At 45.4% G+C, this 72,089-nt stretch overlaps 2 gene segments (V, D, J or C); both read right to left on the bottom strand.

Moving 5' to 3' along the window:
* Nucleotides 1–20,305: 20,305 nt before the first annotated feature.
* LOC127031676 (immunoglobulin heavy variable 1-69-2-like) lies at nt 20,306–25,687 on the bottom strand. The segment is given in 2 exon segments: nt 20,306–20,598; nt 25,585–25,687. Coding segments are annotated over 2 exon segments (396 nt in total).
* Nucleotides 25,688–41,227: 15,540 nt separating this feature from the next.
* LOC127031674 (igW heavy chain V region W26-like) lies at nt 41,228–42,123 on the bottom strand. The segment is given in 3 exon segments: nt 41,228–41,301; nt 41,553–41,852; nt 42,035–42,123. Coding segments are annotated over 3 exon segments (450 nt in total).
* Between the last annotated feature and the right edge of the window lie 29,966 nt (nt 42,124–72,089).

Here is a 72,089-nt window from a genome sequence, read left to right as displayed (position 1 = left end):
TTCCCTATTTTATGAGAGGTTGTCATTTTCTTTGTTTTGCTTCTTAAATGTCTGATTTCAGTCGAGTTACCGACAGACTCAGGGCTGGCTCCAGCTTTTCTGCCACCCCAAGCGGACACAAAAAAAAAAGACCAGCAGTGGCACTTCGGCGGTAGCTCAACCGCGCTGCTTCTTTGGAGGCATTTCAGCAGCGGCTCAAAGAGGAAGAGAGGGAATGAGGGACCCGACGCCGAATCTCCGCAGAACACCAGGACGTGCTGCCCCTTTGAACTGGCCTCCCCAAGCACCTGCTTGGTAAGCTGGTGCCTGGAGCTGGCCCCGGACAGACTGCAGAAGTGGAGATTATATCTTTGGTAGGCTCTGAGCATCCCAACCAATTCCAGAGGCAAGTTCTCCAGCCATGGCCCAGTTCCTGAGAGAGCTGTCTCCCCGGCTCCCAGATATCTCATTCTGGAGGTTGAACGTTCTATCACTGATGTGAGTAATTCCGTTGTGCTCTTCCTGGAGATTGTGAGGATAGACTCATCGATAGTCTCTGGCTGGTTTGTGCCATTCTGGTGATACACAGCAGCCACAGAGTACAGTCTGGTCATTCACAACTGCCCCGTATCACTGGAGCGTCACTCTGTCTACACTGCAATCAGAGGTATGATTTCAGCATTAGTAGACATATTCACGCTAACTTTGATCTATCTAACTCAGGTACCAGCAGCAGTGTCCCGTGAGTCATTACTCAGCGTCCCGGGTGGACTTGTAGGGCCCACGCTGAGGTCCATGCTGCCTGGGTTTCACTGCTATTGGTACCCAAGATTGGAACTCCTAGAGGTATGCCTACGCGTGTTGCCATCAGACCCCTCATTTGCAGAGCAAACTTACCCGAAGTAGCTAGAGGTTACCAGCGAATATACCACACGATTCCTAACTTCTTGTCTTAGCTAAATAAGTTAGTCACCCCTTCCTCTGCAATTTAAACTCAGGGTCAGAGTCACTGGTTACATCCCAGATGCTTTGTGCCTCTCTGATCAGATAGATCAAGAATGAACACAATTTAACAGGGCAGTTAAGCTGAGGATACAGCAGCTGCTTTGTCTCTCTGAGACCGTGCAAAGAAGTGAGAGTGTACCCAATGCAGCGAAAGGCTGAGGGTCAGAGGCATTCCAGCTCATGCTTAAGCCAGTGGAAGTTTGGCTACTGGTATATAAAATGATACAGTGTTCAAAGGTTATAGAAATGCCAAATTATTTATTAGTATTATTTAATCTCTTTTGAAGTAAACACCCAGATACTACACATAATTAACCCTATAGATCTAAGATCCCGTTTTATCAATCTAGATTCTCGTATCACTCTCAGTGCCATAGGATCTGAGTGCCACACAAGCATTAATTGTTACTCATCCCCCATTGACTGCAGTGATAGAAAATCTAGTCCTTAGTGCCGTGGTAGATAGAGCGATATGGTCAACAATTCATCAGCTTTGAGAGAGAGAGAGAGAGAGAGAGAGAGAGAGAGAGAGAGAGATACACATAGAGTGATGGATAGATGGTGATTGGGAATTGCATATATATATTCATGAGAAAATGTTATAGCAGAAGCCCTGATCTCCTTTGCTAATTCCAGTATTTCTGAGACACCAGCTAATGTCTGGAGACCTGCTTGAAATATTTGAGAAAAAATAGTTTATTCACCCTAAAATGCAATTTTGATCAACCTCGAAATAATTTGCCTCCTGGATATGCGTTTGCCAAATGGTTTCCCTGTAGTAGTAGTAGTAGTACTATTACTAATTATAACACATTAATAAATCATGCCAGATTCACAAGGGGATTTAGGCAACACACTCAAAATAGGGGAGGAGGAGATGGTGAGGGCCCTATTATAACCGTACAATCAGCAGGCCAAGAAGAGTCAGTCGAAAGTTGGCTTTGAACCTTTGTGGTTAGGTGAGCACTTAGGTTATTGTAGACTTAAGTTCAAGTCCCTGCACCAGTGGCTGTTTAATTTGTTATACAAATTGGAACAGCATCAACAGGAAATATTAAGAACAGCCCTACCCCCCATTAGGCAGTGCCCCATTGTCCTGTGGTTACTCAGGAAGAGGAAGACTTAAGTTCAAATCTCTCTTCCAAAGCAGATTTTAACATGGGTCTGTTGCATCCCAGGTGAGTGCTTCTCCCCTGAGCTAAAGGACACTTAGGGAATCTTGCTCTGGTATTTATAACTTGGGTATCTCCTGGTCACCTCCTCTAGGCCAAGGTTTCCAAAGCAGCCTAAGAGATTTATGCACACTAACCCCTTTGAATTAAGGTGTATTACTCCCTTAGGCTTCTTTGAAAAATCCAGCCCTAGCAACTAGGTATTTTTCACCAGAGAAAAGCAGTCAAGCTTCAGAGAACCCCCTACTTTTTTTTTCTGCTCACCGCATTCCAGAAGGCTGCCTTCACCTTCTTGTTTCTTATTGCGTAAATCAAAGGGTTCAACATGGGGGTCAATACTGCATTTAGTCCGGACACCACATTGGTCAGAGGAACATCTTCCTTGAATGTTGTGAATCTAGCCCAAAATGTTTTGCATCTAACAAAATACTGTAGTAAGATGAGGTCCTGAGACATAAACCTTTGGTATCAGAGGCCTGGCATGAGGCCTGAGATCTGAACTAAAGCAATGGTCAAGACATTGCTAACATAAAGCAAAGGAGGCTGTGAGCCTGAGGCAGGCCCTGCTCACAGAAGTTGGCAAGAGGAAGACTGCTCAAAGAACGTGTGCCAAGATGGCACCAGAACTGCCGGGTGCGAATACATCCCACACAGATAACAAGGAACAGGCAGACCCAGTCTAAAGACAGTATAGAAGGACAATAGGATGGATAGATGATATGATGGATAAACAATATGAAAGAACAATATGATGAATAGACAGTATGATGGATAGACTTATTTGTACACCATGAGAAAGGCATAGAGCAGCTGGATTCCTGGCTGTGATCACAGTTATTCTTAGTTCCTTGATGTTCACTGTGGTATCCTAAATCTGTATAATATCCACCATCCTCCGCATCCCCTCCTCAACAGGGCACCAGAAGGTATTTTCTACCTGCGCTTCATATCGGACTGTAGTCTCGATACTCTAGGGGCTGTTCTGTTTATGCACCTGAGGCTGAGTGTGCATTCCTCATTCAGTCTCAACAAGGCAGTGTCAGTACTAAATACCATCTTCATCCCCTTGCTGAACCCTTTGATTTACATGATAAGAAAGAAGGAGGTGAAGGCGGCCTTCTGGAATGCAGTGAGCAAAAACATGGGTTTCCTGAAGCCTGGCTGCTTTTCTCTGGTGGAAAAAAACCTAGTTGCTAGGGCTGGAATTTTCAAAGAAGACTAAGGGAATTAAGCACATTAATTCTAAGGTGTTAGTGTGCATAAAACTTTTAGGCTGCTTTGAAAATCCCAGCCTACCTGAAGTGACAAGAAATGCCCAAATTATAAATACCGGAATAAGATTCACTCGCTCTGCAGAGGGCCAGCAAATATTAATCAAACCAATGCATCCCCCTACGCAGCCAGCGCTGAGGATTTAAGTGAGACAAAGAACCCTACAGCTCAGAGGGGCAGCACAAGACATGTGTATGGGATAAACATTAGAGTTGGTCAGGGATTTTTCAATTAATTTTTTTCTTTGCGGAATGCCAATTCATCAAAACCAAACCATTCTGTGAAAATACATTTGTTCCAATGAAACTTTTCTGGGAAGGTTTCTGACATCAGATGTTCTCCCAAGCTAATGGCTCATCGGGCTGACTCAGTTAAGGCACATCAGTTCTATAGCTAACAGTACACAGGGGAGTGATGGGGCCAGCATCATGTCAACCTGCCTTTGAATGACCAAACCGAATGGATCAGGTACTCTTCTGCAGATGGGTAAACCAGACATGGCCTTTCACTATGAGATCAAGCAAGACTCAAGCCCATGACCTTCAGGAGTGCAGTCAAACAGACTCAATGCATGTCCAGGCTGGAATTTCTGAAAGCAAGCCCACACTTTCCAGCTAGGAAAAGAAACAACTAAGGTGGGATATGATTCAGGTCTATAAAATCATGACTGGTGTGGAGAATGTAAATAAGGAAGTGTTATTTACTCCTTCTCATAACATAACAACTAGAGGATCACCCAATGAAATTAATAGGCAACAGGTGTAAAACAAACAAAAAGAAGTATTTCTTCACACAACGCACAGTCAACCTGTGGAACTCCTTGCCAGAGGATGTTGGATCATTTGATGATTCCCTGTTCTGTTCCTTCCCTCTGGGGCACCTGGCATTGGCCACTGTCATACTGGGTTAGAGAGACCTTTGATCAGACCCAGTATAGCCAGTCTTATGTTGTAATGTTCTTACAGAATAGCAATTAGCAGGGTGATAAGTGTACTTACCAGTGATATGGAAGATCCTGATTCAGATCACGGACTTGAAGCTGGTGCTCCCAAATTCCAGGTGATTGCCAAAACCTCCAGACTATAGAGTAGACCTTGTGCTGGCCCTGTACATCAAGGGGAATTTCTCCCTTGGAACACTCTTTAGGTTGGTAACTTGGGTGTATTTTTCAGTGAAATCACCAGTGTTCCTGTGAGGAAGCTACAGAAACCTTCCTGGTGGCTCCATTACATTGCTCAGTCAAGATTTTTATTTGCTTATTTGTTTTTAATTAGGGGATGGGGGTAGACTCAAGTCCTAGGTTTGCTCACGGTTTGCTAGACTCATAAGCCCATTGTGTATCTCCTGGTAACTGCCCAGCACTCCAGCTAAGCCTCTGGAGGTAGAAGTTGCACTTTCATGGTAAAACCCCTCTAGGACGGTCACTGAGGTTTGAAACAACGACTATCATCAGCTCTAAACCCAGGCACCTAGTGGGTCGCTGTTTTAGCACCCAGCTGTCGTAGACTCTGAGGTGATGTCTACACTTAGGGCAGCATGTGGGGTACAGGCACTGCATGTATAGCCATCTGCCACAGTAAAAGGCAGGCTGAGTCTAGATTTGCCACACCACAGTGACAGGCTCCAGCACAGGGGGGGCAACAGGACACGACACTGCTACCAACAGCGGACGGCACTGCCTGGGTGTGTTTAGAGCCCACGTAGGGTATGTGCCCTGGGGGTGAAGGTATGAGGGGAACTTTCTTCTTCTCTGCCCGCCAAAGCTGGGCCTCACCATCTACACTGCTGCTAAACCTGAGTGAGCTGGGCATGCAGTGTGCCTATGCTGCATGATGTCATAGCTGGAGACGTACAGATAGGCTGAGATTTTCAAAGCTGCTAAAGGGGATTTGGACACCCAATTTCTAATAAATTACTTAAATTGAATCTTTCTATCTATCTAGCCCATACATCCTGTCTGTCTGTCTGTCTATCTATCCCCATCCTCCCATACACCTATCTATCTATCTATCCCCATACACCCCATCTAATCTATCTATCTATCCCCATCCACCTCCTCTATCTATCTATCTATCTATCTATTTCCACATACACACCCTCTCTTTCTCTCTGTTGTATCTGAATTCTTCCCACATGACTTTACACAAAATTCTCTCTCTCTTCTCTAATTCCTGGAATAGCTTGAGATTGTTCACATTTTCTCTTTTCTCCAAAGCTGTCTCTCCCTGTACATAGCCATTCATAGAATCCAGAACCATAGTTCTTATTACTGTTTGTTAGTCATTCAATACATGCATAATTGCCTTGTTGGTATTCCCTTGCAATGCTTCTAATCCTAAATTTCTTAATCATGATTAAAAAACAATCAAACTGTGGGACAAGTCCCTGAATTAATATAAACCCAACTAAAATGTATCTGTGTCTATGGGATGAGTCTACACTGAACCCTAGTGGGGATGGAATAGACATAATCCAACTAGATTTTCATAAGTCAGAAGTATATGAATTAGTGCTGTCCTCACACTGAGAGTTTTTGCATGGTTAGAACTAGGTTTCTTTTCACTGTGTCTCTTGCACAGTAATACACAGCCGTGTCTTCCACTCTCAGGCTGTGGAGTTGCAGATACACGGTGCTGATGGAGTTATCTGTCGAGATGGTGACTCTGTTATTCACAGAGTCATCATAGCTAGTAGAATCATCTTCAGGGTCAATTCTTCCAAGCCAAACCAGTCCTTTCCCAGGAGTCTGCCTGATCCAACTCATATAGTACTCGGTGAGAGTGAAGCCTGAGGTTTTACAGGATATTTTCACAGACTCGCCGGGCTTCTTAATTTCTGCCCCAGATTGGACCAGCTGAACATCTGATTGGACACCTGTTGGGAAGGCACATTATGAATATTGGAACAGCAGATTTATCCCCATTACCTGAGTATCCTGTGAGTTCCCCATGTTCTCAAATTACCTGGATAAGCTGCCATCAAGCAAAGATAAATTAAAATATGCCTCATATTTATTATCCTCTGCCCTGATATTCTGAACTGGAAAAGGAGGTGACAGCTTTGTCGTTTCGATGTGGTTTTTCTAGAGGGGAAAAGAGGTTGGCTTTTTAAACAGGAAGCTCCCCGCAAACTTTACATAAACACTCATCACCATCAGAAACAGAGGGGAATAAAAGCAGCACAACACTTGGGCCCAGATTCTGACCCATCTGCTCATGTGGAGGAGTCACTCACCCCTCCAGTGGAGCCTCTGAGGACAATGAATTAGGCTTCTATTTTAGGCAGAACCCTGAAAGGATCTGCTCGAACCCAGGGCTAACCCTGGGAGGCGTTGTGCCTCAGCTCAGAGATACGGTTCTGAGTCACACCTCTTCCTTTGCTCCCTTCGCCTTCCCAGGGTGTAATCCAATTCCTCCTAGGCCAGTTATGGATGGATTCTCATTTATTTCAGTGGGGTTGGATCAGGCCTTAACTGCTGGAAATTACCAGCACTAAATAATTCCCTGTCCCTAACATCAGCTACAATGACCTTTGAGCAGGGGAGTGGAGCCAAGACTCTGCCAATCCTCAGTCCTGCTTTTCCACCTCTTCCCGGGGGAAGGAGTAAGCAACTGATTAGCCCTGCCTCATACCTCTGCACCCAGATCGGGCCACTTGAGATATATTTTCTGTTGCCTAGATTCATCATTTCCAAGGCCAGGTTGGACCACTGGGATCATCTAGCCTGACCTCCTGAGTAACACAGGCTGGAGAATTTCCTCCATTTGCTCCTGCATTCAGCCCAGTTCCTTGTCTTTGATTAAAACACATCTTCCAGAAAGGCATCCGGGTGTAACTTGACTTTCAACAGAGGGCTGAGATTTCCAAAACTCCCTTAAGGATTTGGATCCCCAACTCCTCTGAATGGGAGCAGGTCCCATAGGAATTTTCAATATATCAGTTGTGGATTCTGTTCATGAAAATCATGACAGTTGAGAGAGTCTATAATTTAAAGCAATATAAGCTAGCAACAGCTGTCTTTATGTAAGCAGAGTCCGAACAAGCTCTCCCCTGACATCTGGCGGTGAGCTGCAGAAAAGGACTTCAGGGGCTGATCTCGTTTGCATAGGCACCCCCAGCCCACCTAGCATGATGGGATTGCCTGCCCAAATGGTCACTTTGGCTGCTGTGGGATCCCCACTCTCTTTGTTATTGGGGCAGGAGTAATAAAGGGTTGTTATCCTGCTTATGTGAAACAAGGACAGTAGAAAAGTACTTGGCATTTTATGATAGAAGGACTTGCCCTCAACATTGTAGCACTCGCTAGGCAAGGGACATGGGTTTCAAAACTCAATGAAGTCAGGCAGTGTGGGGTCAAATATTTGGACTTAGTAATATGAGTTGTTTTCTAAAGCCCCCAAACACCATTTTTTACTTTTCTTCTGTCTACTGTGTAATAACAAAACTAATTTTGACTCTTTTAGGAGCCTTGTTACATACTACAGAACTGAAATTGTTGATGCCTCGGTCTAAGCATTAGACCTACTTTGAGCAAGTGGTGCAACTGTGCTGAGGCTCCCCAACTACCAGATAAACTTACTGAGAGCTGAGATCACTGAGAGCTGTATTAAGTGGGTGGCGGCGCTGCAGGCAAGTTGATGAGTGGCTAGCAGAATGGCTAGTGGAGAGAAGTGGATAGCAGGGCAGCTGCTAGGGAAGACTGCAGCAGAGCCCCATGAAGAGGCATGGCAATCAGCTCTCAACCTGAGCAGCAGCGGAGCATGCAAGTTATCCCCCATGCCTCCCCCCACTTCCACCCAGGCTGGGAAGTAAACTCTGCAGAGGAACTTCTGAACTCTGGGGGAGGTATGTAATTGTCACTGGTTGGGGGCTCAAGCTGGGTTTTCATTGTGTTATTGAAACGGAACCTCTAGATACTGAACCCGGCCCTTGTGGCTGCCAAGTCTGATGGGCAGAAAGGTTACATTTATTGACACTAATTTTTGTGATTCTGTGGCCTGCATTGTGCAGGAGGTCAGACTAGATGATCATAATGATCCCTTCTGACCTTAAAGTCTATGAGTCTATGAGTCTAATTTTCTTTGATGATGGACGGACTTTAAGTAAAATGTTTTCCTCACATAAAAGAACTTTGTGGGAAAACTTTAAAAGTATGTTAATAATAATCTGTAATTAATAGTAATCTGTACATTTCCTCAGTTTCATACTGATGTATCTTTCATTAGGTCTTTTTCAGTGCACTCAAGGAAAAAAGTCTTACTTCTGAGATGTTTTAAAGGTGGAATGATCTTCCACGGAAAGTGATGGATTCCCCATAATGACAAATGAAAGGACAGATAAGAACAGAATAGACTAGACTAGAACGATGTAGAGTGGATAACCCTCCACTGCCTTACAGGAGAAAAGCAGTAGATATGACTTAGCAAGGCTGTGCATATGTTCAGTCTACAATACAGCATTTCCTGTCTACTGAGAGTTTTTGCATGGCTTTAAATAAGCTTCTCCTCAGTGTGTGTCTAGCGCAGTAATACACAGCGGTGTCTTCTGTTCTGAGGTTGTTGAGTTGCTGATATGTGGTGCTGATGGAATTATCTGTGGTGATGGTGAACCTCCCTTTAAAGGACTCGGAATATTTTGTTTCATGATCTTCAGGGTCAATTCTTCCTACCAAAACCAGACCTTTCCCAGGGGCCTGCCTGTTCCAGTGCATGTACACAGAAGTGAAAGTGAAGCCTGAGGTTTTGCAGGATATTTTCACAGACTCGCCGGGCTTCTTAATTTCTGCCCCAGATTGGACCAGCTGAACTTCTGACTGGACACCTGTGGAAAAGAATATCATAAATATTGACATTCCAGATTCACCTCTAATACCTTAGAATCACACGAATCCCCTGTGTTTGCCATTTACCTGGACAAGCTGCCATCAAGCAAAGATAAATTAAAATATGCCTCATATTTACTGTCCTCTGCAGCCAAGCCAAATGCTAATATTCGGAGCAGTAAAAGCAGGTGACAGCACCACTATTTTGATGGGATTATTCCAGATGGGGAAAGAGGTTGGCTTTTAAACAGGAAGTGCCCCACAGACTTTGCATAAACACTCAGTGCAATCAGAAGCAGAGGGGAATAAAAGGTAGCAAGATACTTAGGCCCAGATTCTCATCTGCTTGCTCACGTGGCAGTCTCTAACCCTCCAGCCATACCTTCAGGGCAAAGGGCTGCAGGGGTTCTTATTCAAGGAATGACAAGCAGCAAGACTGGCCTGATTCAGGAATATACATGGAAGGTTTTGTGTCTCAGACATAGGCCTCTTTCATAGAATCATAGAATATCAGGGTTGGAAGGGACCTCAGGAGGTATCTAGTCCAACCCCCTGCTCAAAGCAGGACCAATCCCCAACTAAATCATTTATCCACATCCTTCCACTTTTTCCTTCTTCCCATGGTGAGGCATAAAAGTTTTGATTCATTTCCCATTCAGATCAATGGAGGGAATCCACTGACTAGAATGGAATTTGGATTGGGTTTTAACAGATTAAATAACCTAGCGGAAAGCAGCATATTTTCAAAGGCATTTGGGTGCCGGTAAATTGCATGTAGGCAGCTGGGGGGGGTTTCCAAAGGGCCTAGGGCCGTGATCCTCCAAGGTATTTAGGGACTTAACTCCCATTGACACTTAGGGACTTAGGTACCTAGGCCTAAATTTTTTAAGGTATTTAGGCATTTCTGTGCTCAGCGTCGCAACACCTAACGGATTGAGGGGTCTAAATCTCACTTTCAAAAGGGATTTAAGCATTTAGGAATCTAACTCCCTAAATCCCTTTTGAAAATGAGATTTAGGCTCCTCAATCAGTTGGACGTTGAGATGCTGAGTGCAGAAACACCTAAATATGTTTTAAAACCTGGCCTTAACTTGCTACTTACCCCAATCTGTTCTGGCTCAACTACTCTGACCATTGACTCAAAAGAGGAAAAAGCCAAAGTGATGCCTATTCTATAACCCACCATCCCAATCTACTCCTGGACTAGTGTATGAGGAAGTAAATGGTCCCATTTACTCTGATACACCCAAATCTAACATATATTCAAGATCCCCTAGACCTGGCTAGTAAGTAGATTCAGACACCTAGTGGAATTTTCAAAACTTCTAAGTGCCCAACACCCATTGATATCCATGAGTTTTAGGATCCCAGGAACTTTTAAAGATTCCACTGGGTGCCTAAATACCTTCCGAAAATCTGGCCCTTTAGTGATTTGGATGCCAGTTCCTACTAAAGAGACATGAAAATCCTTTTGGTCCCTGTGAAAATGTCAGTCATGGATTCTCATTATGAGATGAAGATAAGCCATTACATAATTCAAACCAAGTGTTTAACCCAGCACCATGCTTTGAATTGCAGCAATTTTCATTTCTTTGATGACAGCCAGACTTTAATTTAAATGCTTTTCTGGCAGAAAGGAAGGTGGTGGAAAACTTTAAAAAAATATTTCTCAGTCTATGACATTCCTTCAAGTTTTTGCTGTTGTTAAATATGTTGAAGGGAATTCTGCTTATGAAAAGCTTTTAGAGCTTAAGCTTCCAAGGGAAGGGGTGGATGCTCCTAAATTAAAGAGCCATAAAGTGGGAAAGTTCTGGATCTATCAGAATCTGACTAATTAGAATAGAACTGAATTTGTATAAACGACAATCCTACATTGCCCCCAAGTGGATATAGTGTAGACATTGTCTGACAGGTCTATTGCATGCAGCAGGGTTTCTCAAACAGGGGTCACCACTTGTGTAGGGAAAGCCTCTGGCGGGCCGGGCCGGTGTGTTTACCTGCTGCATTCACAGGTCTGGCCGATCGCGGCTCCCACTGGCCGCAGTTTGCTGCTCCGGGCCAATGGGAGCTGCTGGAAGCAGCAATCAGTAAGTGCCTTGGCCCACAACACTTTCAGCAGCTCCCATTGGCCCGGAGCAGCAAACTGCAGCCAGTGGGAGCTGCGATCGGCCGGACCTGTGGATGGGGCAGGTAAACACATCGGCCTGGCCCACCAGGGGCTTTCCCTGCACAAGCGGTGACCCCTGTTTGAGAAACCCTGGCATACAGCCTATGCTACTATGCTGCCTTTCCACTGAGAGTTTTTGCATGGTTAGAACTAGGTTTCTTTTCACTGTGTCTCTTGCACAGTAATACACAGCCGTGTCTTCCACTCTCAGGCTGCGGAGTTGCAGATACACGGTGCTGATGGAGTTATCTGTCGAGATGGTGACTCTGTTTTTCAAGGAGTCGTCATATCTAGTAGCATCATCTTCAGGGTCAATTCTTCCAAGCCAAACCAGTCCTTTCCCAGGAGTCTGCCTGATCCAATGCATATAGTAGTCAGCGAGAGTGAAGCCTGAGGTTTTACAGGATATTTTCACAGACTCGCCGGGCTTCTTAATTTCTGCCCCAGATTGGACCAGCTGAACGTCTGATTGGACACCTGTTGGGAAGGCACATTATGAATATTGGAACAGCAGATTTATCCCCATTATCCGAGCATCCTGTGAATTCCCCATGTTCTCAAATTACCTGGATAAGCTGCCATCAAGCAAAGATAAATTAAAATATGCCTCATATTTATTATCCTCTGCCCTGATATTCTGAACTGGAAAAGGAGGTGACAGCTTTGTCGTTTTGATGTGATTATTCTAGAGGGGAAAAGAGGTTGGCTTTTTAAACAGGAAGCTCCCCACAAACTTTGCATAAACACTCATCACCATCAGAAACAGAGGGGAATAAAAGCAGCACAACACTTGGGCCCAGATTCTGACCCATCTGCTCATGTGGGGGAGTCACTCACCCCTCCAGTGGAGCCTCTGAGGACAATGAATTAGGCTTCTATTTTAGGCAGAACCCTGAAAGGATCTGCTCGAACCCAGGGCTAACCCTGGGAGGCGTTGTGCCTCAGCTCAGAGATACGGTTCTGAGTCACACCTCTTCCTTTGCTCCCTTCGCCTTCCCAGGGTGTAATCCAATTCCTCCTAGGCCAGTTATGGATGGATTCTCATTTATTTCAGTGGGTTTGGATCAGGCCTTAACTGCTGGAAATTACCAGCACTAAATAACTCCCTGTCCCTAACATCAGCTACAATGACCTTTGAGCAGGGGAGTGGAGCCAAGACTCTGCCAATCCTCAGTCCTGCTTTTCCACCTCCTCCCAGGGGAAGGAGTAAGCAGCTGATTAGCCCTGCCCCCAGATTGGCACACAGGAGATATATTTTCCATTTCATAGATTCACTATGTCCAAGGCCACGACAGACCACTCTGATTGGCTCATCTCACCTCCTGTGTGACTAGGTAAATGACAACAAATGTCAATTTGACCCCACTCACGGAAACCAACCAAAAACATTTCCCTCAATAAAAACTGAAAGTTGCAGACAGGCAAAGTAAGAAAAACACCACTCAAGAACTCTTGGAGTTTATTTTAAAGATATTTCCTGTGCATACATTGACAATTCGTGTATTAACAGTTATAAAGGTTTACGTTTTTGAATCTCGATGTCTACTGTCATTCACACCTTCTCGTTAGCTGACGACTTATAATTTCTCACAACTGTGAAAATATAAATAGATGAAAATCATAAAAAATACTTAAAATCCAAATTTTTTTCAGCTGAAAGTTTAAATCTATCTCTATATTTTAAAATGCTTAAAAATAAATATTGATATCCACCATCAATATGATCAAAAAGTAAAAATTGAATTCAGCCAGGCCTATGTATTATACGGGCCACAGAATTTCATCCTGCATTGAGCCCAGTGATCTGAGTCTGATTAAAACAGAAGGGCAGGCAATCTTCTCTTGACTTTCACAGGTGTGCTGAGTTTTCCAGAACTCATGTGGTCAGCGGATGGCCAACTCCTAAGAAAGGGAGGGGGGATCCTTTAGGGAATTTTCAGTTTATCTGTTGTGGATTCTGTTTGAGACTCATGACGTGCGTTGATACATAATTTTATATGGGGTAAATCATCCCCTGTCTGCTGCGCTGGGGCAGTCTTTGTCTCCTCCCTTCAGTGTTGCTTGGGCTGTATTTTCTGGGTAGCCTCAGGGGAGGTCTAAGGGCTGATCCTCCAACACACAGAGGAACTATTTCACTAGAGACCAGTACAAAGGGAGATCCCTTCCCCGCCTCCTCGCTGGAGTGGGGCATCCTCCTGCGGTTTGCCCAGGGGAGTCAGTTCTTCCTCTAGCGGGGGCTCAGATTGTCTGTTTCCTCTCTGGGAAGGAGCACGGCCTCTCCTCCTGGAGACTCTTATTTCCCTGCTGCCAGTAGCCTAGAGACAGCTTGTCTCCCGCTTTCTCTCCTCGGGTGAGGGGCTTTAAAAGGTCTCAGGCAGCTTTTAATTGGATTCAAGTGTTCCTAACTGAAGATCTGGACTTTGCAGATGATGTTGCTCTCCTATCACATACCCAACACCATATACAAGAAAAAACAACTCGACTCAAAGCATTCAGCCAGCAACTTGGATTGAAAATCAACCACAATAAGACAGATCTCATGACCTTTAATATTGCTTCCCCATCACCAGTACAGCTAGAGGATCATGTTCTCACCAGTGTAGAAACATTCACATACTTGGGCAGCACCATCAGCCAGGACGATGGAACAAGCCAGGACATCCAGAACAAAATCTGTAAAGCCAGGAACACCTTCAGGAGTTAAATACAGTCTGGAAATCATCAAAATACAACACAAAAACCAAATTCAAGATTTATCAGATCTGTATACTTTCAACCCGACGTTATAGTGCAGAATGCTGGGGAATGAGAAAGTATGACATGTCCAAACTGTCTTCATTCCACATAACCCAGAATAATCCCAAACAAAGATCTATTGACACAGAGCAGCCAAGAGAATCTGAGTGCCATCATTGCCAGGAGGCACTGGAGATGGATCGGCCATGTGCTTTGGATGCAAACTGATTCCATCACCAGAGTAGCAATAAGATGGACACCTGAAAGCAAGAGAAAATGAGGCTGCCCGAAAACAACCCGGTGAAGAGCTTTGGAAGCCATGCCGAAAAACCTGGGGCACAGCTGGGGAACCATTGAAAGACTTGCCAGAAACAGACAGAAGTGGAAGAGTTTCTCACTGCCCTAAACACCAAAGGCGTAATAGGAACATGATGATTATATATATATATATATATATATATATATATATATATGTATATAATCATGTTCCTATTATGTAAACAAATAAACTGCTTACAAACCTCTTTAATGAATAATAATTTTTCTTTCTTTCTTTCTTTCTTTCTTTCTTTCTTTCTTTCTTTCTTTCTTTCTTTTGATAACAGGCAGACTCTGATTGAGCCAGCATGCTAAAAATGAGTGTAGTCACGGCAAAGCAAGAGGCAGGAGGGACTAGCTGCCTCAGATATTTGCCTAGCATTTTGGATAGGTAAGTACTCAGCACGGTTAGTGCATCCCATGACTTGTCTCACACCATGGCTACATTCTATGTTTAGCACAAGAGCTCAATCAGCACTAGCGAGGATACATCCCCTCTGGCTTGGAATGCAGACGTACAGTTCAAAATGGGACATTCATACCTTAAATATTTTCTTTCTTTCTTTCTTTCTTTCTTTCTTTCTTTCTTTCTTTCTTTCTTTCTTTTTGTCGTGTTCAGTAGATTTTTGTAATATTTTCTTCCTGGTGAGATGTTTCTCTTTGTGCAATGATATGTTGGTATGTTTCTCGAGTGCAAGGACATTTCAGGGGAAGTGGTGCATACTACATAATTAGGAACAAGTAACATTTTGAGATACGAAGTCTTGAACACATAAGAAAGTGACTAGAACAGAACAGAATAGAAATGTATACAGCAGATATCCCTACAGCAGATTCCCTGCAATGGAAATCGAGCGGACATGGCCTGGAAGGGCTGCATCATATGTACAGTCTGTGATCCAGCCCTGCCCTCGCGCTGAGAGTTTTTGCGTGGCTATGAATTGGATTCCACTCACTGTGTGTCTAGCTCAGTAATACACAGCCGTGTCTTCTGTTTTCAGGCTGCTGAGTTGCAGATACTCAGTGCTGATGGAATTATTTGTGGTGATGGAGATTCTGTCTTTAAATGACTGAGAATAGCCGGTAGAGCCATCTTCAGGGTCAATTCTTCCTACCCAAAGCAGGCCTTTCCTGGGGGACTGCCTGATCCAGTGCACATACACAGAAGTGAAATGAAGCCTGAGGTTTTACAGGATAGCTTCACAGACTTGCCGGGCTTCTTCATTTCTGCCCCAGACTGGACCAGCTGAACCTCCAACTGGACACCTGTAGGAAAGGTAGATCATAAATATTGACATTCCAGATTTATCCCCATTAACCCAGTTTCCTATAAATTCCCCATGTTTTCAATTTACCAGCATAGGTCACCATCAAACAGAGGTAAATTAAAAAATGCCTCATAATTATCCTCTGTCGTGAAACCAAGTGCTAATATTCTCCACTGCACAAGGAGGTAACAGGGCTGGTTTTTCAATGTGGTTATCACTGAGTGGACAAGAAGTTGGCTTTTTAAACAGGAATCTTCCTGCTGACTTTGCATAAACACCCCAGACCTTCAGAAGCAGGTGGGGATAAAAAGTAGCACGACTGGCCTGGATTCTGTTCAGCTTGCTCATAGGGTGCACTCCCTCATCCCCTCAGCATCACCTTTTAGGGCAAAGGGCAGGATCCCTAATTTAGGCAGAGCTTGAAATGAAGCTTCTACCACAGAGGAATAGCCCCAGAGGTCATTGTGTCTCAGAGATAGGTGTCACAGAGTGTGCGGGAGTCCAGGCCCTGCAACCCTCACTTCCTGTGATTCACCGTGACTCTCAGCCAGCCAGTAACACAGAAGGTTTATTAGATGACAGGAACACAGTCCCCAACTAGAGCTTGTAGGTACAACCAGGACCCCTCAGTCAGGTCCCTCTGAGGGCAAGGATCTTAGACTCCAGACTTGGGGCTCCGTGCCTCTTCCCAGCCAGCCCAAAATCAAAACTAAAACCCTCTCCAGCAGGCTCTCTTCCTTGGGCCAACTTCTTGGGCAAAGGTATTGACTCCCCCCACCCCCCCTACCTGGCTCAGGTTACAGGCTCATGTCCTGTCCCTCACCTAAAGTCATCCCCTGCTTTCCCATCCCCCATGCAGACAGTCCCTACTGCATCACAATAGGCTTCTTGATCAACATTTTTCACATTTATCCTTCCAGGGTTGTGGCATAAAAAAACTGATCGAACTCCCAGCGGGGTCAGTGGAAAGACTCCCTTTGACTTTACTGGGGGGTGGAGTGGGCTTTTTTCTGCTGAAATATTAGAGCAGTAAACATTCCCTCCCCCTGGCCTGAGCTGACTCAAACTGTGTTCAAGGGATATGGAATTAAGATTCATGGACGCAAGGTCTTGGAAGCAGAAATGAAGTCGTAAGTGAGTTCTCACTCCCTCTTACTAAGTGACGTGCCTGGGGGAGGTGTTAAGTTACAATCTAGCACAATAGGACAAGTTATAGGGCAAGATACACTTCTCAGCGTCATGGATTATAGGCTAGAAGTGATCATCTTGTGACTGCCTATATAACACAGGTAGAAGAACCTCACCCAGTAATCTCAGCAGGAAGCCCATAATTTCTTTTTGGTTCAGAGCCGTGTCATTTAGAAAACATTCACTGCTGATTTCAAGGGATGGAAAATTTACCCCAGGCCTTTGTGGGTTGTTCCAATGGTTAAGTACGCTCACTGTTACAACTTTGCACCATGATTCTAATCAGAATTTGTCTAGTTTCACCTGCCACTCACGCCTCTAGTTAGGCCTTTTTCTATTAGATTAAAAACGCTATCGACACCAGAAATAGCTTCCCCTTGTTGGCAGTTGTAGCCCGTGATGAATGCACCTCTTAACCTTCTCCTGGATAAACTAAATCCATGGAACTGCTTGAGTCTCTTAATATAAGGCACGTTTTCCAGACACCAGCTCATTCTCGTGGCTCTTTTCTGAAGCCGTTCCATTTTTCAATGTACTCGTTGAGGCGCAAACACCAGCAAAGGGCACAGTATTGTAGCTGGGGGTCTCAAGAACTTTCACAGTAATGGTGGCAGAATCAGCCAGTTAGAAAATAATAGACAGAGGCATATGTGCCACCCTGATGGGCCAACCATTCCTCACATTGGGAGGTGTCATAAGTATAAAGGGAAGGGAACTGCCCTCCTGTGTACAACACTATAAAATCCCTCATGGCCAGATACACCAAAATCCTTTCACCTGTAAAGGGTTAAGAAGCTCAGGTAACCTGGCTGACATCTGACCCAAAGGACCAATAAGGGGACAAGATACTTTCAAATCTTAGTGGGGGGAAGGCTTTTGTTTGTGCTCTTTGTTTTGGGGGTTGTTTGCTTTTGGGACTAAGAGGGACCAAACATCAATCCAGGCTCTCCGAATCTTTCTGATCCAGTTTCTCATATTTCAAACTTGTAAGTAACAGCCAGGCAAGGTGTGTTTTCTCAACTTGTAAATGTTCCTTTTAGCTGAGAGGATTTTACCTCTGTTTGCTGTAACTTTGAACCTTAGGCTAGAGGGGATTCCTCTGGGCTCTTTGAATCTGATTACCCTGTAAAGTTATTTTCCACCCTGATTTTTCAGAGATGATTTTTACCTTTCTTTAATTAAAAGTCTTTTTTTTAAGAACCTGATTGATTTTTCCTTGTTTTAAGATCCAAGGGAATTGGATCTGGACTCACCAGGAATTGGTGGGGGAAAGGATGGGGGATGGTTAAATTCTCCTTGTGTTAAGATCCAAAGGGTTGGATCTGGACTCACCAGGAATTGGTGGAGGAAAGGAGGGGGGATGGTTAAATTCTCCTTGTGTTAAGATCCAAGGGGTTGGATTTGGACTCACCAGGAATTGGTGGAGGAAAGGAGGGGGGATGGTTAAATTCTCCTTGTGTTAAGATCCAAGGGGTTGGATTTGGACTCACCAGGAATTGGTGGGGGAAAGGAGGGAGGATGGTTAAATTCTCCTTGTGTTAAGATCCAAAGGGTTGGATTTGGACTCACCAGGAATTCGTGGAGGAAAGGAGAGGGGATGGTTAAATTCTCCTTGTGTTAAGATCCAAGGGGTTGGATCGGTGTTCACCAGGAACTCGGTGAAAAAGTCTCTCAAGACTATCCAGAAAAGGGAGCTAGTACTTGAAAGTGGTGGCAGCAAGAGCAGAGCTGAGCTGGTAGTTAAGCTTAGAGGTGTTTATGCTGGTCCTCACATCTGTACCCTAAAGTTCAGAGTGGAGGAGGAACCTTGACAGGTGATATATTGTAACATTCACTTACAGAATCACTGGGATTTATTGGAACAATGTAATTACCAACTCAAGTACACATAGGCAGGACTGAACTTCCTGCTAACACACAACCCCCATCACAAGCTCAAATATGACAATATAACAACATACAAGGCAACAGTTTAACACTAACATTCAGTTACTGTACCACTCATTGGTGTAAGTGCTTTCTTGTGCTGAGCACTACAATATAACTCTTTACCTCAGTGGGAATATTTGCAGTACAAAGTACCACTTAGTAAGTAAAAGAGTGGAGATTCTGACCTTTTAAGCATGAATGTGAGTTTTGATTAAGTGGTATTGAAATATTTGGTTTCTCAGCTAATGCAGTTTTAGGGCTGTTAGGTTTATGATTCATTGCTGTTTTTCTCATATTTTACTACATTTGTGTTTTTAGCTGAGATTTTCAAAACTACCTAATATATTTGAACACTCAACTCCAATTAAAATGAGTGGGAACTGGTCAGCCACATACCCTAGGCTGCTATAAAATTCTTATCTTTGTTGCACTTGGAAGAGAAGAGAGTATTTTATGAATGACAAGACAAACCAATGGGATAGATTATGACCTTTCTTTGTTTCACTTCGGCATCCAGTGTCCATTGACTTGAAGTGGGTATTCCTTGAAAATCCCAGGATTAGTATCACTGTACTGAATTATCAGTTCTATTCCCTTTCACAGCCCCACCCATGGAAGGAGGTATTAACCAATCAGAGTATCAGAACCTGCTCCTAACAGCTCTGCACATTAGGTGTCCTTGACACCTCCCATGAATGTTCTGTTGATTAAAAGTGTGAAATCTGAGGCACTGTGAACATTTAAAAATATTGAAATGAAGATCAATTGTTGAACTGCTCTGACAGCTTTGTTGAAGGATACAGGTTGGAATAAAACACAACCTAAAGGAAGGATCATCCAGTGGTTAGAGCCAGGTGCTAGCCTTGGTCTTGGGAGGTGGAGGTACAATTCTTTGTTCCTTCGCAGACTTCATTGTACTTTGGGCACATCATTTAGCTTCTCTGCCTGTGCAAGGGGGATGACAACACTTCTTTACCTCACAGAAGGACTGAGAGGTTAAATACGTTAAACATTGCTTAGTCAGTGATTTGGGATCTACAGCTGAAAAGTGCTCTTTACGAGTTAGGGATTCTTATTAAAGATTTTCTTCTTAGGAAGGAAGTTTGTGGCAGCCTTTCACATCATATGGATTTGATCTGTTACGTTCTCTCCACATATCTGAATTTCTTCTTGCGCACTTCAATTAAAAAAAAAAGTCTTCAAGTTACTATTGAAATGTTTTGTAGGGTTACATACTCTCCCAAGAGGAGTGGTGGATATCCCCATAACTGGAGATATTTAAAAATGAGGGGACAAAGTCCTGAATGGATCAGTCACTGAAAGGAATCGAATCAAATTGAATCAAATAGAGATTAGCCGAGTGGAATAGAACAGACAGGTATATCTGTGACAATCCTGCACTGACCCCTAATGGGTTTGCTGGAAATGACCTTTTAATTTTGCAGCATAATTAAGGCCTCTGATTCCCTGTTGCTTTCACACTCAGTTTTTGCACGGCGATGTCTGGGCTCCCTCTCACGGTGTGTCTGGCGCAGTAATACACAGCCGTGTCGTCTACTCTCAGGCTGCCGAGTTGCAGGTACATGGTGCTGATGGAGTTATCGGTGGTGATGGTGAATCTGTCCTTAAAGGACTGGGAGTAGATGGTAGCACCATTTGCTGGGTCAATTCTTCCAACCCACACTAGTCCTTTCCCAGGAGCCTGCTGGAGCCAGTTCACGTAATAGCTAGTGAGCGTGAACCCTGAAGTTTTACACAATATCTTGAGAGACTCTCCGAGCTTCCTAATTTCTGCCCCAGACTGGACCAGCTGAACCTGTGATTGGCCACCTGGAAGGAAGGTACAATGACTATTGACACATCTGGACTCATTCCCATCATCCTGGTAACCCTCAGTCACCTTCCCATCCTCTGCATGCTCCCCTTACCTTGGAAAGTGGCTGCCAAGCAAAGATAAATTAAAAAACACCTCATATTTGTTACTCTTTGCAAGAAAACAGCGCACTTGTGTTGTCCATTGTAAAAGCAGGTGATTGTGGTGCTGTTTGGATGTGACCAATCCAGAGAAGAAAAGAGGTTGACTTTTAAAGAAGAAGCTCCCACACTGACTTTGCATAAGCCCTCAACGCATACAGCAGCAGGGGATATAAAGTGTGAAGATACTGAGAGAAGTATTTCCTCCCTGCCTAGCCCAATGGGATTCTTACCTAGCTGGGGCTTTCAGGGGCTACACAAATTGTTTTCAACAGTGAATCTCTTCATCGACTTCAGAGGGCTTTGGGTTAGACCTTAAAGGGTGAACATGAGTTTGCAACAACTTTTGTGTTCAACTGAGATAAGAGTAGGAGTGAAATTCTGCCAGATGTAGAGGGCCAGAACAAGATCAATGTACTTCTGAACATCAGAACATAACATTCTTCTAAACAATGAGAGAATGGTGGACTTAACTGCTTATGAATGACTAATAATTAAAATGCTGATGTTATTGAAGTACTCCCCAAAGGTAATGCTTTGGGAATTCTAGGGCAGTTCAGCCGATGAAGTGGGTATTCACCCACGAAAGCTCATGCTCCAATACTTCTGTTAGGGCTTGGCTACACTGGAGAGTTGCAGCACTGGTGGTTGGTTTACAGCGCTGCAACTCACACACCGTCCACACTTGCAAGGCACATCCAGCGCTGTATCCATCCAGCGCTGTATCTCCCTGGATACAGCGCTGGCTGTACTCTTGCTCTGCCTGGGGTATAACGATTGCAGCGCTGGTGATGCAGCGCTGCTCCGCCAGTGTGGCCACCAAAAGCGCTGTAATTGGCCTCCAGAGGTATCCCAGAATGCCTGTTCAGCCACTCCCAACAGCGCTGCAAATGCTGCAAATGTGGCCACACTGCAGTGCTGGTAGCTGTCAGTGTGGCCACACTGCAGCGCTTTCCCTACACAGTTATACGAAGACAGCTGTAACTCCCAGCGCTGTACAGCTGCAAGTGTAGCCATACCCTTAGTCTATAAGGTGCCACAGGACTTTTTGCTGCTTTTACAGATCCAGACTAACACGGCTCCCCATCTGATACTCTAGGGCAGTGGTTCTCAAAGCGGCGCGGGCCTAGGGATCTGCTGGTCACTGCTTCCTGCAGCCCCCATTGGCCTGGAACGATGAACCACTGCCAGAGGGAGCCGTGATCAGCCAAACCTGCAGATGCTGCCGGTAAACAAATGTCCCAGCCCTATAGCAGATTTCCCTGACAGGCTGCGTGCCAAAGGTTGCCCATCCCTACTCTGGGCGCATTTGAATTAGGTTGATTTAAAAAAAATATAGTTTTCTCTTTGCAATGAAAAGGTATGATTTTTATCAGCACACAGTTCAGGTTAAGCTGTGTTAAACTACCCTTCAATTTTTCAAAATCCAAGAAACTTAAAAAAAAGGCTTCAGGAAATCTGAAAACATGAAAAAATCAGTACATTTTCAAATTGCAAAGTCGTGTTTCAAAGTTTGACAAAACATTAGTATTTTTTTTCCAGCTATCTCTGGTAGTTCCTCATTGATTTGTGTGAATTTAATAATTAATTACAGAGTTTACAAATCATAATTTTAATTTAGTTACATGTTAATAGTAACATAAGTGCAGTCACTATATTATACAAGGTTAGACTTTACAGATTGGTTTGCATAGCATAATTAGTACTGTTAGTTTGAGATTTTGACCCCCACTCCAACCCCCAAAGTAGATTTGACAAGAAATCACCAGACTTTAAATTCTCAGGCTGAGTGTCAGTCAGGTAAAACCTAAAGCCAAAAACGTCTGAGAACACGTGTATGTGTGAGTGACTGGGTGGCTGTGGTTCTCTCAGTTCGTTCATTGGAACGATTTATGTGCACCAAGCCCTCCTACGCACAAGTGTTTGCATGGTTGGGAACTGCATTCTCTGATTTCTGTAGTTGGTTGTCTTGTTTTGTCTAAGTAATTACGTAAATGCATTTTGGGGAGTTTTGACTAATATGAAATGTTATTCCCAAAGAATGGGATTTTTCAGTGACCTTAAGGGAGATAAATAGGGTCAGATTTCTAAAGCTAAGGTCCTAAAATGCAGCTCGGCACCTACTGGGATTTTTAAAAGTGCTTAGCTGCTGAACCCTCCTAGATTTAAATGATGTTAGGTGCCAGAATCGCAAAAATTGGCTCTGAAGTCCATCTTTTAGGCATGACTGGCATTCACGAAACACTTTCCCAGCTGCTGCCTAGCCCTGTAGGTGCCTAAATCCCCTACATAGATTACTTTCTGTGCATACAATCGGTTAGGCACCTAAGGCTGGTCAACACTGCAATAAAAAGCCAGGTCAATGACTCAGGCTTCTGGGGCTAAAAATAGCTGTTGTAGAGGTTCTGGCAGGGGTTGGACCCCAGGCTCTGAGAACCTCCCTTCTTGGGGCCTTTCAGAGCCCTGGCTCCAGGACAAGCTTGAACATCTCCTTGCCTATTTCAGCCTGCAAGTCTGAGTCGGTTGACCGAGACTCTGAGACTCCGTGATCTGTATCTTTTTATTGCAGTGTAGACATATCCTAAAGTTCCACTGGTGGACAGCAAAAAAATCTGCAGCGGTCCCGAGAAAGCTAGGCTCCTCAATGCCCTCATTTACACTGAAGGACTGGAGGAATTCTCCAGCTAGGCACCCCATCACCTATCTCACCCATGGCCCGCCGATCCAGTGGGGAGCCCCCAAGCATACTTAGCCCCTAGAGAAGGCAGCGTTTTTTGGCTGAAGAATGGTGACTTTTAAGTCTGTTATTGAGTGTCAGCCACACCATCAAGGGCTCATTCACCTGCACATCTACTAGTGTGATAGATGCCATCATGTGCCCATCTGCCATGTACATTGGCCAAACTGGACAGTCTCGACGCAAAAGAAGAATGGACACAAATCAGACATCAAGAATTGTAACATTCAAAAACCAGTAGGAGAGCACTTCAATCTCCATGAACACTCAATAACAGACTTAAAAGTGGCCATTCATCAACAAAAAAACCTTCAAAAACAGACTTCAATGAGAAACTGCAGAACTGGAATTAATCTGCAAAGTTGACACCATCAAATTAGGCCTGAATAAAGACTGGGAGTGGCTGGGTCACTACAGAAAATAATTTTCCCTTTTTTGATATTCACCCCTTCTCCTCAACTGTTGGGAATGGGCCACACCCACCCTAACTGAACTGGCCTCATTAGTACCAACTCCCTGCTCGGTAAGACAACTCCCATCTTTTCATGTGCTTTGTACCTGCTTACTGTTTGGGGGGTTTGGTTTTTCACTCCATGCATCTGATGTAGTGGGTTATAGCCCATGGAAGCTTGTGCCCAAATAACTTTGTTATTGTAAATAACTCTAAGTTGCCGCAAGGACGCCTTTTTGTTTACATTGTATGTGTGTTAACTATATGATTTTGTATCTAGATTGTGAAGCTATCATATTGGTGAAAATATGCTCACTCAGGCTGGGAGGTAGTGTGACATCCCCCAGGGGACAAGCTGGACTTTAGAACAGTGGTGTCCCCCTTAAATATCCAGACCGTGGCCTCATGCCTTTCCCAGCTCTCAAGTAATCTTGTTCCAGTAAAGACTTTGAACTGGAGGGATTGGTCACAAGCTGGCAAGGGAATCCAGCCGGTGTACCCAGAACTGTGAACTGCCTACAACAGCCAAAGCGGTGAGCAAAGTTGTTTTATTCAAAGTTTACTTAGCTTGGTAAAGGTTTAGGACTAAGATTGCATGTTTATCTTTTATTCTTTTAACTGATGACAAATTTTAAGTGATACAGGCAGAAAAGGTCAGAACTGGTTAAAAAACCCAACAAGTTTATTAAGTGATTATATCTGACCCAGTTTTGTTGACGTGTTTGGGGAATCTCTGCTCAGGTTAACGAGGCTGGTGCAGATTGGTTTTCTTTGATAGAATGACAGACGTCTGAGTGTGCACTTTCCAAGGTGGGATGAGCAGCGTAAGGCAGGTTTCTGAGGTGCGAGGCTGGGACTGAGGGCTATGCAGGTGTTGCATGAGAAGCTGGGAGAGCATTCATGGAACTTTAGATGTGCCTTTACATGCTAATGGCTCTGTGAGGCAGAGCCCGGAAAGGCTGCTTTTCCGTAGCAAAGCAGAGTGAGAGACACCCTGGACTGGAGCATTAAGAGGACACCGCTGTTCAAAAGTCCAGCTTGCACCCTAGGCGACGTCACAGTCAGGCACCTAATGCTCAGCCTAGAGAGGAATCTGCTGTGTTTTAACACTTACTACCCTGTACAATTATCTTCCATCCCAATTTTACAGAGGTGCTTCTTTTACTTTTTCTTTATAATAAAGTTCTGCTTTTAAAAACCCAAGGGTCTGGTCTGTGCTCACCTTGGTTACCTATTCGGTTGGTAGATTATTCTCAAGCCTCCCCAGGAAAGGGGGTGAAGGAGCTTGGGGGGATTTGGGGAAATAGGAACTCCAAGTGATTCTTTTCCTGAATCTTTCTCTAACTCACTTAGTGGTGTCAGCAATACCATCCAAGGACAAGGAAGAATTTGTGCCTTGGGGAAGTTTTTAACCTAAGCTGATAGAGATAAGCTCAGGGGGTCTTTCATGCGGGTCCCCACATCTGTACCTCAGAGTTCAGAATGGAAAGGGACCCTGACAGGCCTCAATGTCATTAAACATTTCTTCTGCAGCATAAGATCCATTTTGAAACTGGCTTGTACAAACCCACATGCCTCATTGAATGGGTGAGCTCCCTGTACTCTTCCACTGTGGTACTTAGCTCTTTGTTCCTAGCAACAGTGGTGTCCATCTTCTCCAGCTGCTCCATTTTCACGTACATATTATCCCAAAAGAGCCACTCGTCGGGGTTGTGCAAAGCAGCAGCAGTGCTCACCCCTTGGCTAACCCCGCTCACATGCCACCTTGGGAATGAGAACGTAAGAGATGTTTTCAAAGACATGCTCAGACGGGAAGGCTGGTTCTCTTCAAAAGAGTCTGAGAAACTTGACATTGTGATTTGTAATTTGCAAAGATCAAGGAATGAAATGGAGGTCAAAGACGGAGTCATGGGGATAATATTCAGATGTATCAAAATGACTTAGGATCCTAAATTCCATTTTTACAATTGATTTAGGGCCAGATTTTTAAAGAAATGTGGCATCTAAAGATGCATATACATACCTAGCGGGACTTTCAAAAGGATTTCAATCTGAAAATCCCATGAAGTGCCTATCTGCACCTTTATGCACACAAATACTGGGAAAAAAATCTGTCCCTTTAGACAATTAGTTGCCTGAATTTAACTGGGAAAAAAAAGAATTTAAGGTTTCAAATGCCCAAGTCATGTTTGAAAATGGGATTTAAGCACTCACTTGCCTTTACAAATCTGGCCCTAAGTCCCATTAGGAGTTGAAATCCATGGGAGTTAACAGCAGATTTTAAAGGTATTTAAAGGTATTTAGCCAGCTAAAGATCTCAAGTGACTTAGATGCTTTTCAACTTTCACATGGGTCCCATTTTCAAAAGCATCTGAGGGCACCTCAGTCCCATTGACTCAGTGTGACCCTGGGAGAGGGGTTCAAATGCTCTCTGCTGTAAGAATAGGAACATTATCACCCAGGCACTGTATGAATAACGCTGGGATTTAGTCGTCGCAGTCATGGATTCCGTGGCTTTACCAGACGTAAGTGACTTCTAGGGTTTCAGGAGGCAGAGGTGGGAGTGTGCAACCTGCTCCTGGGGCTGGCTGGAGCCAAGACCCTGCAGCCCCAGCCCTGTCGCTGCATTAGGGGCCATGCGCCCTGACAGGGCTTCCCAGGGCCATACTCCCTCTCTCCCATGGCTGCAGCGGGTGCTTGGCAGGGGCTGTAGCTGGGGCCATGCACTCCAGTCCTGCAGCCAAGGCCAGCTCTGGAGCCTGGACTGTGCCCCCCATGGCTGCACCTCCGCTGGGGTCATTGGAGCCGGGTCTGTGCCCCTGTGGCTGGACCACCACTGGGGTCCCTGGAGCAGGGGCTGTGTCCCCCATGGCTGCACCTCTGCTGGGGTCCCTGGAGCCGGGGCTGTGCCCCCTGTGACTGCACTTCCGCTGGGGTCCCTGGAGCCGGGGCTGTGCCCCAAATGGCTGCAACCCGCTGGAGTCTCTGGATCAGGGGCTGTGGCCCCCGTGGCTGCCCCCTCCCGCTGGGTCCCTGGAGCAGGGGCTGTGCCCCCCAAGGCTGCCCCCCTGCTGGGGTCCCTGGAGCCGGCACTTGGGCCCACCATGGTTGCACCCCCGACGGGGTCCCTGGAGCCGGGGTTTGTGCCCCCCATGGCTGCATACCCGCTGGGGTCCCTGGAGCCGGGGCTTGTGCCCCCCGTGGCTGCACCCCCGCCGGGGTCCCTGAAGCCGGGGTTGGTGCCCCCCGTGGCTGCATACCCGCTGGGGTCACTGGAGCAGGGGTTGTGCCCCTCTGCCATGGCAGGGAAACATGGGACTCCATTCCTCCCCCCCCCACCTATCCCTACTACCCCGTTATCTTTTAGTAAAGTCAAGGACACGTCACAGGCTCCATGAACTTTTGTTTATTGCCTGTGACCTGTCCATGACTTTATTAAAAGTTACCATGACAAAAATCTTAATATTTTATAATCTCTCTCATATGGTAGGTTAGTTGAGAAGGCAGCAGGCAGTGAGGAAACCACAGACTCTCAGCTGGAATTTCAAATGAAAGAGAAACGCCATGTGGTTTTCACAGCTGACCACAGCTGCAGGGGGAACGAAGAGCTGCCAGATCTCTGTCCTTCGCAATTCTGCTACCGTCATTTGCTCAGTAGTGGGTGTAGCAGCTTCTATCTCATTCCCCTACCTGCGTTATCAACTCCCGGTCAGGGCACCACATGATCTCACTTCCTGACCATTAGCTGCTTCCACCCGTCACTATGCAATAGACTTCTCTGTCTCGTTCCCCAAGTTCTTCTGCCCTCTGGACACCACTGCACCAAAGGAATTTGTGTTCACTCTTGGCCAGTGCAAATTGGTGGCATATTAGGATTAGAATCCAGATCACCTCCCTCCCTGTCCAGCATTGTCACCAATATCAGATAGATATACTGTAGCTCAAAAGATACACCGTGGCTCAAACACAAATGGGCCTTTCTGCCATTCAAATCCACAGGCCATTAATATTGACGCTTCCGTAACACCTTACAGGTGGGAACCGGCAGGGTTCCAGTGTGGCAGGTGCTGCCCATACACACCACAGGAGACAGGCCTTGTACTCAAGAGGTTTCAGTCTACACAGATAAGCCTGACAAAGGAATCAGAGACAGGAGAAGTCAATGGCTTGACTTCACATTGTAGATCAATGTCACAGCCAAGAACAGAACCAAACTTTCCTGATTCCCCCTGCAGTGGAGTACCCAGCAGACTGTGCTGCTTTCCGATCCCGATTTGATTTGAAGACCAGACATTAAAATTGCAGAGACCAAAGCCCTAAAACTCTCAGGGTAAAATTCAACCCTTTGGAGAGGCAGGAGAACACGGCTTGTTCCCCAGGGAACCCGTACTCTGAGCACTGACGTGGGACTCCACTGACGCATAGGGCCTGTTACTGTCCTTATGGCCCAGAGTGCAGTTCATGGAAGACAGAGATGGGGAAGTGAGATGAGGCCAGTTCCAGGGAGATGCTGTAGGAGAGGAAGCCAGGCAGCGATCACTGTGCATTTGTGGCACAGTAGTAAGTAGCCATGTCTGCAGCTGTGAGACTGTTTATCTTTAGTTTGCCAGTGGAGCCGCTGGTGGATGGCATGACCTGTCCTTTGAATTCATCAGCGATGTAGGTGGCGAAACCTGTTCTGAAGGCTGCTAGCCAGATCAGACCTTTCCCAGGGGCTTGTCGGATCCAGCTCAAATGGTGGTCATTGATGTTATACCCAGAGACGACACAGTTCAGGGTAAGGGAACTGCCTGGCTCTGCCTGGGCAGAACTCAGCTGGGTTAGAGTGATCGCGGCCCTGCAGCCTGTAAAAGAAACAGAGCAGAGATATCGTTACATCGCACCAGAGCAGGGGTCCCTGTAATCTCCAAAATACATGCAGAGGAAGGGGCAATACCCCCTCCCATGGGCAGTTACAAAATGACCTTTCCAGACAAAACTGATTTTTCCCCTTCACCCCAGAGTCACAGATTTGGTTAAGTATCAGAGCCTTGATCCAGTGCTGTCATTAGCTCCTTAGAGGCATGAAAGAACCCAACACCTTACAAGAGTCTGCATTTCCCTGCCCACCTGACAGGCTGCACCATGAGATAAGGCAAAGACAATGTAACAACAGAAGCATGACTGCCCACAACCTTTGCTTCAGCACAATGGCGTTATGTGAAATATTCCCTGTGACGCTTTCACCCTAAGTTCTTATATCCTCCGAGGAAGGCAGGCGATTTTGCATGTCAGAAGCTTTGCATCATCCTTCTGTCTTTCCCCACCTACTCTCCACCCACCCATTGGCTAGTGGAGTGGGACTCAGGAGATCTGTGGTCAGGCTGAAGTTAGCTACTGAACTCCCTTTGGAAGCCATGTGCCTAACTGCCTTAGGCCCCCTTGAATAGCTCAGCTTCTATTACCAGTGCTGCCACATGCTCACCGTGTGATGGGCCCAGAGGAACTGCTGCAGCGGATCCCTCCTGTCCATCTAGCTCAGCTCTTCAACAGGAGCCAATACCAAGTGCTTGAAAAGAAGGTGCAAGATTGACTCTAGCAGCAACCTATGGGATGCCTTAGCCATAGGGGAATTTTCTTCCCAACCACATTTAGTTAACGGTTGATGTGCTTGCTCAAAACAACAGAGACCTTGGGCCATCCACTCTTGCTTTAACTCCATTCCCCATCAAATAACAATGGTTTCCTACCATACATGGCTGTCCTTGGGATAAATACATTATTGTTCATGAGGGGCTCAAATACTGCCAAGGTGGGAGCCATGGAAGATCCTAAACTGAAGGTTATTTTTTTTGTTGGTCCAACCATGTTTGAAAGCGTTGGCTAGAAATGCAAATGTTTTTCTGTCACACGTCTAAATGGTGAGGACTTCTGAACACGTACGGAGTAGGAACTAATTCTCTGAATTCCAACAGTGGAATCAGCAAGGCAGAGCCCTCCTCCCACACTTCAGCGTAAAGCAGAAATGATTTCACAGTAGTCAAAGGGCCTGATTTTCTTCATCACTCTGCTGTAAAGCAGAAGGATGTTCACTGTACTCAATAAGACAGGATCTCATCTCACTCACCACGGTGTTAGTCAGGACTAACTTCGCTGGGGTCATGGGGCTGATTCTCCTTTCACATTCTCCTGTGTAAATTAGAGAGATTCCAGTCTACAGCCACTGTTACATCACCTAAGAATCTGCCTCTTTCCAGTTTCCTCTTTCTAGCAAAGCAACTGGGCTAGATTTTTAAGTCTTTAGGAACATGATGGTGTGAAGTAGGTGCCTCCTGGGATTTTCAAAATAGCGTAATCAGGTTTAGCACCCAATTCCTATTGACAATAATGGGAGTTAGGCACTTAACTTATTTTTTTGACATCTAAATATCTTTGAAAATAGGACCAGTTTTCTTGAAAGTCAGTCGTAAGTAGGGTGAAAACCCCTCAGGCCCAGCAAGACACTTCAAAGCTGTTAATTGCATGACAGTTTTATTCTGTTAGGATCTTTCATGCAAACTCTCATCCCTTAAAACTGTACATCATACTGCAACAGGACACTAGCTCTCCAAATCTTTTTCTGTCTGGTGCTGTTAGTTAAGAAGGCAGGAGACAGTGAGGAAACCACAGACTTTCATCTGGAATTTAAAATGAAAGAGAAACTCCGTGTGGTTTTCACAGCTGACCACAGCTGCAGCTGGAATGAAGAGCTGCCAGATCTCCGGCCTTCAAACACTCTGTTACTGTCACTTGCTCAGTAGCTGGTATAGCAGCTTTTATCCCATTCCCCTACCTGCATTATCAACTCCCGGTCATTGCACAGGGCACTGCATGCTTTCACTTCCTGACCATTCACTGCTTCCACCTGTCACTACGCAATAGACTTCTCTGTCTCATTCCTGTTCTGCTGCCCTCTGGAGACCACTGCACTAAAGGAATTTGTGTTTCTTCTTGACCATTGCAAATTGGTGGCAGATTAGAATTGAGATCACCTCCCTCCCTGGCCAGCATTGTCACCGATAGCAGCTAGATATACTTAGCTCAAATGATACGCTGTGGTTCAAAGAAAAATCATGGGTTTGTTAAAGAAATGACTGGGGTTGGATTCTTTGCTGTGTGTCAAGCAGAGGGGCACAATGTTCTCTGAATGGTATTTCTGTCCTCAAAAATCTGTGACTCTGTCCTCCATTCTTCTTAAAACTCGAGTGCTTCAGTTCAACAATTCTATTGCATACAGGACCCACTAGGTGGGACGGTCTCACATAATGGACCTTTCTGCCATTCAAATTCATGGGTCGTTATTATCAGCATTTTAGTAACACCTGAAGGATCCCAACCAAGATCAGGGTTCCAGTGTGTCAGGCGCTGCCCTTTCACACGGCGGGAGACAGGCCTTGCACTCAAGAGGTTTCAGTCTAAACCAACAAGCCCAACAAAGGAATCAGAGACAGGGGAAATCGCTTGATTTACTTCACAATGTGGCAAAGCCTGGAGCAAAACCAAAATTTTCTGATTCTCCCTGCAGTGGCCTGACCAGCAGACCATGCTGCTTCTGGATCACAATCTGATTTGAAGAACTTAAGTTAAAATTGCAGAGACCAAAGCCCTAAATCTCTCAGGGTAAAATTCTACCTTTGGAGAGGCAGCAGAGCAAGGCCTATTCCCCAAGGAACCTGTACTCTAAGCACTGATGTGGGACTCCACTGACCTTGTGCCCCAGGATAAAGTTTGTGCAGGACAGAGATGGCCGGCGAGCTCCATGAGGGATATGGTAGGAGAGGAAGCCAGGCAGCCATTACTGTGTAGTTCTGTCACAGTTCTAAGTAGCCATGTCTGCAGTGGAGAGTCTGTCTATTTTTAGCCTGGCAATGGCACTGCTGGTGGATGGGGTGACCCGTCCTTTGAATTCATCCATGGTGTAGGTGGTGTAACCTGTTCTGAAGGCTGCTAGCCAGACTGGACCTTTCCCAGGGCCTTGTGAGATCCAGCTCAAATAGTGGTCATTGATATTATACCCAGAGACGACACAGTCCAGGTGTGACAAACTGGGAATGTTCTTAATGTTTTCTCTGAATACTGTGTTGGTGCCTCGGTGTCCCCATGGCAGTTCTTAAGTATCTGGCAGAGCAAAGGGCCAGTGCACCTAAATGCCTGACCCTCTGTCTCCTAGCAACTGATGGCCTGGGCCCCTCCTCTGCAAAGGTGCCAGCTGAAGGTGTTGGAGACAAAGGGATCAGGTGACCTCCTGGCCCGGGAAAGGAGCTGAGGAGAGAGGAGGGGCTGGGAGGGGTTGTTAGTCTGAAGCTGGCTGGGGTCGAGGAGTGAAGGGCAGATGTGAGGGATCTGGCTCACTGCCCCCCAGAATGGACCCAGCTGAGGGGTCCGGTTCACTGTATCTACAAGCTCTGTTTTAGATCCTGTTCCTGTCATCGAATAAACCTCTGTTTTACTGGCTGGCTGAGTCACGTCTGACTGCAAAGTGGGGGTGCAGGACCCTGTAGCTTCCCCAGGACCCCGCCTGCGTGGGCTCGCTGTGGGAAGCGCAAGGAGGGGCAGAGGATGCTGAATGCTCCAAGGAGAGACCCAGGAGGTGAAGACATGTGAGCTTCTTGCCCTGAACAAGTCTGCTCCAAGGCAGAGGAGGCTCCCCAAAGTCCTGACTGGCTTGGTGGGGAGCAATTCCAGAGCATCGCCTGGTGACTCCATGACACCAGGGTAAGGGAACTTCCTGGCTCTGCCTGGGCAGAACTTGGTTGGGTTAAAGTGACTGCGGCCCTGCAGCCTGTAAAAGAAACAGAGCAGAGATATTGCTATATCACACCCTACCAGGGAATTCACCTTATTTGTAATAGACTTTTCAAAGGACACTGCAAGATGCTGCCACTTTGCAATGAGCAATTGCAAAATAATCAGCCTATATGAGAAGCTTTTCCTAACCCTCCTCGTTGAGAGATTGGTTTGGTGCTTACACCAATGTCTCAATGATGTCATCAGTTCCTGGTATATAACACAGAACCTCAACACCTTACATGAGGCTGTATCTTGCTGGTCACCTAAGAAGATGCATCACAAGATAATGCAAAGACAAAGTAACAACAGCATGCCTGCTGATGACCTTGGCTTTAGCATAATGGGTTGGTGCCAATGATTTTCTCCAAAGCTACAAGCCAATTATCACCCCAAGTTCTTATATGCTCCAAGGCAGGCAAATGATTTTGCATTTCAGAAATTTTCCTTCTCCCATCTGTCTTTCCTCTCTGCCCTCCACTCACCCTTTTGTTTGTGGTTAGAGCAGTGGAGTGGGACACTGGTAATCTGTCTTCAGGCCGGGATTTTTCAAAGCTGCTTAAAGAACTGCAGTCCCCAATGCCCTTTGAAATTCAGTGGGAATTGGGTGTCTCACTCCCATAGGCTCCTTTGAAGACCTCTATTACTAGCGCCCCCAATTATTCAGGGTGTGACTGGAACAGAGGGAGGGCTCTAATGAATCAGACCTGGACATCCAACCAACACTGACCAATGCAAAATTCTTGAAGGAAAGTGCACGACAGACCTTACTTGTCAATTATAGAATAACTTATCTACAGGGGAATTTTCCTCTAAACCCTGGTGAATAAGAGGGTGGTTTCTTCATACGGAACAGCAGAGACCATGCAATTCATTCATTCTTAATTTAACTCTCTATTCCAGCCACAAACCACAGCCAGCATTGGCTTCCTACCACTCATGGTTGCTGTGCCTATAAATTCATTAATTGCTCGTGAAGTGCTCAGACAATACTGTGATGGAAGCCATGGGAGATTCTAAACATAAGGTTCACTTTGCACTTAGTTTACAAATTAACAAATTAATTAACAAAAAAGTTTCACCATAAAAGTGTTGTAAATGATGAGGATTTCATATACACTGAGTAGTGATTTAACTCCATTGAGACTATTCGAAGTGTAGCAGGTCCAATTCTCCTCATTCATTCATAAGAACGGCCAGACTGGGTCAGACCAAAGGTCCAGCTAGCCCAGTATTTGGTCTTGCGACAGTGGCCAATACCAGGTGCCCCAAAGGGAATGAACAGAACAGGGAATCATCAAGTGATCCATCCCGTCACGCATTCCCAGCTTCTGGCAAACAGAGGCTAGGTGTGAGTTAGGAGTAAGTCCCCTGGTGTAATTGGGCTTCTCTTCTCATCCTGTTGCAAATCAGGAGTAAGATCCAGATTTTCAGAAGGTATATAGATGACTAGTGGGATTTTCAGAAGCATCTGAGGAACTAAAACTCGATCACTTCATTGAGCATTAGGCAGCCTGGCACTTCCAAATGCTTTCAGAATTGCCTGAATCCCTTTAGAAATAGAGCCGCAAATGCTTTGGAATCAAGATGAGTTATTCTTTTCTCATTCACCTCAGTGTAAAGCAGGAGTAACTCCACTGGGGGTCAATGAGACTGAGTCTCCATGGAAACTCCATTGACTCGTCAGGGCTAATTCTCCAGTCACACATTCTTGTGTAAATCTGGAGTAGTTCTTCTGGGATCACTTAGGCTGATTCTCCTCTCCTTCATCCAGGTGTAAATCAGGAGGAGTGCTAGAATAAAGCAATGTAGGTGTGAGAAACATTAGCTCCAATGGACCTACTCATGGAGTAAAGCATGACTCTGACACGAGTAACAGGAACAAAATCTCCGTTGCATTGTCTTAATTTGAAATATTACAGTAGTTCCAGGGAAGCCTATGTCTTTGCGTCAGTTTACCATCTGACCCTTTAACTTTAAATCCTCTTATTACAATAATTTCTCTTTAACCAAACTCGATATAGCATGAAGTCTCACGCTTAGCCAAAACTATGCAATGCACTAAAGTGTTATTTCGTAAGGCCTTTTATTCATCCTTCCAAAATGGTACAGTAAAAAACAGAATAATATTTGTGAATATCTTTTCTCCTTCTGGACGGTGCTGGTTACGAAGATGGCAGTCAATGGGAGAAGTTCAGAACTTCAGCTGTGATATGGAATGAAATGGAAAGGCCACATGGTTTGCAGCGATGACAGCCCCTGAAATCCCAGAGATCCATCCTGGAGAACTTCTCTGCCACTGCGTGCGCATTGATAACGATAGAGGAATGACGTAGAAATAGCTATCTGTGCCCACAAATAATTCAACAGGACAGCCAGATGGGTGAAGTTCTTTGGCCTGTGCTCAATTGAAGGTCAGACTACATGGTCCCTGCTGGCCTTAAAATCCATTAATCCCTCTTCCACGCTCTCTAACATCAGCGCAGTCGCTCAGCCACAAGCTCTGGTGCTGGCGCAGGAATAGCTGTGCTGCGTTCTCTGGCTTGTGTTAAGCAGGTGATTAGAGCAGATGATTCTAATGGTCCTCTCTGGCCTTAAAATACATGAATCTACTAATTACTATTGTTCCTTGTGGCAAAACTGACATGGCCCAATAGTGCAGCAAGCAACAGGTCTGGCTCTGACGAGCTTATCATATAAAACCGACAAGAGACCCCGAGCGTGGGAAAGGAAAGGGGCAGGTAGGTAGCCGTGAATTACCTCAGGCCACACCACAGAGCAATGGGTCAGAACTCAGCAAGCCGGACTCCTAGCCCAGAGCTCTAGCCAATAGATCATGGTGCCGCCTCAGGCAGTCTGTTATGGGAAGGACACAAGATTAATTGTTGAGGGTGAAGTTGACCCTGTGCAGGGGGCTCACCCCATGGCCTATTTAACCCCAGGGTCTCATTTTGAGGGCTACATTGGGACTCTTGCAATGTGCAGGCTGTGGCAGAGGGCTGCATTTCATGCAGAGAGATGTGGTCAGTGAGACGAACCCCTTGCCCCAGAGGTTACTGTAGGAGAGGAAGCTGGGAAGCGAGCACTGTGTTTCTCGTGCACAGTAGTAGGTAGCCGTGTCTGCAGCTGTCAGTCTGTCTATCTTTAGCCTGGCAGTGGAGCCGCTGGTGGAGGGGGTGACCCGTGCTTTGAATTCGTTAGCAGTGATGGTGGTGAAACCTGTTCTGAAAGCTGTGACCCAGACCAGACCTTTCCCAGGGGCCTGACGGACCCAGTGGTGATGATGGTCATTGATGTTATACCCAGACACGACACAGTCCAGGGTAATGGAACTCCCTGGCTCTGCACGAGCAGAACGTGGCTGGGTTAAAGAGACAGCTGCAACAGAGCCTGTAAAAGAAACACAGAGGAATTATCCTATCCCATCACAGCAGTGAGCCAGCTAATCTCCGACAGACCCTTCAGAGGAAGGTGCAAGACACCCTGGAAGTGGCTGTTACAAAATAAAACTGCCAGAGATCGGCATAAGCACAAAAGCATCAACCCCCTGATGTCATTAACCCCTTGGAGACCTGAAAACTCCCACCTTACAAGACGCTGCACCTCGCTGCTCACCTGACAAGATGCACAAGGCCATAACGCAAAGACAACGTAGCCACAGCATGACTGCTGCTGACCTTTGCTTTAGCACAACAGGTTGGTGTCAAATAGTCCCGCTGACAAACAAGGCAGGTATCACCACATGTTCTTATATCCCACAAGGCAGGCAAATGATTTTGCATTTCAGAAATTTCCCTTCTCCCATCTGTCTTTCCGCACCTCTTTCTCTCCCCACCCTGTTTCATGTGGTTAAAGCACAGGACATGGCCTTTGCAGATTTGATTTCACACAGGAACTTTTAAAAGTGCCTAACGAAAGATGCTCAAACCACATTAAAATTCAATCACAGCTGGGTATCTAAAATCCACTTATACTACTTTGAAACCTTCAGCCCTTACATAAGAACATAAGAACAGTCACACTGGGTCAGACCAAAGGTCCATCTAACCCAGTATCCTGTCTACTGACAGTGGCCAATGCCAGGTGCCCAAAAGGAATGAACAGAACAGGGAATCATCAAGTGATCTGTCCCCTGTCACCCATTCCCAGCTTCTGGCAAACAGAGGCCAGGGACACCATCCCTACCCATCCTGGCTAATAGCCATTGATGGACCTATCCTCCATGAACTTATCTAGCTCTTTTTTGAACCCTGTAATACTCCTGTCCTCCACAATATCATCAGGCAAAGCGTTCCACAGGCTGACTGTTCACTGTGTGAAAAAATGCTTCCTTTTGTTTGTTTTAAACCTGCTGCCTATTAATTTCATTTGGTGACCCCTAGTTCTTGTGTTATGAGAAGTAGTAAATAACACTTCCTTATCCACTTTCTCCACACTAGTCATGATTTTACAGACCTCTATCATATCGCCCCTTAGTCGTCTTTTCTCCAAGCTGAAAAGTCCCAGTGTTATTAATCTCTCCTCATATGGCAGCCATTCCATACCACTAATCATTTTTGTTGCCCTTTTCTGAACCTTTTCCAATTCCAATATTTCTTTTTTGAGATGGGGTGACCACATCTGCACACAGTATTCAAGATGTGGGCGAACCATGGATTTACATAGAGGCAATATGATATTCTCTGTTTTCTTGTCTATCCCTTTCTTACTGATTCCCAACATTCTGTTAGCAACATACTCTGAGTGTGACCGGAACAGAGGAATTGCCCAATGCGTTAGATCAGCCCCTCTATGCCAACATACAAGATGATTCCAAGAAAGGTTAGACCCTAGTTGTCACTTAAGAAACAGCCCTGCTGTAGGTGAATTTTCTTCCAAACCCTGGTCAGTTAGAGTTTGGCTTCTTTCCACCGAGCAGTGGAGACCATGGACAATAAATTTCCATCTACGAAGTGGAGACAGCCATAGTTTCCTACCACCCCAGGGAGTTGTAGAGATAAATTAATTAACATTTGTGAGGTGCAGAGATACTGTAGTGATGGACAGGATGGATGTTCCAAAACATCAGGTCATCTTTGAGGTCTGTTAAACTGGGGAAAGGTTGGGTAATTAATGGAAGAAAAAGCTTAGCTACAAAAAAAGTATCGTAGAAGTCTTCATAATTTAGAAATGAGTAGTAACTTGCAACTCCTCATTTTACTCAGCCCAGTTTGAACTAGGAGTAACTCCATGGGTGTCAGAGGATAGGAGTCTCATTTCAGCCCAGTATAAATCTACCCAAAGTCCTATTTGATATGAGTAATGGCAAACAGAATCTCACTCCATATTAGCATTGTCACAATTTGAAATGTAAAATCAACATGAACATTTAAGTCCAGAATTTCTACTCGCCTGGAGGAGAAATGTAGTTGTACTGAAGCCAGTGGCACTACACCCATTTACTCCAAGCGAGGATCTGCTCCCTTAACTTTCCCCTTCAATTCCCCTATCAGAACAATTTTCCTTTTAACCTTGATGACAAGGGAGGAAAGGCATCCCCTTGCTGAGCCAGACTCTTCAAAGCTGTGCAGTGCCATCCAGTTCTATTTTGGAGGGGTTTTCATTCAAACTCTTCATTCCTGAAATTGTTTTCAGCACAAAAACTGTGTAGTGCCTGGAAAATCTCTTCCCGCCTGACACTTGGTTAGGCAGTAGGCAGGACATGGGGTTAAGACAGGCAGGCCTTCAGCTGTGTCTTTCTATGAAATCGAAAGTCCCTGTGGTTTTCAGAGCTGACCACAGCTGCAGATGAAAATGAGAACTCCAGCTAAAGACACACAGAGCTCTGCTGCCATCATCTGCTCATTAATGGATGTTGCTGTTTCTGTCTCATTCCTCTGCATTCGCTAAGTAATCACAAGAGACGATTGTGAAGAACAGCCTGGTGCTGGCAGTTCCCACCCCGTGGCTGAAAGCATGTGTGGCATTACACAATATCATCCCCTGTTTCATGCCCTGGAGCCGCCATTGTACAGAATGGCCGTACGTTATTCATTCTTGGCTATTACACGATGAGGGTAGAATGGGGATTAAACCTCAAATTCCTCACTCCTAGTCTAACAGCATCACAACATCAGACGCACCTGCCATAACTCGAAAAATACCCTGTCGCTCTAACAAAGCACAGGCCTTGATGCACAAATTACTGGGTTAGGTTCTCTGGGGTGTGTTATGCAAGAGGTCAGACTACAGATATTGTGAATAGTTTTTCCTGGCCTCAGACTCTGCGTCTATCCTCCATGTGCTCTGACAGGAGTGCTCTAGGGAATTCCCAAAGGCTGCCCCATGGCATGGTGGGAAGGCTTGTGAGTTCCAGTAAACCAGAGAGTTACAATGGCAGGAGTTTCTCTACTGCTAGGGCCATCCCAGTGGGACAGGTCAAAGAGTAGGGACCAGGCAAAGAGCTGCCATTGTCAGGGAAGACCAGACGCCTTATCCCTGGGAGACAGCTGGGTAGGAGAAGACAGGCTCTGTATTCAAACCAGGCCTGGCTGGCTTGCTAGTCTGTCATGGGCCAGGCTTCGGTGGAGCAGCTGTTTTCTGCTCCAGGCTGCAGCACCGTTAGCAAGCCAGCGCCGGCTCTGGGCTGTGGTTGCTTTGCCCTTCAGTGGGTTCTGTGTGCGACTGTGAGGTGGAGGCACAACAAAGGGCGCATCTGTTGGTCAGACCCACCACTACAACCTTCTGCAGCAGTGGGCAAAATGGCCAGCAAGGCCGAGAGCATGTGCCTGGCCCTGAACTGCTTTAAACATCTCCTTGTGCAGGTCTGCAGGCCTTACCACCCACTATCCTCCTCGGAGTCGCTGCGTGAGACAGGCTGGCCTGGGTTATGCAGGAGGTCAGACCAGATGCACGTAATGGTCCTTTTTACAACTGAAAACCCCAAATCATTATCATTTGGGTTTCAGCAACAATTGGAGGCTGCAAACAAACTCTGTGCTCTCCTGTGCCGGAGGCTACACACACAGTGGTTGATTAGCCACTGGGCCAGTGGGGACCATGCCCGGGGGCTCAGCCAACTGGGGGGCCCTGGCAGCAGAAGCCCAGAGTCCCAGCTGCCAGGCAGGCAGAACCAGCCACTGTTCCCCAACCCTGGTCCCTGCCTGGTCCCTGCCAAAGCCGGGAGGGGAGAGAACCCCAAGGCCGCAACCCTGGTCCTTGCAGAAGCCGGGAGGGGAGAGAAGTGCCACGGCCCCGACCCTGGTCCCTGCAGAAGCCGGGAGGGGAGAGAAGCACCAGAGCCCCGACCCTGGTCCCTGCAGAAGCCGGGAGGTGGGAGAAGCACCAGGGGAAGCCCCAGCACAGGAACCCTGCGACTGGAGGAGCTTTCACCGCCCCATTGCACCATGAGGCTGAAGTGTGGGGCAGGGCCGGTGCAAGGATGTTTCATACCCTAGGCCAAACTTCCACCTTGCGCTCCCCCTCCCCCACACCATCTCCCTGAGGTGCCCCCCCATGGCACCTCCCCCCCTCCACCCTGAGGTGCCCCCCCACTGCAGCTGCCCCTGTCCACCCTGAGGCGTCCCCCTTGTGGCAGCTTCCCGCCCCCCCACCCTCCATCCTGAGGCACCCCCCTGCCCCAGCTCACCCCTGCCCTGCCTCCTCCCCAAGCATGCCGTGGCTGCTTCACTTCTCCCACCTCCCAGGCTTGCGGTGCCAATCAGCTTAGGCCCCGTAGGCCTGGGAGGTGGGAGAAGTGAAGCAGCCACGGCGTGTTCGGGGACCAGGTGGGGCAGGGGTGAGCTGGGCGGGGAGTTCCCCTGCATGCCACTCCCACCTTACTTTCTGCAGGCAGCCCTCCCTGCGCTCCTGTGCCCCCGCTCCCTCTGTCTAAATGCTGGCGGAACCGGGGCGGCCAAAGATCCAGTCGCTGCGGTCGCTACCGAAGAAAATTGCGCCCTCCAAATCCTAGCGCCCGACGCTACCGCCTGGGTCACCTAAATGGTTGCACCAGCCCTGGTGTGGAGACAGAGCTTCTCCAGTCTTGGTGCTGCAGTAGGGGCGGGGGAGAAAGGAGAAAAAGGGGCTGTTGGGCTGCAGGGGGGCAGAATGGGGGGGCTGGTTGGAACATGGGTGGGGCCTGCCCCTGGGGAAGGGACAGAATGGGCAGGGCTGTGGGGGAGGGGAGCATCAGGTCGAACAGGTGCAACTGGGGCAGGACCATAGGCAGAAGGGGATGGTGAGAGGCCTCCCACTGTCTCTGGCCTAGGGCCCCAGGAAACCTTAATCCACCTCTATTCCTCTGTGTGTGTGTGTGTGTGTGCGCGTGTGCGTGTGTGTGTGTGCGTGCACGTATGCATGTGTGCATGCGTGTGTGCATGCGTGTAGGTGTGTGTGTACAAAGAGACAGTCCTGTCTGTGAGGAGTCAGAACATACGGGACAGAGAAAGGAAACTGAGGCAGCTGAGGTCAAAGTCACACTCTGGCTCAGTGGCTGAGTCTGGAACAGAAACCAAATGTCCTGATTTGCCAGGCAAGGACTCAGCCAGCAGGTCACACTGTCTCCAGGTTGAAGCAGTTGGAAAAACTGGAGGTTAACATTGCGGCCCCTGAGCCTGAAATGAAGGCCGGGCCCCACTGAAGGTGTCTTTGGATTCCAGTGGCTCACAGACCCTTTGCTGACCCTTCCGCCCAGGGCGTCTGAGGCCAGTTCAGGGGATATTGTAGGAGAGGAAGTGAGGCGGTGCTCACTGTGTCTGGAACAGTAGTAAGTGGCAGTGTCTGCAGCTGTGAGCCCGTCTATCTTTAGCTTGCCAGTGGAGCCACTGGTGGAGGGGGTGACGCGGCCCTTGAAGTCATTAGAAATGTAGGTGGTGCCCCCTGTTTTGAAGGCAGCTATCCACACCAGGCCTTTCCCCGGGGTCTGGCGGATCCAGTGCATGTGGTGGTCATTGATATTGTACCCAGAGGCGACACACTCCAGAGTGATGGAACTGCCTGGCTTCGCAAGTGCAGAACTCGGCTGGGTCAAAGTCACGGCGGCCACCGAACCTGTTAAAGGAAGACCAGGGAATGATAACAGAACTGGCTCATCAGATAGCCCCATGGGGGCCTCCCAGACCAGCCTCCTGTCTGGCAAGTCTCAGCGTTCAGCTCTTCAGGGGCTGCTCCTCAATTCAGCCAAGGTACTAAAAATCCCCACACTGCACCTAGTGCTGGCTACTGCTCCCTACCTGGCACGGAGCACCACACGAGGACACAAGTGCAGCCGAACAGCAGCATGCCTGCCGATGGAGCTAAGCTTAGCATAGGTCACGAATCCTTGGTCAGTTCTCCCCCAGGGGATCCAGCGCATTTTAAATAATCAATGACAGGCAAATTCATTTGCATTTACATATAATCCCAGTGCTTTTTTCCCCTGTGTCGGAGAGTGAGAAAAAATAAGCCTCCTTATTTATTATTTATCACATGCACCTAAGCGATGCTATTCGGTGCTTGTGATATTAATAGTAAGGCCTCTATCAAAAACTGACTAGAACAGGAGTCCAAAGCCAGAAGGATCACTGATCATCTGGCCTGACTTCCTGTATTATACAGGCCAGAGAACTGCCCCCAAACAATTCCTTTCGAACTAGAGCATATCTTGAAACAAAACCCAACCTTGGTTTTCATATTGCCATTGATTGAGAATCCACCACTGCCCTTGGTAAATTGTTCCAGTGGAATTACATGATATAAGAACATAGGACTTGCCAGAGTGGGTCAGAATGTTAGTTCAGTCTCCTATCACCTACACCAGTGACTACTGGACACTTTAGAGCTGGGTGGAAAACTATCAGTGGGAACTAGAGAGTTCAGACCCGTAATAAAAAGTACTGTAACCGATTTAAATAGAGATGGTCAAAATCACTCCCCCACCCCCCAGTGAATCTTGTCACCGAAAAACATTGCATTCGATTTGTTTTTCAGTAACCCAAAAAGTGAACTGCAAAGCATTCTTCTAAACACAAATAAATCAGTGTTTGCTTTCTATTTTTTATTAAGAAAACTATGCTATGGAGGTTGAGAAAATGGATATATCCTTTTTTAAATGTCACAAGCAGAAACAATGAATAGATTTCAAGGCAAGAAGGGAGCATTGTGATCATCTGGGTTGACTTCTGTCATAACAGCCCTGATCTCTCACTTTTCATTTCTTTATGAAAACGCTCCATTATACCTGGCCGACCCAGCATATATTGGAGGAAGCTAGGCAATCTTGATTAACAATGTTCAACTGCAAGAATTCACTATATCCCTTAATGTGTATCTCCCTTGTTTTAAGTTGTGGCCAGAATTGGGCATTCCTTGCACTATATCGCATTTGCATTGCATGTGTCCCATTAAACAACTCGATGTACCAGGAAAAGAACACAGAAATTAGCACTCCCACAGTTACCAATACATTCTTTCTTTCTTTCTTTCTTCTTTCTTTCTTTCTTTCTTTCAAAACTGGAGCTTTTTACTACAGCTTCCAGAGAGACTTCTGGTTAAACAAAGGTGAATGTGAAGATCACTCAGGCCACCTCTCAGTCATGAAATAGAAGAAAATAAAACTTTATTTTAGTAGAATGCTTTCCTTCAAAATCGTTAACATGATGAGAAAAGTAAGGGAGTAGCTGAGATAAAATTTCTCTCTCCTCCTGATACAGGATTATTTACTGATATTACCACAGCAGTGAGGGGAGACAGTCATGGACCAGAACCCCACTATACCAGGTGCTGTACAAATATCGAACAAGCCGATGGTTCCTCACAATCCAAGACAAGAGATAACCTCTGGATGCACAGCGACCGCCAGGCCTGTACAAAGAAACCGGTTGGAAAGGATTCACTTTTCGTGGTGACTTAGAGCAAGATCGAAAGTCCTTGTGGTAGGAACTGCAGAGGCAAATGAAAGCTGGCAGTTCTCTCTCTCTCCGCTGTAACCTTGCTGCCATCATGTGGCAGGTATAAACATCTTCTGTCTCATAATATAATAACAACTAGGAGTAAGAGAGAGAAGGGCCTCATCAAACCCTGCTGTTCCCTTTTTGCCACCACAGCCCTTGCACTGTGCATCCTTTAAGTCATTCTGTGTTCCCATTACTCAGCCTCCACAACCGGGTTCCTCTTTAAACCTCTGCGGTTATTTGCTTCCGAATCTGAGACAGCTGTTCAGGAGATGAGAGATAATGGATGGCTATAGAAGACATTAAAACAGGACAGATATTTTAGCATTGTCTGCAAATGTTAGCGTTCATTTCTACAGCGTTTGACACGTGCCCTGTACCCCAACGTAGGAAATTAGCACAAAACATATTTTAAAATGTAGCAAAGGAAGAAGATCAAGGAGGGCTCCTCTAACGGCCTGATGTAGAGTGTGTTGCATCGTCTCCTGAATCACTGATAGTGACTCTGTTGTAGGAAGGAGACTGAACTAAGTGGACAAATCTGATCCCGCCTGGCAACGTTTATGTTCCTAAATACATCACTTCACGTGGCTGCATATCAAAGTTTTCCAGGTCATTTCCTTCAATCTTAACTTTTTCAAGCACCTCTGGAAACCCCATTCCTATTAGCTATTCTGGTCCTATTCATGGACCAGGATCCCATCGCACCAGGTGCTGTACAAACACAGGAGAAAAAGATGGTCACTTCCCATAACTATGAATCCAAATGAGATGCTCTTGTGAACGAGGCAAATTCCATTCTGGAGTGTGTTCACAGGAGCGTTATATGTAAGACAGGAAGTAATTGTCCTGCTCTACTTCATAAAGAGGAGGCCTCATTTGGAGTAGTGTCCAGTCCTGGGCACCACACTCTAAACAGAGAGATGTGGATAAACTGGAGGTAGTCCAGAGGAGAGCAACAACTTGTTCTCCAGGTCCACCAAGAGAAGGACAAGTGGTCATGGGCTTAATCTGCAGCAAGGAAGATTTAGGTGTTTGGGAATCCGAGGAGGGAGATTTAGGTGCTTGGGAATCCGAATGAATTCAGTCACCCTGGTGCAATAGGTCACAGACATGCCCAGTCATTCCCAAGCCGAGAACTGCACTACTAAAAGAAGGGAGGAGGTTAATTGTTGTCTCAGGAGGCTTCCCTGTTCTGTTAGTGGAGTGTATTCTAGTCTAAGTTAGAATAGACTACAATAGGCTCATTTAGTCTCCAGAAGACCATGGCAATTGCCAGAGCAGATAAGATGTCCATCCATTCCTATCTCCTATCTCCGAAAGTGTCCTTGGTGAGGTGTCTGTTACTCAAGTTATAAGACGACCTCTGATTATGAAAGAACCTTCCCATAAGACAACTTTGTCTGGGGTTTTCAAAGAAGTCTACAGGAATTAGGAGTCAAATTCACACGCACAGAAACTCCAGGAGAAAGTGAATCATATTTGCTTTTAGTTTAAACGATCCAGGAAAAAAATGTCCTACCACCTTATCCTTTATAGCGCAGAAATTAACAGAACTGGACCGTGGGTAAGTAGTGGAAAACATACTTCACACCACCTGTGAACCGCCCTCACTCCACAATTTGATAACCCAGCCTAGCAAATAATTTGTGTCACACTTTAAAAGGAAGACTTCCTATCTATTATTATATTCCAAGGGCCGTGGCAATGTATGTTAAGTGCCTGAAAGTCTCTCTGCCGGCTAATTACTGTTCTCCTTCTGCAACATCTAATCTGTCTGACCAAATGCTAGAGAACCTGGAGCCATCAGTTCTGAGAGAAAATGCAATGCCTGGGAGTTGCAGAAGCTAAGTATTCCATACCTATGTTTTGAACTGCTTTACGCTGCCACTAGAAGTTGTTTTCTTACACGTTCTCTATTTCAAGTACTGCAATCAACTTAGTACATAAGACCATAAGAACAGCCCTACTGGGTCAGACCAAAGTTCCATCTAGCCCAGTATCCTGTCTATCGACAGTGGCCCAAATGGAGTGAACAGAACAGGGAATCATCAAGTGATCCATCCCCTGTCACCCATTCCCAGCTTCTGGCAAACAGAGGCCAGGGAAACCATCCCAGCCCATCCTGGCTAATAGCCATTGATGGACGTAGCCTCCATGAACTTATCTAGTTCTTTTTTGAACCCTGTTATAGTCTTGGTCTTCACAACACCGCCTGTCAAGGAGTTCCACGTAGAATCATAGAATATCAGGTTTGGAAGGGACCTCAGGAGGTATCGAGTCCAACCCCCTGCTCAAAGCAGGACCAATCCCCAACTAAACCATCTCAGCCAGGGCTTTGTCAAGCCTGACCTTAAAAACCTTCTAAGGAAGGAGATTCCACCACCTCCCTAGATAACCCATTCCACTGCTTCACCACCCTCCCAGTCAAAACGTTTTTCCTAATATCAAACTTAAACCTCCTCCACTGCAACTTGAGATCATTGTTCCTTGTTCTGTCATCTACCACCACTGAGAACAGTCTAGATCCATCCTCTTTGGAACTCCTTTTCACGTAGTTGAAAGCAGCTATCAAATCCTGCCTCGTTCTTATCTTCTACAGACTTAATAATCCCAGTTCCTTCAGCCTGTCCTCATAAGTCATGTGCTCCAGCCCCCTAATCATTTTTGTTGCCCTCCGCTGGACTCTTTCCAATTTTTCCACATCCTTCTTGTAGTGTGGGGCCCAGAACTGGACACAGTACTCCATAGGAGGCTTCATCAATGCTGAATAGCAGGGAATGATCATGTCCCTCGATCTGCTGGCAATGCTCCTACTTACACAGCCCAAAATGCCATTAGCCTTCTTAGCAACAAGGGCACACTGTTGACTCATATCAAGCTTCTCGTCCACTGTAAACCCTAGGTCATTTTCTGCAGAACTGTTTCCTAGCCATTCGGTTCCTAGTCTGTGACAGTGAATGGGATTCTTCCATCCTAAGTGCAAGACTCTGCACTTGTCCTAGTTGAACCTCATCAGGTTTCTTTTGGTCCAATCCTCCAGCATATCTTCCACTCCTCCCAGTTTAGTGTCATCTGCAAACTTGCTGACAGTGCAATCCACGCTATCCTCCAGATCATTAATGAAGATATTGAACAAAAACGGACCCAGGACCAACCCTTGGGGCACTCCGCTTGAAACCGGCTGCCAACTAGATACGGAGCCATTTATCACTACCCTTTGAGCCTGATGATCTAGCTTTCTATTCACCTTATAGTCCAATTATCCAGCCCATACTTCTTTAACTTGTAGGCAAAAATACTGTGGGAGACCATATCAAAAGCTTTGCTAAAGTCAAGGAATAACACATCCACAGCTTTCCCCTCATCCACAGAGCCAGTTATGTCATCATAGAAGGCAATTAAATTAGTCAGGCATGATTTGCCCTTGGTGAATCCATGCTGACTGTTCCTGATCACTTTCCTCTTCTCTAAGTGCTTCAAGACTGATTCCTGCAACATGATTTTTCCAGGGACTGCACAGGTTGACTGCATGTTGTGTGAAAAAATACTTCCTTTTTTTTGTTTTAAACCTGATGCTTACTAATTTCATTTGGTGACCCCCAGTTCTTGTGTTATGAGAAAGAGTAAATAACACTTCCTTATTTGCTTTCTCCACAGCAGTCATGATTTTATAGACATCTGTCATATCCCCTCTTAGTCATCTCTTTTCCAAGCTGAAAAGCCCCAGTCTTATTAATCTCTCCTCATACAGAAGCCATTCCATACCCCTACTCATTTTTGTTACTCTTTTCTGAACCTTTTCCAATTCCAATAGATCTTTTTTGAGATGGGGAGACCGCATCTGCACACTATATTCAAGATGAGGGCATACCATGGATTTATATAGAGGCAATATAATATTTTATTTCTTATTATCTATCCCTTTCTTAATGATTCCCAATATTCTGTTGATTTTTTTGACTGCCACTGCACATTGAGTGGCTGTTTTCAGAGGACTATCTACAATGACTCCAAGATCTCTTTCTTGTGTGGCAACAGCTAATTTAGACCCCATCATTGTATATGTATAGTTGGGATTATGTTTTCCAATGTATGTTACTTTGTATTTATCAACATTTTATTGCCCAGTCACCCAGTTTTGAGCGATCCTTTTGTAGCTCTTTGCTGTCTGTCTGAGACTTAACTATCTCGAGTAGTTTTGCGTTATCTGCAAATGTTGCCACCTCACTGTTTACCCTTTTCCAGATCATTTAGGAATACATTGAATAGGACTGGGCCCAGTACAGACCCTTGGGAGACCTCACTATTTACCTCTCTCCGTTCTGAAAACTGACCAATTATTCCTACCCTTTGTTTCCTATCTTTTAACCAGTTACCAATCCATGAGAAAACCTTCCCTCTTATACTGTGGCAGCTCACTTTGCTTAAGAGCCTTTGATGAGCGATATTGTCAAAGGCTTTCTGAAAATCTAAGTACAATATATCCACTGAATCCCCCTTGGTCCACATGCTAGTTGACCCCTCAAAGAATTCTAGTAGATTGGTGAGGAATAATTTCTCGTTACAAAAACCACGTTGACTTTCCCCCAATATATTATGTTCATCTAGATGTATGACAGTATTGTTCATTACTATAGTTTCAACCACTTTGCCTGGTACTGAAGTCAGGCTTATAGGCCTGTCTTTGCCATGCTTGTTAGTGGTTGTGAGAGGATTTCTCCCCAAGCTTTCTTCCAAGCTTTCACCTCAAGCTTTTTAGGGGACCAACTGGCTAAGCATCAGTTCTGCAGAAAAGGACCTGGGGATTACAGTGAATGAGAAGCTGGATATGAGTCAGCAAATTGCCCTTGTTCCCAAGAATGCCAATGTCATATTAGGCTGCATTAGTAGGAGCATTGCCAACAGATTGAGGGAGGTGATTATTCCCCTCTATTCGGCACTGATGAGGCCACACCTGGAGCATTGCATCCAGTTTTGGGTCCCCCACTAAAGAAAGGATGTGGACAAATTGGAGAGAGTCCAGCGGAGGGCAACGGAAATGATTAGGGGGCTGGAGCACATAACTTACAAGTAGGGTGACCAGATGTCTCGATTTTATAGGGACAGTCTCGATATTTGGAGATTTTTCTTATATAGGTGCCTATTACCCCACCATACTCTGTCCCGATTTTTCATACTTGTTATCTGGTCACCCTACTTACAAGGAGAGGCTAAGAGAGCTGGGCTTGGTTAGTCTGCAGAAGAGCAGATTGAGAGGGGATTTGACAGCAGCCTTCAACTACCTGAAGGGTTCCAAAGAGGACGGAGTTAGGCTGTTCTCAGTGGTAGCAGATGACAGAACAAGGAGCAATGGTCTCAAGCTGCAGTGGGGGAGGTCTAGGTTGGATATCAGGAAACACTATTTCACTAGGAGGGTGGTGATGCACTGGAATGGGTTACCTAGGGAGGTGGTGGAATCTCCAGGTTTTTAAGGTCAGGCTTGACAAAGTCCTGTCTGGAATGATTTAGTTGAGGATGATCCTGCTTTGAGCAGGGGGTTGGACTAGATGACCTCCTAAAGTCTCTTCTAATCCAAATCCTCTATTATTCCATGATTCTAAAGCCATGGGATTCTTCCTCTAATGAATTTCATAGTGGTTTCCCAGAGGAGACATCCATCAAGCAACTAAATACTTTACTGTAGTCTTGCAGAAAACATCTAGCTACCTAGGGTTCGCCAGGAGCTTGCATATCTTCTATGTGGATAAAAAGTACTTGGAGATAAGGGACCAAGTACACAGCTGGTATAAATCAGTTTAGCTCCATAGAAAGCCATGGCCCTTTAATCCAATGAAAGACACTGCTAGATATTGGGCTGGATTCTCTTCTCATTTACATCTTGTACACTGGAACAACTCCACTGATCCAAATGGATTCATTCCTTATTTATGCCAGGGTGAATGACAGAGGGTAAGAAACACACATTTCATTCCTGGCACAACCACATCTGAGAGACTTGGGAAAGATTTCTTAAGGGTATTTGGATACCTAAGTCCCAAAGGGGACCTGTACAAGTCAACAATGGCTGAGACAGGAATGGAACCTGCCTTTCTTAAATCCCAGTCAAGTGTCTTATCCATTAGACCACAGAGCCCTCCTCCTGGAGCAGCCCTCCCTGGTATTAAGCTCTGTACAGAACACCTCTGAATCGAAGGAGGCTGCCCAGCTCTGAAAATCTCAGCCATAAAGCTACGATTCTGCCCGAAAAGGGAGTCAGCAAAAACAGCAGCTGAAGTTTTGCCATGTCTGTAACCAGGGGGCCGCACGCTTTGTCACTCATACCATTGCCATGCTCTGTGTGCTACCCCACTTTTTCCCGGTTAAAAAGCAGACTTGGCTGGGGAAAGTTGGCTGGAGTTGGGGTGAGGGCCTGGGGGAAGAGCATACAGCTAACTCTGCATGAGTAATAAAAAAGTGCAGCCCTCTAGGAAGCTGCTGCCAGCGAGGTCTGAGGGCAGCAGAGGGAATCAGAGAGCTTTCTCTGCCCGCAGTGCCAAATGGGCACTCTCTGGCTGGCTGGTTTTAGGTTTGTCTGGGTTTCACCCAGCTCAGAAGGGTGCTGTGCATTGAGGCCTAGGATGCTTCCTGAAATCATGGAATTGGTGCGAGGCAGTTTGCAGAAGTTATCAGGTGACACACAGCTCTTGGCATTTCCCGAGAAGCCAGGGCCAGCAGTTACTGCAGTTAAAAACGTGAGGGTGAGAAGGCAGGGAACGGGCACTGAGGTGCATACGTGGCAGAGCAAATGAGAAGGGTGCTGTTCCGAACACAATCGCTCTGTTCACATTTGTTCCACACTAAAGCGAAGTCTGAGAACCCCCACCCTGAGCGTACCGTAATAGAGGAAACAGCCCTGGGATTAGACCCTGTTTGGAGCAGTAGTAAATTGTGTCAGTTAGTCTAACTTTAACCTGCCTGGCTAACTATGTCAGCAATCACTCACACCCCCTGTGGCTACTGTCCTTTGTTCCAGTCTCTTTCAGGTATCTTTGGGGTTGGAGAGGCCATCTCTTGAGCCAGCTGAAGACCAAATGGAGGGGTCTCCCTGGAGTTTAAATAGACTTTCTCTTGTGGGTAGATACCCCTCCCTGCCCCTGTGTAGAATCCCAGCTCCAAGATGGAGTTTTGGAGTCTTATGTGGATTGGAGCCTTCCAAGATCCATTGTCAGTTAATTGTTTCTTGATTGGGCACTTAATTTGCACATTCCTTTCTCAAGAAGCTGACCAAATGCTTTGCAAAGGCTACTTAAAAATCAAGCAAGTACGCAGCCAATATTCATAACTTTGAATATAACAAGGACACATGCATAGAACTAGGATGGATAGATTCAGTGGATCATAACCTTTACAAATATATGTTACATGTCATATGTAGCATAAAACATATTCCAGTTATATCATATATACATTCATAAGTATATTTCCATAAAGCCTTATAGGGTGCACCGTGACAAGCACTTCTCTCCAGACCAGACTCCACGTGCCAGCAGGATAGACACTACTATGACAGCTTCTTCTGATGGTGTCTGAGTGGAAGTAACTGCTGCCATGCTGCAACCTACTAAAGACATTGATTTCTGGACAAACGTATTGGGGAATGCAAAGCAGCTGTGAACATAGGAAGCACCAAACTGGATAGGACAACTGGTCCATGTGGCCCAGTACCCTGTCTCTAACCATCAGCAGATATGTCTTAAGAAAATAGAATTCCTTGCTAGTTTGCATCAGTTAGAGAATGGTTGATGAGGGATTAAATCCCTTCCAAACTTTTGGAGATTTTTTCCAAGTCCTTGCGATTTTTAAACCACCCGGTTAAAACCACATTGACGGTTGCTGGTGTGGTTGAAAGCAATTGAGGCATAATACTGGATCACAGCCACTGCAATATAAAGCCCACATTTACATAGTAAGTCAAAGGGAAAAAATACAAACATATTTTATCTGCACATGGCTGCTGATCAAGCCTTGTGCCTCTATCTGTATATGATCCCATACAGATAAAAGTCAAACAGAATCAAGGTCCTAAATTCATTTTAAATAAAACAGGAGGTGCAAAGTTGGTTGCATCTTTCCCAAATAAATGAAATATGGGTTCCTCTACCCACCTTCCGATGGGTCACATGATCTTTCATTCCAATGCAAAGTTTTTACTTTAATGATGACATTTCATTCCAGCTCTTGGCCTTGATTCATAGCTCTGGTTCCGCAGTTCCATGCTCGTCTAAGCCTTTTGATTTCAATGGAGTTAAACCAAGGTGCACTGCAATAACAGTGGGAAATAAAGCCCTTCCTACTTAATATGCTTTGTTATATGTAAAAATCCTTCCGTTCTCAGAGAGTAGAATCATATACCAAACACGCGATGTATTTCCTTGGCATTTTGATAAACTGTTCCTTCTTCTTCCATTAAAAAAAAAGTGTCTGGACAAAAAGCCCCAGAGCCTTGTGAGAGCAGATATCCATTCCTGAGCCCTGGCTTCTCTCTAGAACCTATCATCTGTATAGCCCCAATGGTTATTACAAGTGTATATCTCACTCTCTGCCCCCGTCTGATGCCTCTCTGAACATAGCTTTTGTTAAGTTTTTTGTTTGGCATCTTTTCACCAACATCCTGATTATATTCCAAAATGGTTGTATAAAATACAGCCTCCAATAACCTGCTCTTATGACCCTGCCATAACAGAGGCAAAACCTGCAGACATCTTTCTGCTGCAACAGTGGTCAATATCCTCCCAGAAAACACCTTTCAAGAGCCTTCACATGCCTATCACAACATGTGGTGCACTTCATCCAATGCACTGCCCCAGCAAGAGCTATGGGGGTGAAAGGAGACAGTGACTACATGCTCTAATGAAATTGCACAGACAAGTGATAGATTAAAAACGTCACATTGCCCCTGGGAAAAACAGTTTTTCCACAAATCACTCCTCTCATTCCTTATCCTCAAAGGAACCCTGCACAACATGAGCCTAAGAGCTTAAATCCAGAACTTTGCTAGACACTAAAAATCATGGACTGAGCGAAGATGCTGCTGTAATGAGCCATAAACCCAGGCTGTAGCCCAGTAACCTCATTTTGTCCTACAGCTGCAGTGGTGTTCACTCTCTGCTTCACTTTGACTGGTCTCTTGCAATACGTGTCAGCTCCTTATGCTAAACAATCTGTTCCACCAGGTATTCAGCTGGAACACTCTGCTTTGGGTGTAGACGTACCCAAACAAAATAAACCAAGGCAGTGAGTCTCAGAGCCAGGGTGAACTGACTTGGGCTTGCAGGGCTCATCACATGCCTCAAATGTACAGACATGTTGGGTAGCGCAACTGTGAGGAACACAGCATCAGTAGGTTGCTGCTAACAACCACCTTCTGCTGATGAGTCTCTTTATCGCACTCATACATGTTCGTGTTTGTAACATGCTTAAACATTATATTAAGGTTCCATTTATAAATGGTTCAGAGAGTGTTTCCTGATTAATAATGGGTGAGGTGGACAGCTGATTTACTTCTGGGTGGCAGGATGTTAGAAACAGGCTGTTTAATATGGTTCCAAATTTGGTGTTTCTCCAGATCTTTGTGGCTTATTCACATCCTTTAATTATGTGAATGAATGTAATTATTTCACAAGTTCCTAATGTTCATTATATATATACATAGTTGCATTGTATTTGCAATTTCTTCAAATTAAATTGCAGCGGCAGGTGGCTCACATGGATATCTGGAGCATGGCTGCAGAGTTCATCTTGAAAGACATCACCCACAGCTGCCCAGGGCTGCCCAGAGGATTCAGAGGGCCTGGGGCAAAGCAGTTTTGGAGGTCCCTTCCATAAGAAAAAGTTACAGTACTATAGAATACTATATTCTCATGAGGGCCCCAGCAGGACCCAGGGCCTGGGCAAATTACCCCACTTGCCCTCTCTCTGAGCGGCCCTGCTGGTGGCAGACAGATCGTCCTCTTCCTCATGTTTTACCTGGGCACCCTCTTGGACAACCTAATCACCACCACTATCATTGTGGCGGATCACCTGCACCACACCCCCATGTGCTTCTATCTGTGCAACTTCTCCTTCCTGGAGATCTGGTTCACCTGTTACAGTGCTCGAGCTCCTGGCTGACTTGCTGTCCCAGAGAAAGTGTCCTTCACTGGCTGCATGGCACAAGGCTTCTTCTATTTCTTCTTGGGTGTGACCAAATTCCTCTTTGTTGTCATGGTGTTTGACCACTACGTTGTTATCTGAAACCTGCTGAGATACGTGGTCATCATGAGCAACCACTTCTACCTACAGCTGGTCTTGGTTGCTTGGATTTGCTCATTTTTATCCATCTTCTCCCCAAACATCATCTACCAATTGCCATTCTGTGGACAAATGTGGTGAACTATTTGTTTTCTGTGACAGCACAGCACTGGTGAAGTTGGCTTGCATGAATACCAGAAACGTGGAGCTGGTGAACTTCATCATGACATCTCTGCTCATTCTCAGCTCCTAGGTGGTCACCATGGTCTCTTATGTGCATATTGTCATAGGTGCTCAAGACAAGTAAAAGGCCTTCTCCACCTGCACCAGCCACATCACCATGGCCAGCATTGTCTATGGGACTCACATCTCCATGCATGTCCAGCCCACTCAGAAAAGCTCCTTGGAGAACAAAGTGGTGGCCTTGTTGACCTCTGTGTTCATGTCATCCCTCAACTCCTTCATCAACGCCCTCAGGAACGAGCTGGTCAAGCAGGACTCGAGGGAGGCCAAAGCGTGGAACAAACTCTCTCACTTGCAAAGGTGGAAGTGGTCCTAGCATGTGAGTGGGCATGTTAGGGAATATCCAAGGACTATTGCATTAGCTTTATTAGTGCTGTGTGTATCTTTATGGACTGGCTAGTGACGGCATTCGGGGCTAAACAGGTAAGATGTAGCACGTCTCCTGCAGGAAAGAAAGTCAGTGGGGATAATTAATGCAAATCTCCTATGCTGAAGACAATGCAGGTAACAATTACGATCATCTAGACCAGGGGTTCTCAAACTGTGGGTCAGGACCCCAGAGTGGGTCACAAACCCATTTTAATGAGGTCACTAAGGCTGCTGTTGGCCTAGGCCACTGCAAGTCTGAAGCCCAAGCCCAGGTCCCACTGCCAGGGCTATGGTTACAGGACCCCTGCCCAGGGTAGAAGCCCTTGGGCTTCAGCTTTGCCCCACTCACACACACCTGAGGCGGTTGGGTTCAGATGGGCTCGGTCTTTGGTCCCCTCTCCTGGGGTCCTATAGTAGTTTTTGTTGTCAGAAGGGGGTCATGATGCAATGAAGTTTGAGAACCGCGGATCTGGTCTGATCTCCTGTACAACACAATGCACTGACTGTCTCCTGGGGCGCTTAGCTGGGGTTCAGGTGTCCTGAGTCCTGTTCCCAGCTCTTCAGCTGAGCTGTGTTGGACCTCAGATGAGTCACAATGCCAGACCTACTGGTTTTCCTTGGCCTACTGAGACTGCAAGCTCTTCGGGGGCAGGAATGTACAGCCCTTGGTACAAATGGGCCTTGATCACATTTAAAACTTCTAAGCACGGTTGCAAAAACAAACAACAGAAACACCTGAATTTGACAATGGACATCCTACCTTGATGTTAAGACTCCAAGTGATATATCTTGTGGTTAATTCTTCTCATCTCTATCTATCCATCTCTTACTTCCCATCTGATTTTTTTTCTAGCTTCAACTCTCAGATATTGTTTCTTCTTACTCCTTTTTTTCTACTAAATTAAAGAACACTCTTGTACCAACAGTCCTGAACTCCCCTGCTCAACCTTTTCTCCTAGCACAGGTGTCTGTGGCTGACTCATTTTTTTTAGTTTCTTGCTTCCTTTCACATTCCCAGTTTAGCTCTTCTAAGTCAAACTGAAACCTGAAATCTAGAATCCATCAGATCTGAAAGGAACAGCTGTGCTTTTTGGCATGGGGGAATTTTTCACAGATTTCTAGTTGTGCAAACTGGACTCTCAATTTAACTTTACCCATAGAAAATATTGAATAAAAGGGGACATGATGGATAAAAAAATGGGTACTGTATTCATAGATAATCATTGATAATGCTCCCTTCTGCCCTTAGACTATTGACCTTCTTTATACACAGGCCATAGTTTCCCTCCCCAAAAACCTTGGGGGTCCAAGCTACGGAGACTCCACCACCTTTCCTGGGAAGCTGTTTCAATATTTAATTATACTTACTGATCGGAAACGACATCTTACTTCAATGTTGAATTTGTCTAACTTCAAGTTCCAGTCCTTGGATATTTTAATGCCTTTGCCAGCAAGATTAAAAAGCCAGCACAATCAGGTATCTTTGGCATGGGTAAGAAACAATACACAGTGATCAAATCACCTTCCAAACATCTCTCTGGAAAACTCAATAGATTCAGCTTCTTCAGAGAAGGTAGGACAGTAACCTCTGTTCACCTTGTCCCAGTATAGAAGAACCAGGGGACATTGCTAAAACTGAAAAGCAGTCACTGTAAAACTAATAAAACATGCTCCACAAGATATTATAGGGCCTAAGCCTGAGATTTTCCAAGATGTTTGATGGATTTGGCACCCATTCCCCAATAATTTTAATGAGAGCTGATTGTTCCATCCCAGCTATGTAGCTTGAAAAAAAAAAAGGGAAAAAAATCTTAGAAAGTTTCAAAGACAGGACTGGACTTCTGAATGAATAATGAAAGCTACAAGATGTAAAAAACCCAGGTGATTTGGAAGGGGCATACATTCTGTTGCTTTGTGGCATACATAAAAGTCAAAGTCAGAGAGGTTAGGAAGAAACCTTGCCATGGAAAGATTATCCCATAATTATCCACTAAGGAATTTATTGCAGCTTCCTCAGAGGCAGCTGGTAGCCTCCATGGTCAGAGACCGGAGAGTAGAGTGGTTGGACCAGTCTGAGCCTGGACGGCTTGTGAAATTGTGAAGAAAAAGGCTGAGATGTTCAAAGGATCCTGAAAGGGAGTGAGGTGCTAAATTCCCTTTGAATTGAGTTGAGCCCCAAACTCCCTTAAGCACCATTGAAAGACACCCCAGGATCCACATATTGAGGCAGACACTGAAATAGGTTTTAAAAGGCCATAAAAATGTAGTAATTGCCCAACTGAATCAGAGCCAGGCTCTAGTCCAGAATCCTGCATCCAGCACAGGCAGGAATATGCTTTAGAGGTGCAAGAACCCCAGAGGAGGCAGATGTGGGATACTGTGCCACCACATAGGTCTCAGCCTTGTCTCTAATTGGCTCCAAATCCCAAAGTGGGAGATTTAATGTCCCTTCCATTTGTTGTTGTTTTTATAGCTTAATTCTGATAACTCTGGATATGCTGAGAATGACACGGTGGGGGAGGTAATATCTTTCAGTGGAGCAACTTCGGCGGGTGACAGAGGCATGCTTGCAAGCAAAGTGGGCTGGGTAGATGGGCCCTTCTGGCCCTACCTCCTATGTTCCTAATCTGTTGTGCATGGACATTAACAATTGTGAGCCAGGTGTGTATTGGCCAGATTTAAGGGGGTTAGGTGGTGTGACAAATCTCCAAGTCTGTATTGGTGGGTCCTGTGCTTCCTGGTGGATTCAGTGTCCTCAGAAGCTCACTAAGGCCCTCAGTATGACCTTCCTTTCCCGGTATGGCGGCCAAGGTTACAGCTGATTGAGCTATTTTCATCACAGACCGGTATGGGAGGTGGGAAGGTGGAATACCCACAGTGTCTGTTGCTTCTTAGAGCTCCATAGGCACCTTTTGGTCTCCTGCCTGGACCAAAGTCTGTTTCCCCTCTCAAAGGGATCTCTGTAGATCATGTGGGGGAAACCCGGGCCTACCCTCTACTCCGGGTTCCAGGCCAGGGACCCTAATGATAGCAGCTGTTAGCAGCTTCCCTCCCCCACTGACGCTGCTTTGATTCTCTGGGCCACTTCTCCGTGCTCCCCTTTCCCAAGCTTCACCCTTACCTCAGGGCTCAGCACTGCTTCCTCCCCTCTAGCTCCTTTCCCCTGGGCTCCTCTCAGGAGAACTGGAAGGAGAGCTTTTAAAGCAGTATAAGTGGGACCTGAATTGGTCCCAGCTGTCTCCATTAGCCTATCAGCCTTAACTGACTCTTTCTCAGTTAATCGAGGTCAGGTGTCGGCATTAGCCTAACGACCTTAACTGGTTAAATTGGCCTCAGGTGTCTTGACTGGTCGGGAGTAGCCCTTGTTTGGCTATCCAGGGGACAGGGACCTGCTCATTCTGAGGCTGATCTACCTGCCATCCACTACCCTCTTACATCCCTCTGGCCTGAGTCCATTACAATGCCTAGTAGGATTTCCAAAAACAACCTGTTTGATTCAGGTTAACAAAGGTCCATTGAGCTAACCCAGCTGGGAGCTGAAACCAGACAACTTCAAATGAGAAATTTAGGCTCAAACTGTACAAATGAGGGATGATTGGCCATTGGAATAAACTACCAAGGGAAGTGGTGGATTCTCCATCTCTTGTCATCTTCAGATCAAGACTGGAGCTTTCTGGAAGATACTTTAGTTAAATGCAAGTTATTGGGTTCAGTACAGGGTTAGCTGCATGACAGTTAATAACCTGTGATATACATGGTCTCTTTTGGCCTTAAACTCCATGAAGCCATAAAAATCTACTTAGGTGCTTTGGTAACCCCCACAATGTACCTAAATATCTTCCAAAATCTCACTGTGAGCCTCTCCATGCCTCAGGCCCCATCTGTAAAATGGGAAGAACAGCACTTCCCTACCTCCAAGGGATTTGTTTAGGATAAATACAACGACCATTGAGATGTTTGGGTACTACGATAATGAGGGGCATATAAAATATGAGAGAGAGAGAGAGAGAGAGAGGGAAAGAGAGAGACCAACTCCTACTGAATGACAAAGGGACCTGGGTCTTCATTTCTTAGACCACTTTGAAAACCCCATCCAACAGGCCTCACGGGGAGGCAAGGAGTCATCACCAGCTATGAAGGTTGGTCTTCTGGTGAAGGCGCCGTCCTGGAACCTGGAAAATGTGGCTTTAAGTCTAAGCTCTTCCACCTACTCGTGAGACCTTGAGCAAGTTGCTTAGACTGGGATCTTCAAAAAGACCTAAGAGATTTGGTGTCCAAATCCCACTGAATATCAGTGGTACGTTGGACACCTAACTCTCTAAAGCGCCTTTGGATATCCCAGCCTAGATTTTCAAAAGCCTCAACTGCACTTAAATGCATCAGTTCCTAATGGAAGTCACTGGAAGTTAGATTTCTAAGTGCCATGTGTACCTGTGAACACTTACCCTGTAATCTTTTCATATCCCCTCTCTGTATAATCAGAATAATCTGGGCTGCAAGGAATATGGAAGAGTTTGTTTAAAAGATGGAGGAAATTTCATTGTCAAATTTTGACATTTTAATGAAAAATTAAATTGCAATTTCAAAGGTTCAAGATATTTTGCCATCACTGTTATTCAGAGATTGTGGTGAACGGGCCATCTAATAATCTAGATAAAAATAAAATGTCAATACCTAGACCCTGGAGGCAAATGTAAAACATTAAACCCAATCTGAAGTCTTATTCGTTTAACTGACAGGAGGATAAATTCTGTGACACCTAAAGTTATTGGGCACTATCCTGACCTAGTGTAAATGGAAGTGTTGTTAACTGAACATTGGGGCTTTTATTAAAAATAGAAATGGGTTGTGACTACAGCAGAGTGACTGTTTTCATATAATATATTATTCACTGAAATTCAGTTCTGGGTTGACCAAAATTTAGTGAATTCAGCCCGAAATTAGCCAATAGTTTGGGGAGGAGGGGGATTCCAAAACTTTAAATTTAAAAATGTTTAAATTAAATTTAACTAAAAACATATCAAAGTTAAATAAAATGTTTTGTTTTGGGTCAAACAAAATTCTTACTGTTACCTGAAATGAAGTGTTTTAGTATTTTGTTAGAGTGACAAAAAAAAAAAAAAAAAGGAAGTGATCTCAGATTGACTTGATATTCCCACCACCTCCTTAGGATATTACATATTGACCACCAAACCAAAAAACCCAGCAATTATTCACCCAGCGCTAGTTCTGAATACTTTAAAACAATAATCTTGTTTGATCAAAGTCGTTTTCTGATTAAGGTACAGTTCTTCAAGGCAAGGCTCTGTAAGGGCCTCCTCTGAGAAGACAGCTGTTGAAGACTCATTCCTGTCCCTTGTCAGTTGATTTCAAAGAAACCTGATGTCTTTCCCCCAAGCCACTGTAATTCAAACCTCTGATTTCTCAGAACTCCAATATAGCAACAATGCTGTCCTGGGTCTTTCAAACGACGCACATCTTCCATTATTGAAACTTGCAGATGTCTTCATTCTGAGAAAGACAAACTAAAATATCTCAAACTCATTCTCTGAAACTAACTGTCAAACACTGCCATTTTGACCAGAAGAGCTTTTTAGGGATTATTCTGACTTATTTTAAGCATCTAAAAATATAGAGAGATGATTTATTTTGCTTATGGTGTTAAGATGATATCCAGATTGATGTGAGTTATCAAAGCTTTGCTAAATTCAGTAGATTTATGGTCAACATTATACCTGAGGATCTGGTCTCTTTTTTTAAGAAAAAGGAGAAGAAAGAGTATGGTGAATGGAATGTGCATCAGTCCCTAAACAAGAAAAGATTATTATTAAAAAGAAGAAGCCTACATAACATGAAAAAATATTCATACTGGCCCAGATCTCCAGCTGTTGAAAAATCAACCCCAGTTCCAGGGAAGTCAGTGGGTCAGATCTCCAGCTGACGTGCATTGACAGAGCTCCACAGGAGTCTATGGGTCAGACTCACTAAGCATAAGTCAGTGTAGCTTCACAAAAGTCAATGAGCCGGATCTCCAGTTAGTGTAAATCAACCCTGGAGTGAATAGACCAGATCCCCAATGGGTATAAATCAGTGTAGCTCCATTGGAGTCAATGGAGCAAGGGCAGTTTATCCCAGCTGAGCTTATGGCCTATGGATAAAATTCATCTCTGCAGAATGGCAGCATAAAGCCTAAGTAACGTTGAAGTCCCACATCAGTTCTATATTGAGGGATTCTGTGGGCCATAAGTGGTGCATGGGGCTTGTCTTGTTGCTTTGGAGAACAAATTTTCCCCTCTATTAAGAGAAGGATTCTTTCCCTCCCCTCCACCCCCCACCCTCACAACATGTGTCAGGAATGCCTGGGAACTCTTTCAAATTATGAGCCAAAAAGAAGGCGTTGAGACAGTCCAAGGGCAAGATTTGCTCATCCTAACTCATCTTGAGTAGCATTTTACTCCAGGAGTAGGTGCACTGAATTCATTGGAATGGCTTGTGGTGTAAGATGCTACTCAAGATAGAACTGGCAGAATATGATACATAAGGTACTACAATTATCTAGACAAGTTAGACCAATTCCGAATAGAAATAAGGTTGAGTTGCCCTCCATCTGCAACCTATCTAGTTGTTCATAATCCAGCACTTGAAGTCTTTAAATCAAGACTCTCTAAAAAGACAGATTCAGCAAAATAGGAGCTTGAGGCAAGAGTCAGTGGCTGACGTTCTCTAGCCCCTGTTCTGCAGAAGGTCAGACTAGATGGCTATATTGGTCCCTTCTGGCCTTAATTCCAATTGATCTAAAAGGTGAAACATGATTTTGTAGGGCAAAGGGGAAGTCCACATTTTTCACTCTTTATGCTGGGTGGCAATGAGATCTGTGGGACTGGAATGGTGAGCTGAAGAAAATGGAAGGACAGTCATCACTTGGGTCACCTAAAACGAAGCCAATGTTTGTCCAACCTGCTCTTAAAAAAAACCAGTGATGGAGATTCCACAACCCTCCTAGGAAGTTGCTCTAATTCTTAGATACCGTTACACTCAGGAAGTTTTTCCTAATGTCTAACCTAAGTCTCTCTTGCTGCAATTGAAGCTCATTACTTCTTGTCCTGTCCTCAGTGGATAAGGAGGACAATTTATCATCCTCCTCTTTATAACAACCTGCTACATACTTGAAGATTGTTATTGTCCCTCCAGTCTTCTCTTCTCCAGACTAAAACACACCCATTTCTTTCCAATCTTCCCTCATAGGTCATATTTTCTAGACCTTTAATCATTTTGTCGCTCTTCTCTGGACTTTCTCCAATTTGTCTACATCCTTCCTGAACTGTGGTGCCCAGAACTGGACGCAGTACTCCAGCTGAGGCCTAATCAGTGCTGAGTAGAGTGGAAGAATTGCTTCTTGTGTCTTGATTACAACACTGCTGCTAATACATCCCAGAATGATGTTCGCTGTTTTTGCAACAGTATTAAGTTGTTGACTCATATTTAGCTTGTGATCCACTATGACCCGCACGTCCCTTTCCACAGGACTCCTTCCTAGGCACTCGTTTCCCATTTTGTATTTGTGCAATTGAATGTTTAGCCTTAAGTATAGTCCTTTCAATTTGTTCTTATTGAATTTTGTCCTATTTCAGCCCATTTCTCCAGATCATTCAGAATTCTAACTTTGTTCTCTACAGTACTTGCAACCCCTCCCAGCCTGGAATTATCCACAAACTTTAGAAGACTACTCTCTATACCCTTATGCAAATCATTGATGAAGATATTGACTAGAACCAAGGCCAAGACAAATCCCTGTGGGACCCCACTCGATGTGCTCTTCCAGTTTGATTGTGAACCACTGATAAACGACGCTGAGTACGCTTTTCCAGGCTGGTGTGCACTCACCTTATGGATGGTGCCTCTAGGCTATTTTTCTCTAGTTTGTTTATGACAATGTCATGTGAGGCAGTATGAAAAGACTGGCTAACATTGAGCTATATCTCATCTACTGCTCCCCCTCATCCACATGATTTGTTACCCTGCCAAAGAAGGATACTGGATTGGTTTGACAGTCAACATAGAAGAAAATAAGATGGTTTTTGGCTAGTTCCTTAAGTATTCTAGGGCGTCCTTCATCTGGTCCTGCTGACTTGAAGACATGGCATTTGTCTAAGGCCTTGTCTACACTGCCACTTCCAGTGCTGAATCTTTCTTTGCTCAGGAGCATGAAAAACCACCCCCCTGAGAGAAGCAAGTTTCAGTGCTGTAACGTGGCAGTGTAGACAGTGCCCCAGCACTTGGAGCTACTCCCCTCGTGGGGGTGGTTTTATTATAGCGCTGGGAGAGCTCTCTCGTAGCACTGAAGCTGTGACTACACAGCCACGTTGAAGTGCTGCCACAGCAGTGTTGTTCTTTGCCTATGCTAGCCTCAGAGCCTACCCCATTTACACAGGTGTTCGGTGTTAGTTCTGATCACTGTTAACTTTTTGGTGAAAGCTGCAGCCAAAAAAGACATTTAACACTTGGGCCACTGCTACATTTTCTGATATTGTCTTTCACTCTGAGTACTGGGCCTACCTTGTCCTTTGTCTTCCTCTAGCTCAGGGATAGGCAACCTGCGGCACGTGAGCTGATTTTCAGTGGCACTCACACTGCCCGGGTCCTGGACACCAGTCCAGGGGGCTCTGCATTTTCATTTATTTTTAAATGAAGCTTCTTAAACATTTTAAAAACCTTATTTACTTTACATACGACAATAGTTTAGTTCTATATTATAGACTTCTAGAAAAAGACCTTCTAAAAACGTTAACATGTCTGACTGGCATGTGAAACCTTAAATCAGAGTGAATAAATGAAGATTCGGCACGGCACTTCTGAAAGGTTGCTGACCCCTGCTCTAGCTTTGCAAGTATTTGTTAAATGTTTTCTTATTACCCTTTATATGCCTACCTGGTACAATCTCACTTTGTGCCTTGGCTTTTCTAGTTTTGCCCCTACATTCTGATGTATTTTTTAAGAAAATGTTCATCCTTTGTCATTTGACTTAGTTTTCACTTCTTGTATGACTGGGTTCAGCTCTGTCACATTGGTGCTCTCCTGTTTAAGAAGCTCCATGTTAAGAAGTTGTGTATTTCAGAAAACAAACAAACAAACAAACAAAAACCGTGAGTGGAATAAGGAGTTATTCATTGCAAGCAGGCAGGGCCGGCTCCAGGGGTTTCGCTGCCCCAAGCAGCCAAAAAACCACAAAAACTCCGCAATCACGATCTGCGGCAATTCAGCTGGACATCCTTCGCTCCGAGCGGGAGTGAGGGACCCTCTGCCGAATTGCTGCCGAATACTGGACGTGCCACCCCTCTCCGGAGCGGCCGCCCCAAGCACGCGCTTGCTAAATAGGTGCCTGGAGCTGGCCCTGCAAGCAGGGTAGCAAAAATTTTGCACCAACAACCAGATTTTTGAAGGATTTATTTTTAGGTATTGTCACTCTGAGTGGAGCAACTCCTGGCTGATTTAGGAGCCTGGTGGTATTTAGATTCCTAAAGATGCAGACAGGTGCTTAATGCACATTGATTTCAATGGGCATAGAAGTACTTTTGAAAATCCCACCAGGTGCCTAAATACTGTGAAAAATCGAACCCTGAGTGCCTAAGGCCTAGTCTACACTTGGGAGCTTCACCTACGTCCCTCTGCCGCTTAGAGGTGAGATTTTCTTTTGAAGGGACACAGCTATGCCAGTAAACTCTCTAATGGAGACACAGTTACACAGTATAAATACCAGCCTGGGACCAGGAAAAGTACCAGCCCAGCAGGTCCAACTGCGATGCACTTGGTCTGAGATTTCGACCCTCTTCAAGCACCAATGCGCCTCAGCAAGTATTTGCTGTGACGGCAGGCAGCGTTTTCAAAACAGTAAGGTTTGTTAGTCAACTGGAACACAGTGTCTGGGAGTCCTGAGTTAAGCACAGAGAAACAGAGGTTAAGATCTAGTTTATTGTGGCCAAGCCAGCACTTCATTTCCTGCTCTTTTCCTCTGTCTTTGTCAGTCCCAGCTGAGAGCTGCTCAGTCCAACCAAAGCCAGCTCTTAGCCTCTCTTCCATGCTGAATTCACATGTTCCACCTGCCAGAGATTCCCTGTGGATTGGTACCAGCTGCTCAGTTGCTGGGGCTCCCACGGTCTTTCTGGGTCCTTCATTGATATGGGTTAGTTTTCAGCCAGTCCTTTAATGACCTTGTCACGCTGCCCTAGACGGTCAGGATAGACACCATCACATGTCTCCTGTTCTGTCCCAAGAGCAGGTTAGAACCCTTTTGCTGCACCCACTAACTAGCAATGCAACACAGAGGGAAACTGAGGCACCGTCGGACTCAAAAACATTACAGAACATTCCCACTTCATCACAGCTGGTGTGTAGCTTGTTTTGCTTCCCCGAACCAGAGAAGAACTTTTAGAAGTAGAACGGCTCTGAAATTTTCCAGTGTAATGTTTGTTCATCAGAAAATTCTGATCACTTGGAAGGGAAACTTTTTGCAGAAGTGTTTTCTTTCCAAACAGGCTTTTGGCAAAAGCATCACTTTAAAGACAAAATATTTGGATAAAGTCAAAACATCGTTTCATCCTTTTCAGAAGGAAGCATTTCAAATTGCCATTCTGAAATGGCTTTTCTTTTCAATTTTATATTATATACATCCATTATACAGCAAGAAGGGACCATTATAGTCACCTTATCTGAATTCCTGCATAACACAGGCCTGAATGAATTCCTACTTGAACGAAAGCAGATCTTTGTAGGAAAAATCCAACCTTGCTTTAAAAATTGCCAGGGATGGAAAAAACACCATTGTTCCAATGGTTAATCAGCCTCGCTGTTAAGTGTGCACCTTATTGACAATCTGAATTCCAGCCATGGGCTCATGTCAGCCCTTTCTCTGCTACAGTGAAGAGCCCTGTGTGTTATCAAGTTTCTCTTCCCCATACAGGTACTTCTAGACTGTGATCGAGTCACCTTGTAACCTTATGTTTAATAAGCTACAGAGACTGAGCTCTCAGTCAACCACTAGAAGGCATCTTTTCCAATCCTTGCATCCATCTCATTAATAACAACTTATCATGATTATTGTTGCAACTTTGGATATTGCTAGATTTTAAGGCCAGAACAAGCCATTAGGTCATCTAGTCTGACTGCCTGTGTCACACGGGCCAGCCAGGAGTAACTGGATACAATTGTTTCAAGCCCAAGCTTTTCTCTTGGCCTCAAGAACATCTTGTGGTAATGAGTTCAGCAGATCAATATTTCATTTGCAATTATTATGTTTGAATTATTCCCCCCACACACACCTCAGCCAGTGCGCTGGAATATTTAGTGTCTAGCTAGTTTATTTTAATTCCACTTTGTCACACTGGTTTCCCCTACAACACTGTCAAAGGTTTTTTTTAGTGGTAGATCCCAAGCGAGTTTATATCCCCATATAGCAATAATAAAGCCTAAAGATTAAAACCGGGGTCACTATGGGGCCCCTTTCCAGTAAAAAATTGAGAGCATGGTATTGATTCCCACTCAAGGGGACACCAAAAAGAGAATCCTGGGCTAATAATACCAACTGCCAGTAGCTGAAGTCACTCAATCTTGCAGTTCAGAGCAGAAATCGACTCACATGACTCATCTGTTTCCTATCTGCTCCGAGCACCTGCTCATTACCTCTCCTCCTGAAAGCACAAACTGAGACACTACAGAGTAATTTTAGCTGCTGCTTGCAAATTAGTTTGAAGCAAGCCAAGTGCAGAGGGTGAGGTTCTGATCTCCAATAACCAGGGTGTTTTATTATTTTTATTGTTGTTATTTGCTGCAGCACTTAGAGGCCCTGCATGATACCAGAACGCCTTTTTCCCCCACGCACACACACAGTAAGTCATAGGCTTGACCCGAGTGGGAATTCAATTTGTGGGTTGCCCCACGGTTACAAAGTTAACTTAGAACTCAGGAATCTTGGATCTGATACTGTTCTTCGCTGCAGTTACCTTGAGAGAGATCTTTACCTTTAAAATGTGGTTCAGGTCTCCAAAGTATTTGAGAGCCAAACTCCCATTGAAATCAATGAGCATTAGGCACCTAACTACCTCTGAAGAATTGGGCCTCAGTTGCCCCATAAGTAAACTGGAACTAATAATATTTCATCCTTCATAGGAGGGCTGTGAGGTTTAAATGCAGTGAAGACTGTGAGATGCTCAGATAAAATGGAGTTGGGGCATAGAAGTATCTTATGTGATATGGTGGGCCTCTGCCTTTAAGGGCTGAGCTTCCCAGACAGAGAATCATGGACTGGTTGGGCTCTTCTGCACCTCACACCTAGGGTTCTCCAAAAGAGACCAGATGAATTAGAGGCAAAACTGCCCCTGAATTTCAATGAAATTTGGATGCCTCTTAGGGCTTGTCTACATGGAGGGGTATGTACTTTAAGTAGACCCTGAGCCCTAGAGAGTTCGACCTGCCCAATCTCAAATCTAAGACAGGATTTGCACACAGACCCCCTGAGTCCTAACCTACTGCCCTCACCCCAAAATCACCCCGAGTCTTAGATATCAGCACACTATTTCTAGAGTGTCTCTCTTGGTTTACATTCAACCAGTCATCTATATAAATGTCTACTCCGTATGCGCAATCCTGCTAAGCTTTCACACTCCACATTATACTGTGTTGATGAGTTCCACTGGCTACATGGGCATCTGGATGGGAGAGAGCTAGCGTAACGCTGTAGCTAACTAATAAAATGTTGTAGTTGATGGTACAGCCCTCACCCCAATGTGGATCAAGTTATTTTAGAGGTAAAAAGGGCCCAATTTGCCACTGTTACCTCAGTTATAAATGTGCATATATAGCCCATTCCAGTAAATAAACTAGCATCAAAGCTGGATTTCCATTCAAGGGGTCACCAAAAGATAATCTTGGGCTAAAAAATGTATATCTGTCTATAGTGCATCATGGGGTGTGATTGCAACTTGCCTAGGCATCCCTGAGCTAGCTTTAATCTAGTTAACATGTGGCCCTGAGTAGTGAATCTGTGGTACCATATGCTAGACGCTGGTTGTACAAGCCCACCCAGGACACAGCTACCAGCACCAAGCTACCTAGCTTAAAGCAAACTCAGGAATGTCCACTCGAGACAAGATCCTACAGTCATGGGCTGTGGATTTGGAGACATACTCCAGGTGAGATGCCCACGATCATGCAGGAAATCTGCAGCACAGCAAGAATTAGGCCTCGACTTCTGAGTCATAGGTTCCCTCTCTAAGCAGTTCCCCTGCTGCCTTCTCCTCTGCATGCCAGTGGATTTCTGGTTAAACCAATTTGGTACCAAACAAAACTGCATTTCCATCAAAACCGTTCTTGCCTTCCCCATCTGCCACATATACACACTAAATTCTTCTGTTTAAAAAATGAAGCAGTTTGGGGGGGTTCTGATGCTTAAATTTTGGAAATATTCAGTTTAGAGAGTTTGTTTTCCTGACAACACTCCCACACAATTTTAAACAAAGCCAGATTTGTGTGTGTGTAAAAAAGTCCCTTTTGTCACAAAGCCATTTTCAACAGAAGAAATCTTTCCATGAAGGTTTTCAGACAGCTTCAGAGCCCAGCACTGAGTCTGCTGCCTAACACGCTGAGTGTCCCACTCTTTCCTTGCATCCCTTCCACCCCTCATCTGGGGTGTCTTTATTCACCTGCTGGCTCTTGTCTTTTACTTAGATCAGTCGTTTTTCCATTGGCAGACCTCTACAACATTTCCAATAGAGATGAGGGAAATCTCAGGGATAGTCTGCAGAGCCCCAGGTGGCCGCAGACCACTGGTTGAAAACCATTAACTTAGACTGTAAGCTAATGGGCAGGGACCTTTTTTTGTTCTGTGTTCATACAGCCTTTTGCACAATCGGGTCCTGGGCCACGCTGGGGGCTCCTTGTTCTACCACAGGATGTATGGTAAGTTACAATAACAGTGTCTAATGTGGTTTGCTACACAGAATAGGGGAATTGGTTCAACTTACTGGGTTAGAAGGGACCACAAGGGGCATCTAGTCCAGTGTCTCCTCAATCTTTCTGATACCAGGGTCCGGCTTGCTGACTTCCTAAACTGCCTCGGGGAGATCTCAGGGCCTGGCATCAGTACACGGACTGGTCAGTGAGAAACGCTGACTTAGCCCCTTGCCAAGATGTGGGATTTGTTGTGTCTCAACCAGCCAAAACAGATGGCTACCAAACCTCGTTTTGCTAACTTCCAGGGACCAAGATGCCATGGCTTCCCTGGGCAGTTTGTTCCATTGGCCTCCTGCTCCAGAATGTCTGATCTAACTAAGCCACAGCTCATGATTGCAGTGGAGACATGTCCCCAGCACCATGTCCTTGGTCCCCTGGGATGTCTCTAGCACAGCAAGAATTAGGCCTGTGCTTGCGAGTTTTATGTTCCCTCCCTAAACACGTCAGCTGCCACCTTTTCCTGCACACAGTTAAACAGAAACAAATGCCTTTTCATCAAAATGTTTCCTCCCATTTGTTTCAGGTTATCAAAAAAAGTAAAACTGAAAATTCTTCAGTAAAACAATGAAGCCGTTTGGGCTTTTTGCTGCTGAAATTGTGGCAATCTTCCTTTTGGTGAGTTTCTGGTTTTCTGACACCTCCACCCACCCACCCAATTTTAAACAAAACCCAATTGGTGTTTTCCAGACACACATTTTGTCAAGAAGCCATTTTCAAGAAATACTTCCATGAGACTTTTCAAACAGCTTCAGAGTCCAGCCCCAAGTCTGCTGCCTCGTACTCTGAGCGAGCTTGTCTCATTGTTCCTTGCACTCCCCCATCCACCTGATGGCTCCTGCCTTTCACTTAGATCAGTGGTTTTCAACCTTTTTCCATTTGCAGACCTCTACAAAGTTTCAGCTGGAGGTGCGGACCCCTTTGGAAATCTGAGACACGACCCACAGGTCCACAGCTCTAGTCCAACCCCTGCCAGAAGGCAGGATTTGTTGTCGAGACACCTCAGACTGACAGCAATGCAGCCTCTGATAGAAAACCTCCAGGGAAGGCGCGTCCATGACTTCCCTAGGCAGTTTGTTCCATTGTCCTGCTCTTCTTAGTTGGGGAGTTTTCCTGAGATTTAATCTAAATCTGCTTTGCTGTAGTCTGAGCCCTTTCTAAGGATCTAACATTTTTCAGCCATAGCCCTCAGAGCACAGTGTAAAGGTCAGTACCACTAACTACTTCATATGCTTCTACCCCACAAGGCAACATGTGCAGCCTCCCAGAATCCCCTACTTCTTCCAGGAATTTGGAGCCAGATGCCCAAAGAGTTTGAGGCCAAGACCTGGTGGTGGCTTCGTCTGGTCTGACCTGTTTATCACACACCAGCATACGCCACCCCACACCTGCGTGCGAAACCCAACAGCACTCAGGAGATTAGACTGTGATGTGCCCCTGGCAAGGAAGTGATTAAATGAGATACCCCCAAATAACCCCAGCAAATGACCCACACCCACATGCTGCAGAAGAAGGTCACTTTCCCGCCCTTGCCCCCAGGTCACCACTAATCTGACCTGGGGGGAAATTCCTTCCTGACCCCACATACAGAGATCAGTCAGACCCTGAGCATGCGGGCTAGGGTGACCAGATAGTACGTGTGACAAATCAGGACAGGGGGTGGGGGGTAATAGGAGCCTATATAAGAAAAAGACCCTATACTCAGGACTGTCCCTATAAAATTGGGACATCTGGTCACCCTAATGTGGGCAAGAAGGATCAGCCAGCCAAGCTGCTGAGAGTCCTGGCCTTCCATTGAGATGGGGCGGATGCTGCAGTGATTCCTGAGATACTTCAGCCTGCCTAATTTGAGTGCACTCAGCTATTTCTGACTGAACCGGTTTGGTAGAATTGGTTCATAAAGTCTTAATCTCACAGTGGTCTCCTCTGGCCTTATCTAGTCTGGTGTCCTGAAGAAACACAGGCCAGACTCCCCTGATTTCATTCCTCTTTGATCTGGAGCACATCGTTCAGAAGATGACATCCAGCCTCAGGCGACAAACCCACTTGGTTCTGGAATGGACACCAGGCACAGGGCCAAATACACTGGCTGGAGATCTCACCTTTATAACCCAGTCTGTGGCTCTGGAAGTTAGGAAATGCTAGGTCCTAGGTCTCATTCTGCCACTACCTTGCCCGGGAGCTTTGCCCAAGTAGCTAAAGTTTCTCACCCCCATAATCAGTGAGCACTTTGGAAAGTGCTGGGCCACACTGACTCAGAACTTTATAGGTTAGGGCAGAAGGGGCCAATAGTCTCCACTTATGCTAAACCAGAGCTGAGAGTAGATCTATCAGCCAGTTACCTCTGTGGTGAGCCCAATAAATTGGGTGTGATTAATTCATACTCCAGAAAGGCCTCCGGTCTGCCTTTGAAGCAACAAAGTCTACCATTTCCCTTGGCAGTGTACTCCAATGGTTAGTCTCTCTCAGTATTGCAGAATTATGCCTTGCTTGAGTTTCTACCCATTGAGTCTTGTTCTGTCTTTTGCCACTAGATTAAAAAGACCTTTAGTACCCAATATTTTCTCCTTATTCACTGTAAGGACTTTCATAATCAATTCACTCCTTGATCAACATTTTGACCAGATAGACTGAGCTCCTTTAATCTGTCTCTCAGACAGTTCCTAGCCTTTGAATCCTTTGTGCCTCTTTTTATATTTGTAATGTTTCCCAAATACAGCCTTACCAAAATACCAGATTCATCACACAGAGAGAGAGAGAGAGAGAGAGTGAAGAGGGTTAGGATAAAGTAAAGGGAGGGGAAGTGACATATCTGCCTTTAGGGTCTACATTAAACTTTAAACCTTCAAAAAAGTCATCCCAAAATTGCTCTGAATTTTTTGGGCTTTCCCCTTTTCTGGAAGGCCAGACATTCATTAGCTGTGAACCCTGACCCCATCAATGTTTGGTGGGCAAATCAACTTTTTCCATTATTACAGGATTCCTTTTTCTTTTAGTAACCAAAGCTGCATGGTGTATGCACACTGCCTTGTTACTAGGTAACTTTGTGGCTCACTTCTGTATTCTCTTCCATTTTCTGCACCCTCTTCCATTTTTTTAAACCTCCCTTTAAAAACTGACTTGTCTGTTCTGTGGCTTGGGAGAAAGCACATGGATTTCAACTTCGTTCCCAATGGGGAAGGATCCACACCTACGTCAAGATGCCCCTACCGCTTTGCCAATCTCAGCAGAGAAACCAAGCCATGCATAGGACATGGGCCATTTTGACACTAGCATTGAGTTCTCAAAAGACAGGGCTGACACACAGAAGTTGAGGAGCTCTTTCGGCTGGGAGAATGAACCATTGCTGTCAATCCAGTGAACTAGAGAGCACATGGGATCAGATCCTCCGCCGACCTCAATCAGCTTGGACTTCAGTGGAGCTGTTCTGATGTCCTCCAGCTGAGGAACTGCTCCAGTGCTCGGTAGATTA

The sequence above is a fragment of the Gopherus flavomarginatus genome, chromosome 11 (genome assembly GCF_025201925.1).
Source record: "Gopherus flavomarginatus isolate rGopFla2 chromosome 11, rGopFla2.mat.asm, whole genome shotgun sequence".
Lineage (NCBI taxonomy): Eukaryota > Metazoa > Chordata > Testudines > Testudinidae > Gopherus > Gopherus flavomarginatus.
The sequence above is the reverse complement of the archived record's forward strand: the minus strand, read 5'-3'. Positions and strand labels throughout refer to the sequence as shown.